The following is a 71,394-nucleotide window of genomic DNA, read 5'->3' as shown; positions in this document are numbered from 1 at the left end:
AGGATTATGGTTGGTGCTTTGGTCATGGGGAGACACTGCTCTTTAGCAGCCTATAGAGTATTTTCCTAGTGAAATACCATTGTGGGGGCATGGAAAACAGGGTCAAAAAGGTACAAATAGGGATAAGATTTATCACTGGCAAGAAACCATGTTTCTGAGGGTTTATGGGGAAAGATTGTAGTTCGGTTATTGTGAAAGACCAAAGCAGTCTTATCTATGTACCAGACTTGGATAAGTATGATGCAGTATCAAAATTCCCCCTGCATTTTTTTTCACTGCGTTTGTTTTCTTTTCATCAAGAGTTTTGGGAAGTGAGATGTGGTTTTCATCTCTTAAAGCTGTACTGTTTGGAATGCAAATTGTTCAGGTTATGGTTTTTTCCCCCTGTAGCTTTTATCAGAATGGCTTTGCTTCTGTATATCACCTTTTATCTCTACTTTTCCCTCTGTTCTGAGATATTCCATTGCCATGTGTGCCTCAGAAGCACCCGAGGGCCCTGTTTCTCTACCCAGACCCGAGATAAACCAGCCTAGGTCAATGTGTCCAGTGCAATTGCCAGTACCTGATCCTGGCCTCAGTGGTAGTGCCTTTGCCAAAGAGTTCCTTCTCTGAGAACCAAACAGATTTCCGCCTTTGAAGCCCAACCAGCTCTGTCAGAATTAATTAGAAACACACAAGTGCACAAGTTCTGGAGTGACATTTTGTTGTTTCTTACTCAATGAATGTGCTAGGAAGTAATTTTCATTGTAATGCTGACTGTTAAATTGAAAATGACAATTGTATTTTTGCTAGAGCTGGGCTTCTAGACAATAGGGGGTGTTAAATCCAGAAGGTGTTGCTGCATGGCACATCACCCTGCCTCTAGGTCCAAAACCAGAGAAGCTAACTGCTAGATTTTTCTTTGTCATTAGAAGACTGTCTAGCCCTAAAACTCTACAAGAGCTCAACATTAATAAATATAGCCCAAATAGCCAAAAAGCATCACTGAGTGCATCGCTCATGATAACACACTCAGAGATAATTGTACTACTGAATTATGTTAAGAGAGTTTCAGGGAAAACTTAGGTTAAACTACAACTCCTATGAGCTTGGGACGTTGGCTCTGGAAAACATCCACCATGCAGAGCTGCTTTTCTGTCCCTGGATCATCAGTACATGAAAGATTTTTTTTTCTTCCCCTATGATTCAAGTGGTGAAAAGCACAGAACATATGAATTTTGGTTTCTAAAATGTGTTTTGCCAGCTCTGCTGAGCAGGGGCTTGCAGCCCAAAGTCACTTCGATGGACTTGTGCTCTTAGTGAACTGGTGGAAAAGGGAGAAAAATGCTTCATTGTGAGCTGCCTCTTCCACAAGGTACTTTGGTTACCTTAAAATCTTTAGATCAAAAAAGTCTGAAAGAGCAATTTTGCAACACAAAGGAGAGCAAGAGAAATGCAGAGCACTCAGGGCCCAGAGTGCTGGAGGAAAAACCCATCCCGCTGTCCTGGAAAGCTCAGCACTTGAACACTGGAGAGGAAAGGGTGAAATGCAGCTCTCCTGGACAATGTCTTCCAGGGCAAATTCCTTCTTGGCCTGAAGTTTGGCACCAGGAGACAGGTGAGACATTCCTCAATCAGCCTCATCAGGAGGAAATTGAAAGCAGAGATAGGAACAAGCTATGGTAATTTGAATTGCTTTCATTATTCAATTAACTTTGCATCAGTGTGGGTGATGAAAAGATGGAGAGTTCTGATAATGCAGTGAACTGTGACTCGGGAATCCTCTGGACTTTCAGGACTTTTTGATGACTTGCCTGATGAGTAGACTGTACTGAAATAAAGACCAGAATCCCTGGAGGAGCCCTTAAGGTACTGTGTTCAAGGAAGATGGCAATTAATGTTTGGAAAATAGGTTTCCCGAAGCTCTTAGGCTGACCTCATCTGGACTTTTCTTCTTGCCAGCTACTGTCACTATTATAAAAATTTTACCCCTCGGCTGAGTGGGGTTAGCCTGGGGTTGCTCTCAGGCTGCACCTGCACTCTAGTTTTAAAAACCACTGCACAGAATTTTGCCATCCTTTCAGAACAGAGACCAGGGAGAAACAGTGACAGCAGATGGCTTAGAAGGTGTGAGGCCAAGCAATGACTATGCCTGGCTTTGCCAGCCTAGCAGCCAAGAAGAAGAGGACAAGGCATGGGTGACTGAGCTGAGCTGCTTTGCAAAATCCTGGACACCTCCACCTTTCATGGCCAGGGATTGCCTCCCAGCAGCTCTCTCTTGGCTGTAAATGCCAGGAGAATAAAGCATGCCATGTGTGCTTTCAGGACTTATAGGGAGGGTCAGGTTTCCCCTGCTCTCCTTCGTGGTGACCCTAAACCCAGGTACATCTAAACAGGGTTGTCTGAAATGCCTACGAATAGGGTAGCCCTCAGGTTTGTAGATAACCATTTATAAAGGCTTTTGAAATGCAGTGATTCTGTCAGCACTGCTGTATTCAGACTTTCCACCCTCTTCTTTGTTTCTTGTGTTGCTCTGTTGCAGAAAAACACAGACCTGGTGATAAAGCTGTGCTTGAAATAAAGCCTGGCAAACAGACAGATGATTTTGTGGCCTTGGCCACCTGGTGCAAGGAGGGGCCACAGGGGCTGATTGGTCTATGCCAGGCAGGGATCCACGGATTGCCCTGGCAGGTGGGGATTGTTACCTCTGATTTGGGGCTTGGGGAGCAGGAGAGGAAGCTCTCTGAAATTAAGTTAGAGCTGTCCTGCTGGAACAGGTTTGGAGTTTCTTTGCTTTGGGAAGCTTGGTCACTTTGCAAGCATGGGAGGGGAAAGAAGGGAGAACAAGTCTCACTTCTCATGCATGTGGTAGGTTTCTACTATTATTATTTTTTTTTAAGTCTCAGACTGATAAAAACGAAACAGTTTGAATCTGTGGCCCTGTGTGTGTCCCTAGAGGCTGTGGCTAAACTGTGAAAACACCTCTCAAGAATATTTTTACTGAGAACTTGGTGAGTAATGCATTGAGATGTGCCTCAGGGCATGTGGTGTTTTGCTGGGTGCTGTTTGGAAGCAGCAAAGCCCTGAGAGCTCCTGAGTTAAAGGAGATTGAGAGTGAACCAGTAATTTGGATTTTATTCACTGGTTATTTTACCTGTATATGAGGAAAGAGTTCTGCCTTCCCCTCCAGCTCTCAGCCCTACTTCAGGTGCAATTTCACCTCTTTGGTGCTTGCCTCTTGACTTCTTGCCCAAGTTGTTCAAGTAATAGACCTGTTGTTCCTGGCCTTCTGTTCTTGAGTGCCTGCACAGGTTAATGGGAAGCTTCTCTGACCATGCTTTTGTTTGAAGTGCTTCAGGAAATTCTACAGTGTCAGTTCATGTAGGTAGGCTTGCCTAGAGCAGTGTTGGATGTTGGAGAGACAGACGACACGGCACAGGGAATGCTGTGCAAGCTCCTGCCCAAACATAGCACTAATGGCTGGATCCCAACCTGTTACTTTTGGAGCTCTTTGCTTGCAGGATGCACAGGTCTGTAGGATTGGGAAAAACTGTGGAGACACAGGTGTCATCTGGATAAGTTGTACAGGAGCTGGAGTTTTCAAAAGGCAGGAATTGAAAGCTGAGAAAACTTGCTCTGTGAGAAAGATTTGAGGAAGGGAAATTAATTATTTTCACAGGTAGCTTCTGGTACTCTCCCAGTAAAGTGCTGCCTACAAAGAAACTGGGATGGTAGAGGATGGTACTAAGTGGCTGCCCAGGTCAGCAGGGGAATTGCTTACTCAGGAGTCCCAGACTCATGTACTAAAATCCAAGAGGACTAGAACAGGGCCAAGCAGGAGAGAAGCATAGGCTGTTACTGGAATCTGCTTATAGCACTGAGATCTGTTAAACCCGATGTGAAAACCCTGCAGCCAAAGGTGTTGACCAGGAAGCTCAGCAGCATGAGGGAGCTTCAAAGAATTCACAGAATGTTCTGAGATGGAAGGGACCCACAGGGATCATTGAGTCCAACTCTTAAATGAACATGCAGGAATTAAACCAAGTTCATAGCTTCCAAACAAGCAAATAAGGGGACTACCTCCAACACAAGTGGATTTAGCTGACAGATGATGACTCGTTGTGCCCGTGGGCAGGAGGTGGGATCAGACTGATTTTAATTGAAGCTCCTGGGTCTGCTGGCTCAACTGCCTTGTTTCAAGGATAAATTACAGTGTATTCTGAGAATATTGTATAGATTTCAGTGTTGGTGGGTCAGTTGCAGTAAAACTTCTCCAAAGTACTGGTGAGATGATGATTAAGCAATAGCTTGTAATAAACTAAGATGTGTGTGCTGTATGTAATGATCAACAACAAAGAGAAGCAGCAGGAGAAGGACAAGACAGGAAGAGAAATGTTTCTGGTGAATATAAAATGGTATTTTGTTTGCAGAGCATGTGGAGCACGTGGGTGGTTTGACTGGAACACATTTAGAGTTCTGTCCCTGTCGTGGCTCTGAGGGAGTGAGCGATGGGTGTTCTGTGCTGCCAGGCAGTTTGTTCCTCACAGGCATCACTGTGTAACAGATCCGTGTGAGAGCCATCCTTAGCATGTCTGTTAAAATGATAAATCCTGGGTATTGCACAGGGTTCAGTGCATTGCAGTTCATGCAACATGAGCAGGAGAGAAAACGAAGATGCAGAGCAGGACTACAATGTGCCCTAGGGAGGCACAAGGTCTCCCTGCTTCTCAGTCCCTTCTACATGGGTGCAAGGAGCACCCTCCTTGGCCCACCCCCTTGGGGTTTGCTGGTGTTCTATGAGTTCCTTTGAGCAGCCCAGCATGAGCGGTTTCCATCCTCCTCTGGGATATCACAGATATCTGTGGCGTGACTCTGAGTCAAACTCAGTGTCACTCAGCTGTTTTGGAGCACACACAAGGCTCATCTAGGCCTTTACAGAAAAGATGCACCATTCCCTTAGTGCCTGTATGGATTTTTCCACAGTGTGGTATTTGGCTGCTTAGTCACAGAGTTATCTTTGTGTTTTAAGAATAGCCTTGTCTACAATCTCCTTGGCTGTGCAGCAAAAGAAAGACTTTACTTGTCTTAACACTAACACCTTGTATAAGTGTCAGATGTGCCAGCAAGCATGTGCTTAATTAAACAGGCTCCTTAATAGGTTTTATTATCATTTTAGTGCGCCACACTTGAGCCACTTCTCTTAAAGGACTGTTTAATGAATTTCTGAGGCTATCTGACAAGTCATGTTCTTTGCTTGCTTGTTATGTAAAATTCATTAATGTTTCCCTTCGCATAGTGTATATTGAATCACAAATATTATGACTTAATTAGCTTATTGCAATTTATGGGATGGTGGATGTAGGTTTTTTATTTACTGATCTTATGCAGAACTAACCTGTTTAAAACAAGCGAACAAATAGAAACTCAAGTTGTTTTGGTGTCCCTGCTGACAAATATCTCCCCTTGACCCTCGTCATCTGGGAACTTTTCCATAGCTTGCTAACCCTTATTTTTTTTCCATAAAAAGGGAGAAAACCTGCTAGCAGTAAGCAGAGCATTGGTTTTAGGGGATTGGCAGGACTCAACCAAGCTCATTGCTCTGAGCACAGAACTTTCCATGTGTATTTTCTTCTTAAAAGCAGCTCTCTAGTACACATTTCCCTTGAGTCTCACAGAGATGTTTTGGGGTAATTCCTTAGCTGGTATACTTGGAAGTACTTCCCTCAGCAGTTCTGAGAAATGGACAGAAAGCTACCCGAGTTGTTTTTCCTCTGCCTCCTTGAGAGTTCAAGTTATTCACACTAGTAGACAGAACTGCCTCTTGTGGACAGGCACAAATCCACAAGGCTGTGGGTCTCTGAAATGCCTGTGCTAGTGGGGTGAAGGAGGCTCAGTGTGTGACAGCTGTGGGCCAGAAGGAGCACAGTGTCCCTGGAAAGACTTACCTAGTGCAGGTAGCTCTAGATAACTATCAAACTGAAGTATCATATTCCAGTTGTACCTTCTGTGTTTATTTTCCTCTGTCTTTACAACAGCCTGGTGTGAAGTTAGGAGCTTTCACCCAGGCTATCCACATTTACTTTCCTAATCAGCAGTTTTGCTGGATGAGAAAAATGTGCAGTGGGTCAGAAATCACAGCTGAATGGTTTCTGCAGGGTGACACTGGATGTGTGAGGGGTGTCGAGGTGCCTGCTCCCTAGCAATGCCACAGCCTATCTGGTTTGTACTGGGATGGAGATTGTCTCCTCCACAAGTAATGTAGTTATGCTCCTGTCTCGCTGGGCTGAGACTGCACAGAAGCAAAATAATAATAATAGTTTGCCTGGAGCATACAAGAAATCTGTGGCAGAGAAACAGGACTCTGCCAGAGATTTTACTGGCAGAAACATCCTTTTTTCTATCTGTGTTGATTTTCAGATTGCTTCGTGCTCCCTTTCTGAGTTTTATCCTCAGTATAATTTGAGAAAGGTTGAGCTGCTTCAGTGGTCTCTCTCTTTCCCTTCCACTCTCCTTGTCTTCCTGCAGCTGCCTCAGTGTTATTTCCTGCTATGCAGGGCACTGAACTCCTTAGGAAATCAGCTGCTGCTGGTGAAGGCTGGACCTGTTTGGAAATTGAAGCCACAAAAGCCAGACCTTCCAGTGTAATCAGGCCATTAAACCTCCTGTGGGAATTTTTAAGGCTGACTTTATCTGCCCTGCAGAGAGAAGCTGGGGAGAGAGAGGCTGTTGCACCATTGTTCCTCCTGCTGATGATGCAGACTGGAATTGCTTCTCCTTGAACATTACTTCCATTGGGGTGAAGCCTGGCTTTGTGTTGTCCTAATCCCTCAGTCCAGACCACAGTGACCACATGAAGTTAGAGCAGCCCTGAGGCTGTTCCCTTGTTCTAACACGTGCCACCAGCAAACTGCTCAAAGAGATCAAACCTTTGACTAGACTCTGACCCAGTGTCTCATCTTCAACCCAAAATGTTGGTCTGGGAGCAGTCCAATTTAATTTGGACTTTACCAACATAAACAACTGCTTAGAAAATCCAGACCCTTATTTCCTTACTTTCATATCCTTTGTCCCGTCTTCTGTCATTACATGTTTCAGCCCATGACTGTAGACTTTGCTGGAAAGAGTCAGTCTCTCTGGGAGTTACAAACGTTCATGCAGTCTCATCTCCATTTTTGGATCAGAGGGATGAATTTGAAGTGAAGAGGAAATTTTCTCATGATGTAAGATTGTTTCAAGATTTTGATTTTCAGTATCTTCCTCCCAAACTGCAGTGAGTTTTATTGTAATTTTGTGTTTCCTGGTAATTGACAAAAAAATCCAAACTGGTTGGCAGCAGCAGAAAAGGCACATAAGGTACCCAAACCTTCTAAAACAAGAACAGTTCTGGCCTGTTCCAAGATGCCTCCCCCTCCCAAAATGTTAAACTGGGAGATTGCTGAAGCTGTTCTGTTCCCGTAGCTGGATTAGACCTCGGTGAATCAGCCCTCTGAGAAATCTCCTTGGGGAATTCCTGACAGGCTGTACCCCAGCATCACTTGCTGACTAAGCTGTGAGCTTCCTCAAGTAGTGCTGCTGTGTAGGACAATGGGTCAAAGCCTTGGTGCTGCAATCCTGGAGCCCAGCTGTGGATCACAACTCCGAGGATGGGGAAAAGCCCTCTCCAATCCTACATCCCTTTTGTCGTCCAAATTCCCCAGAATGTGAGGGAGCCCACCCCTCCACTGTAGGTGGTGATCTCGGATGAGAACACACTCATTTGAGCTTCTGACAGCACTGAGCCCTAGACTGCTGCTCTCCCAGAAATGTCAGTGAATGCTGGGCTGCCTAAGAGTGTGGGAGCCAAATTATGTACCTGCAGCCTCCCAGACACTGGAAAGCCTCTTGGCTGTGGGGTGTAGACTGGCCACGAAGCTGCAGAGGACAGGTGAAAAGGCTGTAGGGTTTGTGTTGCTTAGGAGCTCACCAAAAACTGTTGGAAAAAACCGGAGAGCAGAATTCTTCCCAGGAGGCATTAGACACAGGCAAAGGGATTTACTTTTGAGCTTTTAACTTGATTTGCCTCATGTGACATGCCTGCCTTTTCTCTATTTGGAGTTATCTTGTCCTGTTTGTACCTTTTTAGTGCTCTAATAAAACCCAGCCATGGGGCCAGAAGTCAAAGGCTGCCTCCAAGACCAGATGTGGCAATTTCACCTCCCAATCTGTCTGATTCAGCCCAGTCCCAAACAGCTTTTAACTGGTGAGGAAACAGAGACAAATGCTTGTCAAAGCTGCTCTGCTTGAAAGGAGCAGAGCTGGACAAGCATTTTGGCCATCAGGGCTCCAGCTTGCTGCCCAGCCAGGAGGGTTTGCTGTCTGCAGTGCTCAGTAATGTGTGTTTGTGTGGGGCCTGTTCTGCACATACTAATTTTGAGCTGTACATTTTCTTCCAGGAAATCTGTATTTGGCTTTATAACTTCCTAGGAATAGTTTGTGCATTGGAAAACCTCCTCCTGCCATATGGGAAGGAGCATTCTCACTTGTACCCTGTTAAATATATATGAAGTTTTTTTAATGAAATGAACTTCCGATAGCTGCAGAAGTTTGGAATTTTCAGAGCCTTTGATGCAGTGGGTGTAAATTTGTGACAATTTCTGAGATGTACCTGGCAAAAGAGTGGAGCTGAGTAGGTCTGTCTCTTGTTTGGCCCGTGGTCCAAGGCACAGAAAAGACCAGCACCGTTTGGTACTGGAGCAGCCGGTGCTGCTCTGGTGGTACGGGGTCCATTATTCAACAACCAGTAGATACAACTTTTGAGTAGATGGCTCAGGTCATCTTCCCATTTCTAGAGGCTGCAGCTGGCCCTGTGCCATTGCCTTTATCCTTTCACTTCTTCCTGGTTTCCAAGGCCAGTTGTGCTTGGTTGGGCAATGCATGACTAGGGAATGTCCAAGATGATGGAGCTGTTATTAATGTTCATCTAATCAGCTCCCAGTTGCCCTCCCCCCAAAGCTGACTTTGGCCTTCAGCCCAGGCACTCCTCACCCTGATTTTTGGGTGTCTTTTTAATGCAGCAGAGCTAAACTGTCCGCATGGGACAAGTGCTGGAGGAGAAGCAGGACTTCAACAGAAACCACTTTTTTCAGCTTCCCAGCAGTAACACCTCCTTGAATGGAGACTCTTACCTCCTCAGCAAACAGTTTGCACTGGCATGCCCTGGTGTTTGCAAGGAATGAGACTTGATAGAGGTCCCACAGATAAAACAGGCTTGAGTAAAATGCTGTCAGTGTCTCAAAATCCCTGCCTTTTCTGAGGCTCTGCAGTTCCTACAAAACTGTTTGGATGTTGGTTGTGCAGTATTCTGGTCTCCCTTGTGTGTATGGGGGTCAAAGCAAAGCAGTTAAATGACATTTTGCATCTCAGAACTGGAATAACCTTTTCCTCCAGGATGCTTCAGGTGTAAATTTGCTAAAAAACCCCCCAACCAACTCAATGACTTTCCCAAAATTCCTCCCAGGAAGGAGAATTTGACCAGGAAGAGAGGAGAAGACTGGGTAATTCTTTTGTAGAATTCTTAAAAATTCATTTTGTCACAGTTTCCTTTTACCTTCCTTACCTGAGCAGGTGGGAGGAAAACATGGCCCAGCAGTAACAAAAGGGGCTAAGTCTGAGGAGAAATAAATCCTCTCTCTGCAGCTGCCCTGTGCCAGGCAGCTGGCCAGTACCGCCTCTACAAACACTGGTGTCCATCCAGTGCAGGAGCAGCTGAGTGTCAGCCCAGCCCAGTATTTCTCCAGGTGCCAGGTACTTTTGGGTGGCATCACATATTGAATGTTTCCCGGGAAGAGAGAGAGTCTGTGTAAACATGCTGAATAAACACCGTCATTCTCTCTGTCCAGCCTCATCCTGTCAAGCATAAGGTGCAGATGCAGGAGCCAAGAGCTCTTCCAAATTAATTCTTTCCCCTCTCACTGCCTCTCTGTTCTACCTGTGGTTTGCAAGCAAACCAAGGCCGGTAGTCTTGGCCGGGGCCAGGCAGGGTCAGACTGGCCCAATGCTGCCTGCTCTGCTTCCAGCATCCCTGTGCTGTGGACTTGCACCCAGCTCTGCCTCTTCATGGACTTGCTGGAATTGGGAAGAGAATTGTTGTTACTTTTGCTGAGGCAGAAACATGATCCAAACCAGCTCGTTGGGTTGTAGGGGAAGAGGGATGTGAAGTAACCAGCTCTTGCTCATACTGGTGACCTGCAGATCTTGGGGGAAAAAGTACATGAGGAAGAATTGGGACTGAATAACTCTTGTGCCCTTCTTTAAGGTGGCTACTGAAGACTCAGGAGTGGTAGAAGAACACCAGCATGTGACAGATCAGGTGTACAAGAGGGTCAGTCACTTCTGGTAGAAACACAGATTTTGGAAATGGTGTTCTGGCCATTCTTTGTATTAGAAAAGCTTGGTGCTTTTTTCTCTAAATCCAACCTGTAGCTTAGATTTGGAGCATTGTTCTGTGCTGCTTAAAGACTTACATGGTTAGAAGCATTCAAGAAACTGAAACTAAGGCCATAGGTAAATGTTTGCCACATATTTTTTAGTTGAAAAATGCTTAAGCAGCTCTTGCTTCAGTGGAAACCCCACAAAGTTGTTTGATAGTTCTGCTATATATCTATTACAAGAAGGCCTTGATTCTTTCCCCCTTAATTGCTCTGGAGCTTCCTGAGGACTTGTGTAGGAACATGGGCAATGTTATTTCTGCAGGGAGTATGTGAGCAGAAAAAACCCCAGTCTCTGAAGTGGAATAAAGGATTGATGTCCTTTTTGGAGCCCTTCACCATTTGGACTTAGATTTGAGAATTGGACCTCTCTTCAAGGAGGACCTGGAAACTTGAAAAAGCCCTAAGATTAATTTTTCAAGTCATAGAAAAATTGTGATTTTTCTGCAAGAGCATGGTATACCCATCCTGTACTAGATGCAGCAGTTGTTTGCTCAGTAATATGAACCACCCACTTGAAGCACAGGGCGGTGATGATACAACCTGTGCACTTGGTTCTGCACCTGATTTTTGGGGGGCTTGAGCCACATATTTGGGATTTTGCTGAAGGAAACAGAAGTGACCTTGGTGTTGTCCAGATTCTCTGGCTCCCATCTGCTGCCCTGGCTCCCATCACTCCGGATTCTTGCAGGGCTGGCTTCTATTCTCTTTCCAGGTTGAAAGCAAGCTGTATGTGCTTGTATCCCCCTTGGAGCTGAGGCCACCATGGTGGTACTGTAAGGGAGGGCTCTGTGCCATGGCCCTTTTCAGCTCTCTGGCTGGAGTGCTGTGAGGAGTCCAGTGTTCTGTGTGAGAGAGAAATCCCTCTGGCATTCTGTGTTAGAGCTGGATTTACTGGAAATAGGTCCTTGATGAAAACCTTCCTTGCACAACACTTTTCCCACCTACAGGCAGTGGTGAGTGGCACAGTTCAAAGGCCTTCCACAGCCAGTTCTTTTGTAGATGTCTGGCAAGGAGGCTCCAGATCTGGAGAACAAGGCTTAACTCGAGGCTGCTTTAACTGGGGACAGTGCTCTGGGTCTGTGTATCAATGAGTAGGTGATGACCCTGCGAGTTCCCAGCCCTGCTCACTTGTAATAGCTCCTCAGGACTGTGTTTGTAAGAGGATTTTTGGAAGCAGCTTGTATTACAGAGGGACAGGTGTAGAGAGCTGAATTTGCAGCCCCAGATCCCTGATAGTTTCAGGGAGGGAATGTTGTTCTGTTTCTACTGAAATGTGAAGGTGCTCTTTTAGTACTGCTCTGGTTTTCTAAATGGCTTGGGTTGGGGAGAGACAGTGTGTGTAGAGAAGAGAATATGGCCTTCTGATTTTAATAGTCCTGTATAGTTTTGGGGAAGTCTGTGGCTGTTGGTTGGTGCTATTCCTGCTTCCCATGCCAGCCAGCACTGGCAGGACAGGTGTATGTCTGCATTCCTGTTGACTCAGCCCTCAGTAAGTTCCTGGTGAAGGCTTCAGTCTCTTCTCCTTTAATTGATGTGGTTTGCTGTGCTCTGATGGAGATTGTTTATGGACCAGACTGTGACTTTGGCCCCAGCATGTTACTCATGTCTACACAGATGAGCACAGACAAACCTGAGCTTGTCTGCCTATGCAAAGATGGGGTTGACTGTGAGCCAGACACCTCTTAACATGGAGCCAGAGCAGAAGCAACTGTGTGCCAGGCTCTCTATAACTCTGCTCACAACCCGTGGAAGTACCTTCTGTAGCTGCAATGAAGTCCTTGCTGTGCAGCTTCCCCGATTTACAGTCATTTGTCACTGAATCCCATCCCAGGGTAAGCAGGTGTTTGGGATTTTCAGGTTTCTGGGAGAGACCTCTTCTTACTCCTCTGCCTGGTGACTGCTTTTTGAGTGATGAAACAGAGATACAAAAGGCAGATAAAACATTGAGATAGGGAGGCATTTAATGACTCCTGTGGATGTGCATATCCAGGCCTGCTGTTGGACTTTGATTGACTTGATCTCCTGAGCTGGGGCCTGGGTGTGTTACCAAGGTCTGACAGGACAGAAGGAACTGCCTGCTGAAGGGGGCAGCTGGTGGCAAAAGGGAAGGAGCAGCTCCTTGGGCTGGCAAGGAGATCCCCTGAGGAGCATCATGCCTCAGAAAATGCCAATTGTCTGAGACAGAATGATTTTGTGGGAAAATGTTGGTTTTGATGAATTTCAGTTGCTGAAAAATATTGGACGAAAATGTTTTGAAAACTGTTTGACCTTTTCTAAATGGCAAAGTTTCAATGTTTTTAGGTCCAAATGCTGCTTCATTTTGATAGCTAGCATTAATTGAAGGTTAAAAAAAATGTTGGAACTGAAATGGAATTCCTGAAAATGAATAGAAACAAAATGTTCTCTTCCTCTTTTCCTCCCCCAGCGTTCTTATTTCTGGAGAAATTGTGAGATTTTTTTGACTTTTAGTTTCTCTGAGAGGAGATATTTAAAACCTCACAAATTGTTGTGGGAGGGCATCCCATCCGGCTCACTATCCACCTGCTCCAATGCAGTTGCTGGTTTGGAAGTGGTTTTTGTTTTATTTCATGATGGAGCTGCAAGCATTTTTCAGACATTCTAAAGGGAGAGTCTCCAGACCTGCCAAGGGACTGGGGTGCAACCTGTCCCTGCAGCTCTTGTCTGCCCAGCACCCTCTGTTGGCTTCCTGGCAAGGCTTGCATCTCCCCATCTGAAAGGAAAGAGTGTGAGCAGTGTGCTGTGATCTGTGCTGTGGCTAAGTGACAAACACACTGTGTTTGCTAAACTAACACCCAGGGACAGCATGGAATGATCACTCTAAATGCACCACGGCTAAAAGGAGCCAGTTGTGTGCACAAGTCGGGCCCATGTCAGAACACAAGGAATATAAGGTAAATAGGACTGTGCAGCAGGAGATGCCTTAAAAGCCTCACCAAGAAAATGCTGCTCGCAGGTCCAGAGCCACAGACAGCAGGAATATCATCTGGCTGAAGTGGCTAGAGCAAAAAGCCAGTGCATTGTGACATTTGCACACCTTACAGTCAGGTGAAGGAACTGGGGTGGAGAGAGCAGGAGGGGCTGTGAGCTTCCCCCTCTCTAACTCTGCACTGGAGTGAAAGTGCACCTTTTCACCTCCCTTCTTAAATGGAAAGGATTACTATAAGGTCTGTCATGTGGGGTGTGATGGGAAACAGGCCTCCCAAGTCTGTTGCCATGTCTCTGCCTGATGTGAAGAGCATTCATTGTTCCTCTTTTAGCTCTGCTGTCTTTGCCTTGTCCATCAGATGATGAGTTGTGTCATCATGGTGAGTGGTGACTACTGATTTCCATATGATGCTGTACTGGCTCCTTGTTTGGAGGGCTTTGTTTCTCCTTTTGAAGGGATGTCTGACAGTTTTGTTGCATCTCTTGGAGTGTCCTCAGTAGGAACAAGAGTTTGCATTTCAGTCATCTTCATATCATGTAGATGCCGCTTTGGATTTTGGCCTTGCACAAAGATGGTAGAATTTAGCTTTGCCTTTGAGGGATGTTTGTGAAGTGTGAAGCCATAAGCTGCAGGAAATTGCTAAAAATTAATGTGTAATAATGGTAAAATGATCCCCTTGATACCAAGGGTGCTCCTAAAGCCACCTCCCCAAGGAGGCAAGATGGGCAAGATGCAGTCTGCAAGTACTTTGGGGGCTGATAGATGGTGAGGTGTAGTGTTCCTATAAATAACAAATACTGGTTTCAGGTTCCTGATGATATTGGTTTTATATTGGTCATTGATCTATTTCTGAAATGTGGAGTACTTTGAAAATCCTTGTCAAGTTGATTTGCCTCAAAAAGGGCTCCTCTAGGACAGCCAGTAACTGGACTTGAATCCTTCCCCTATTCTCTAATAGCAAAGCCCTTTCTTCATCATTTCCCTGTTGGTGTTGGCAGAAATGCCAAATATGAAGAGGTTGCAATGTAAGCAAACAATTTTTAACAGAATATTTAAAAACAAAGCAATGGCAAACAACAACAAAAAAAACCCTATGAAAATCTGAAGGATTTATAAGATCCTCATTCAGATGGATGCCTTTGTGCTGGGACAATGAGTGGATACAAGTAAAGGGGACCTGGCATGGAAAAATCAAAATACATAATTTCTAGGAGAGGTGCAGAGCTGAATTCTCTCTACTGTGTGTATTGACTATATTCAGTGCAATAATTCTGAAGTCACTTCTTCTTTTAACTCACCTAGTGCTTCTAGCAGATTGCCCTGGTAAACTGCTGTTGTCAAAGTACTTCTTGCATCTTATGGTGTCTCTCAGAAACAGGTCTGCTTTCAAACATGCACTTTGCAGGCATTTTTATTTTGGGTACCCATCTAACTTGTGCCTTGGCAGCCATTCACTCTGTTTGAATACTCCTCTGGCTGAACATTTGCTCCTTTGAGCAGAAATATAGGCAATGCTGTGTTCCACTGGTGCATTTTTTGTGCTTCAAAATCACCTTGAGCTGAGTGGGTGAAACTGTCTCTTATACAGTTGACTTGTGTTCCTCTGAGCAGTTTCCTTGCTGAATAAGATGTAAGCCTTGCACCAAGAATTCATCGTCCTTTCCCCTTCCTGCTGGTTTTCCCTAATAGTTCACATTGCTTTCGTTTCTGCTTTTTCTCCAAAATACGTAAAATGGACTTTTAAAAATTAGTGTTGTGAGCACTTACCACAAGAACCTGGGGCTGGGCTGCATCTGAACAGAGAGATGGAATTCCCTTTTTCTTCGCTGTGCTATTCTCCCTTTCAACCTTTCAAGCCCTGTGTCCAGGTCCTACATACTTTAAAAAAAAATTAGCCTGATTTTTCAAAAAACTGGACACCTGGATTGCACCATCTTTTTCTGCTGTGGGTATTGTCTTTAAGAACTGGAATCCACTTTTTCTCAATTATCATGCCCAGAACCTGACTGTTACCATGAGAAAGGGATAGAAATTCAGATCTGAGAAACTCAAAGTCTTTAGCTTATAAGGAGCCCTTCAAATAATTTCAAAACATCTTACGGGATTTTACAACCATGGCATTTTTGCTTTCATTTTGGATTCAAAGAAATCCTCAGACTTAAATTTAAAAACCCACTCACCAATCTATTCTTGTGCCAGCTTGTCAGGTTCCATCAAAACTACTGAGTTGCTTCCGTGTTAATTTTAAACTGCTGTATTAACTGGTCAGAAAAGCTTGTCAAGGGTCTCAGCTGGCCACAAGAGCAAAAGCCAGGATTCCTTCAGACTTGGAAGTTTCTCAGTTTTTTGGAGACCACTGCAGAATTTGAGCTGCAACTTGAAAGGCTGAGGGTTGCATGTGTGTAAAATAAGCTGGGCAATCACATATCCATAATGTAACCTGATTCTTTGCATTTTTATGTTCCCTAAATGTGTTTACAAAAAAAAAAAAAAGAAAAAAATAGTAGTTTTTCCCATGAACACACAGTTCTCGGAGCTATTTCTTGGATTTTCTATCGTCAATGTTCTCTTTATTATCTTCTGCAGATGTAACTCTGCATATGAGATTTCCATAGACAAATAATATCCTCTCTTTTCTGGGGCTCTGGAAAGCAACAAGGAAAGCCAAACCAATCCTGTCCCCCTGTTGAGGTTCTCTTTGAAGAATGATTGCTTTGTGGTTTCTTTAGGGCACAGCTTCAAGTTTGGAAGCAAACGCAAAGTGAGCAGATTCTGGCCAGCAATTCCACCTGCCAGCAGGGTGCATTTCTTAGGTTTTACTGCCCGTGTGCCCAGAACTCTCTCTGCAAGACACTAACGAAGCAATTAATGGAAAGGGCTCATAGATAACCCCATAGAGAATAGCTGGTCTCCTTTTCATGTAAAACTCAGCATCCAGAGTAACCTGGCTTTCTAGGGTGACTCCTTGTAAATCCCAAAGCACCTGGACTTTGGGCAGTTATCCTTCTCTGCCTGCTGTAAAATGCATCAGAAGTGTGACCTGTCTAGTAATGTTAATTACCAGGAGCTTAGTGCTGGCACTGGCCGCAGGCAGTGCTTGCCAGGGGTATGGCAGCTGTATCTGGTAGAGCTGCAGTTCCCTTTTAATGAGGGGAGCTTGCTGGTTTGGCTGCTTTAGGCAGCTTTCTTTGAAATACTGTTTCCAAAACGCAGGAAAAGGAGAAAGCCACCTCCTGTAGCTGTGCTTGGAGATCACAGAATTGTAGAATGGTTTGGGTTGAAAGGCACCTTAAAGACCATCTTGTTCCAACACCCTGCTATGGGCAGGGACACCTTCCACTATCCCAAGTTGCTCAGAGCCCCATCCAGCCTGGCCTTGGACACTTCCAGGGATGGGGCATCCACAGCTTCTCTGGACAACCTGTGCCTGTCCCTCACCACCCTCACAGGGAAGAATTTCTTCCTAATATCTAACCCTGCCCCTTTTCCATTTAAATCCTCTCAATGGGGAACCACTCTGAGTCTGTTGGCAGCTCTGGTTCAGGTAGGAAAGCAGAGGTCACAAGCAACATGGTCCCATGAGGCATCAGAACATTGTCAGTCTCTGTCACAAGACTTAGTTTAAGCCACTCAAGTTTTCACCAAGCTGCTGCCTCCAAATGAAAGAAAGTCTCCAGACACAGATGAGAGCAGAGCCTGAAGTTGCTGAAGTGTGATGCCACTGGGTGTCAGGGGTGTGGGCTGGGTAGGGAATGCCCCACATCTGCGTGAGACTTTGCCAGAGCCCAAACGTTGTGCCTCTGTTTTGTCTGCCAGCAGTGCTGGGTCTTCTGTGACACCTCTGTGTGTGCCTGAGGGAGAAGTGCTCCCTGGTGAGAGGGTGATGAGGAAGGGTGACCTGGGCAGACGTCATAGCTGCCTCTTTCGTAATCTGCCCATGCTGATGCAAGTTTAAGGTCAAAACTTGTCACCCAGAATTTCGTTGGTGTGTATCCTTACTACCCTGGGCTGCAAAGGATCCAGCAATACAAAATGGAATGTTTCCCATGGAAACTCTGGGCAAGATACAGGTGGTTGTTTATTTTCTCATCTTTTACTGTATTGACTCTTTGCTACCCTGTCCCCATTCCAGGCCAAATCACAGTTCCAAAACCTCCTTGGTCATGATATTGATAAAGACAAATGGATAAATTATTTTAAAATCCTGGTGATTATAAAAGGGAAGGTTTTCTGAGACACAGGTTAAGATACTTGAAGATGTGGCAGTGATAATAGTGCAATGGGAAGCAAAGGAAATTCTCAGAAGAATTACAGGATGAGTAAGAACAGCATGCCTGTCCAAGTCCTCCCTAGGGCTCTGGTGGGATCTGATACATCTCCCTCCTTCCTGTCTGAATTTGCAGCATGACTCTTGTGTGATTATTTCACAGGTCTCTGCCTGAAGCTGGCCCTGCCCTGGGGCCACCTGTGCCTTCTCTCCAAGCTGTGCTCGTTGGGTTTGCATGTCCTGGATGAAACCAAGGCTGAGACTGGCACAGTGGTGCTTTCTGAATGGTGTCCAAAGCCCGAAATGAAGCTGCTGTGCTTTGGTGCAGCCTCTGTATCTGGGGGTTGTGGTGATGGTGGAAAACAGATATGGGAAGAAGAAACCAAGGATGGGAAGCACAAAAGGTTAATGTGCTGGTGCAACAGGCAGGCCCGGGGAGAGGGAGTGGCAGGAAGGGGTTTGCAGATGCAGCTTTTCTGTGCTCTTATCTACCCCTCTGGCAGCAGCCTCAGCCGAGACTCGGCTCTTTGGGAACTGGCCCAAAGCTTTAATGAAGGCAGGCGGGGAGGCGCAGCGCGTTCCTGGCTCTCAGGGGGCCCTTTGTCTCTCAAGGCTATCGGCTTTCTCTGAGGAGACACATCATCGCCCAGCTCTGAGCTGGATAAGAGCCTTTGAAGTTTTCTGTTTGATATGCGTCACTGCCTCCGTCACACAACACAAGACCTTCTCTGGTTTTATCCTTTCCTTGCTGCAGTTTCACCCACCTGCTATCGCAAGCAGAGATAAAACAGAGCTGAACCTCACGTGTCTTGAAATAACTGGAGTTTGGGGAATGTGGTTTCCTAGAGAGAGCAATTAGCACCTTCAGAAGGTCTTAGCAGGAGTGAGGATGATGAGTCTCTCCCTCCCATGCACAATCTGGGCTTTATTTCATGTAACCAGCTCGTTGACGGTCGCAGCTCTTCTGCCCAGATCTGGCTGTCGGGCTGTGCTTTCTGGGGCTGCCCTGGCTCCAGCTTTTCGCCTGTGTGTTTGGCTGTCCCGGGCAGGCATGGGCAGGGGCAGACTCCTGTCTTCTGAGCTCAAGCACTGCTCCGAGGTCAGGGCATCCTGCGGGTATCTCTGGAGGCCACACAGCCCTCATGATGACAATAGTGCTGACTGTAGTAAGGTATCTGTTGTTTAAGTTCAGGCTTTGGTCACTAATGCCTGGTAAAGACATACAAACAGAGACCAATCTTTCAGGGTCGTTGTTAAATATTTAGGGAGGGGGGGATTCAACTTTCTCTACTAGTGGCAGGAGGCTGCTTAGAACGTGTTCACTGGAGTGATGAGCAGGTAGCTGATAGTTTCTCTTTTCTTTCTCCCAAAGGCACATGGCTCCTGCTAATGGAGCAGTGAGAGCAGTTCGCAGGGCAGGACCTGAGTTGCTGGGTGGGATGACCTACCTTGGTGACTCATGAGCCAGGATGTATGAGCAGCTGGTGTCCTGGTGACACCAGGGTGCTTGCAGAGTTAATGTTTGACTGACCTGTGTGTCAGGTGACCTCTTGCAGTTTAGAAGTCAAGTCATGCATGGAGTCAACCAAAGGAAGAAGTCATAGGGAGGGGTGGGGTCAGGTACTTAGCCAACAGGCAGAGCAAACAAATGATGAGAGAGTTAAAACAACACTTCAGGTTATAACCAGAAGGGAGGCTCTGCTGAGAAGCTGTCTTCAGTCTCTGATTGTCTTGCCATTTCTGAGTGAGGGAATTGAGAGCACGATGAACTGTGCAAGATCAATAATAAAACACATTCACCTTGGATGTTGTTATATCTGCTGTGCAAGCAAACAGTATTTCCCGTGATTGCTGAGAAGAAAAAGCTAATTAAAAGAGCTGCTATTTAATTGGCCTAGGTTCATCTTTATCTAATAGTCAACAGCAGACAAGTGAATCTGAAAAGAAAAGCTCTGGAGGGATGGAGTGACTTGACCAAGATTGAAATAAACCCAGCTTGAAATCAGCTCTTGTAATTCCCAACAGAAGGAGCCTGCCCAGCTGACCGAAAAAAATCTGTTGCTTGTGTTGCTGGCAGAGATCCTCAGCTCAGAGCAGAATACAAATGCCTCATTTTAAAGAAATTACTTCTGTAAAGCTTGTCCTGGTGCTTATACACCCACATGAGCAGTGGTGGCTTGGAGGCGACTGCAGCAAACCAAACTGAGGGGAGATGGAGGTGTGCAAAGAACCTGGACAGTCAAATTCCAGTGAGAGGACCACACTGGGATGTGCTCAGCAGGGTTTTCATTGATTGTGAGAGTGGGGGGTGAACCTCTCCTGGGAGAGAATTCACAGCACATTCAAGGTGGTTGAGGGCAGTCTTCTGTGGGTGTTGGTGTCTCTGCTCAACACACCACATTTCTGCAGATTTCTCCCCAAGCTTTCCTCTTTTGGGAAATTCAGCCTCTGAAAGGCACAGTCCCTGCATACAGTAGTTTTGGGATCAGGCCTTGTAGATGCTTAAAGTGCAACAGGGGTGTCATTCCTGAGCAACATCTGAACTCTGTAGGATAGAGGCAAGGTAAAAACCTATGGATGGTGCTTTGATGGCAACTCTGTGTGTGTGAATGAAGTGGGGATGTAACTCATCTCTGTCACCTCTTTTTTCAGGATGGTACTGGCCAGATAAGCTGGTGTCAGGAATGCTACTGGCAGTTTCCCCTGTTCCTTGGAAGCTGTTCCTGTTCAAAACTAGGGAAGCTCACAAGACAAAACTTGGGAAGAAAGCGGGTTTCAGCTGCTGAACAGAAACACAGTTCAGTGTCATGTCTTATGGTCCTCTGATGTTCCTGGGGACACCAAAATATTGAACAGCCTGCAGTTGAGTCTTGACGTTTGTTCTGTCTAGTGGCTTTGCAGTTGATATCTGTGTCTCCTGAAGTCTGGCATGGTGTAAATCACACCAGCCAGGCACTGATCTCTACTGTTCGTGGCTCAGGTGTACATGCCCATGTAGCTGACAGGGCAGCCAGAGCAGTGTGTGTTAGCAGTGGTGTTCTCTGGGCTGTGGGGAGATTGGCTCCTTGTCCATGTCCTGCAAGGATGTTTGTGATTAACTGACACCTGACACAGCTCCTGGGATACACGCTTGTCACCTGAAATCCTCCTGCACATGACACTGGTACCTTCAGAGCAGACATTGCTTTCCTGAGGAGGAAGGAATCAGGTCAGGCTGTTTCTGGGGCAGCATTTACTGCACACTCCTGGGGCTGACAGCTTAGCCCCTCTGACAAACTTGTGCCTGAGCGTTAAGAGACAAAAATACAGTGTTTGTTACAAGTGATTGCCCCTGTCCTCTTCAGTCCATATCATTTTCCAGTCTGACATAGCCAAGTTATCGAATCAGTGCTTCTAGAGGCTGGATTAATTTTATTTGTGACCAGGCAGTCCCGGGGACACAAGCTGCCAAGAATCTGTCAATAATCAACCAGAGGATATCTTATCTTTTTTTTCCTTGGCTAAACACATTGTAAGGGCTAACACACCATGAATAATAGATAGTCATAAAAAAAACACATCCCCTGTAAATCTGTCCCAGCTGTTACTAGGCTGAATTTATGACAGCAATATTTAATCAACTGTTTTCAAGAAGAGGGTTACAAAAACACTGGGCTAAAAGTAGTGGGTCTAGCAAGAGTTCTCTGCTTGCTGGCCTATGAGAGTCCCGGAAATGGAGAAATGTGGGAGGTGATGTGGATAGACTTAGGGGCTTTGTTTTTGTTTTAATCCACAGCCATGCTGGTGTGCTGTCTAACCTGAGACAATCCACAGGAAATGCATTTACAGTCTCTGTTTTGTGCAGTGTTTGTCTGGTAAAAGCAATGCTTGAGAAGTCTGATTCTGTTGTCGCTAACCTCTATCTCTTGCTTTTCAGGTATTTGTTTTTCTCTATATTACGAGATGTAGATAACTCATTTGCTGTGGTAGTTGAGATGTTAACTGCTGTACCTCTTCCTGAATGTCTATCCCCGCATTAAAGAAACCTGAATTCCCATTAATTTCCATTTGAATTTGGACTTGAGGTCAGCCTTTGTGTCATCTTTGTGGCGTCGGACCTCATCCTGTTGGCTGCTGGAGCTCTAGATTTTAGCCTTTTCCCTGTTCTCCAGACTTTTCACGTGCTGCCTGGTTCAGGTGTCTGGCAAATCATAGGTCAGCACTTTTCCACCCTTAGAATATCCTTTGTGAAAACAATAGTTTGAATAAATGAAGAGAATTTTCCATTTCCATTCTGGTGTTTGAGACTTCAGGGTCCATTTGTTAAGTGACCCTCTGTGCAGCAGTGATAGCTGTTACTTTTACATAACAGCATGCCTCCATCAGCTACAGCTCCAAGAAAAAGTTAATAGTCCTGGTGGAAGACCGAGAATCAGAAATGGTCTCATTCAAGAAAAGTTTGCACAGAAAAGGGATCACATCAAGTCAATGTGCTGAGATTTAGGCTGACAAATGTTTCTTCACATTGCTAAGGAGCTTGGAATAAGTGTCTGAAATGCCTCTTCAGAGCCTCGAGCTTAGTGGAATCCAGTATTATGGGAAGTCATAAACGTGATTTCTGCATCCAGGCAACTCTGGATACAAATAGCATGCAGGTTCAGATAAGGGTAATCGAATTGGATGCCTCAGGCTGCAGATGATATCTGCAGGGGTTGGGAAAGTTCTGCTTCCGAGTGCTCCTCACTGGGGCTGGCCAGTGGCCACACTTTGCCATGGATTCGCCTGTCAAACTATTAGGAAAGCAAAGTTCCATTCAGTGTTAATAGCAGCAGTGAAATCCATTGCTCTGCTGTTTGCTTTTGCTTTGTTAAAAGCATTGTGCTTGGAGGCGGCCAACAGAACGGGTTATAGAATGCAGTCTCTTCTTCTGAGCTTTCTACTCTAAGCCCTTTGATGTTTTAAAAGTCTTTTGGGGTGGGTTAGGCATCCCAAAAGTGCAGTTTCTATGGGCACAAAAGCCTTTTCTATCTTTGACTTGGGCTTGTGATTTTATGGGAGAGGATCTTTCCTGGCCTGTGTGTATTTGACTAACAATGAAGATATATTAATGCCATGCCCTGGAGAAATGGCTGCTGAAACGAACTGTCAGGCCACTGTAAGACTTCCTGCAGTCTGAGGGGATCTGGGCAGAGTCTGCAGCCACCAAGAAGCAGATTTATACTCCGTGCTGCTGCAGCTGCAGTAAATCTAATGTCAGCTATATCATGCCAAAGGCAAAGCTTCTCAGGCATGTTGCAAGGATTTCAGTTTGATACAGCAGCCAGCTGTGGTCCCAGGTAAACAGAAACTGTAAAAACACTCAAAAAAGAGCTCGGTGGTGACAAGTCACACCAAAAGTTTTATTGGGCTGAGATGCAGGAGGGAGGTGGGTTTGTTACCACATTTACTACTGCTTTGCTTGGTGCTCTTGCCGGTTTCTTGTTTTGTTTGTGGTTTGGGTTTTTTCCCCTCCAAACATGTTGTGTAGTGTGTATCCTTTCTGAATATTGCACTTAGTCTTTTGAGGAGAGGTGAAGGATCAAATATTGATTCAGTTTCGAAATGTGGGTAAAAAATGGCCATTCCTCCTGTTTCCACTTCTAACAGCTTGCTTACGACATTGTTAGCTAGGATAGGTTGCAGTGCTGTAGACCTCTGCACCTTGGACTTCCAGGTGTATTTTGCTGATCCCACTGCCCTCCAGCATGGGCTGTTAGCAGCAATTTCATTTCAAGGGGAGGTTAAAACTCACGTCTCCTTTCACACAGGAAAGCTACAAGTGCTGTGAGATTTGAGCCTCTTGGCTTTGTGACTTTTTTTTTATTGCTGGGTTCATGATTCACTGGTCCTGATCAAACCAATTCCCAGCAATAAACAGCAGGAAGGTGAAAAAACGTGTGTCATGTCGATAATATGATGAGTGAAGGGACCAATGACCCTGAGAGGAGGGTGAGCCAGTCCTGTTGCAAAAGATATGGCTCATCCTGTTCATAGCATGGCACTGCCAGGAACTCAGGGCAGAGAGATGAGATAAAGCTTAGAAGGAGGAGGGAAGGGAGAGTGACCACAGGCTTCAGTTCAGGGAAGCACAAGCACCCTTCCTGCCACTGCATCACAGGCCACCAGCCATGTGGGCAGTGGGGCTGAGCGTGTGTGCCCATCATGGCCCGGGCTCTTGGGTTTCCATCGGTGGCCTGGGCTACCAAAAAGCCTCAAAGTGTGGCCTCTGGCTCCCTGGTATGAAAGGACATTCAGGAAGGTGGGTGTGATGACAAGGCTATTTCTGTGCATCATCAGCATATTTCTGTGAATCTTCAGCTCTCCCTTACAAGAGAGGACATCAGTCTGCACTCAAGTACAAGATATTTTGGTTTATAGCCTGTGAGGTCCTGTCAGTTTCTTGGTGCCTCTACCTTGCAATTTTGGGGCCCAGCCAGTTGTGTAGCAGCAGTGCAGCTGGCACATGCTCATTTGCCTAATGAGCCTCAGCCATCAGAAAGCAGCCAGTGGAGGGAAATGTGAAGCTGAACTTTGACTTCATGGGCTCAGCAGAAAGGACTGAGCTGTAGATGTGAAAGATCAGCAAAGCAGGCTTGCTATAGCAGTACAGCTGTATGGTTTTGCGTTGTTGGGTGGGTGTTCCTGTTGTGATTAGAGGCTTTATCTCCAACTGCGTTGGTTTTGCCCTCTGTTCTTCCTTGTGGTGCCCTATTTCATCTCCCTGCTGGGAGATGGCCTCAGCTGAAAAGATGAAATTGCCACTCTGTGTGGAGCTTTCATGTCCCAGTGGCTCATGTGAGCTATCTGGTTTCCCCAGGTAGAGCCTTTTCCAGCAGTTCACAGATCCATGGCAGCTCTTGGAGCTGGGCCCTGCTCCCTCTTACACTCTGGGTTCCACGTAGTCACTTGCTTTTCTCGTCCCTCTGCATGACACGCTATCATGAGACATCTTATCAACAGTAGTGCTGCCTTGAAGAGAGCTAATTTATGTGATAAGGCCTTATTGCTTGTTTCTCAATCTGTACCAGCACTGCCTGCTCAAAAATAAGATTATGGTGATCAAAAACCTGCAGGACAGTCACCTTGAATAGTGTTGTGCTCCTGAAAATGTTGTACGTGACATAAATCTTTATCAGGATGTCATTTAACAGGGAAAGAAGCTATTGTACTTCTACCAGCTTAGAGTGAGTGCTTAACATTTTTATGATGTGGAGTTTATTATTTTAATGGATCACCATGATTATGCAGCTGCACTGTTCAGCAATAAAGAGAGGGATGTTGCCTGGCTAAGTCCACTGGCCCTGGGTGAGGTCTCAGTGGTGGCTGCAACTACCAGCAGTGCTGAAGCAGCCACTGCTGGGGCCACCTGCTGTACAAGGAGCTGAGCTTAGTGGGAAAAGCTGGCAGGTTGTCCTGACAATACTGAGTCTCAGAACTCTAATTGTGGCTGGTTTGTTTTTATGAACAAGCCAAATCTCTCTAGTTCCTCTTTAAAAACAAGTGGTTTAATTAGGCAGTCTATTTATGGTGAGATGTGTATCTAAAGTGAAGGGCATTTCTTCATCACCTTCCACTTTGCTAATGGTAAGAACAGCTACAATAAATTGCCTGCCTTGGGAGAAGTATCTCCATAGATATTTTGGTTTGATATGGAGGTGCCCTTAAATTTGGCTTAACTTGACCTTGTGTGGTTAATTTTTCCCACCATGCAAAACAGACACACACACACAAAAGGGTAAAAAGGTATAAAGTTGATTTCTGAGTTGCTGTGAACTGGCATAAACCTTAAAAAATACATTTAATGCCTGGTTGATAGTATCAAGAAATTTGTTTGTGGGTATATTAACCTGGCACAGATACATTGGCTGGGTACTGGCTCTTGATAGTGGCCACAGAGCATAAACCAAGAGAATTGGTGATGCTTCCTTCTGGGATGTGCTCTCCAGTGGAGATGTGTCCTGTGCTTAATAGTTTCCAATAGGCTTTCCTGTGAATTTGTAAAATTGTTTTTGGAATCCTTGGTAAGCCCTTGGTATCCTTGTCATCTGCTGGCAATTAGCAGTTTTAGAGGTTGTGGCTGAAGCCGTCTGTGATACTTTGTTGTCCTGGTGCTTCTCTGAGAGCTTTAATCAGCCTTGTTTTCTGGCAAAGCCTGTGCTCTTGAATCTCCTCATTAGCAGGTCTCTTTTCTCCTTTTGTGTTAGAAAAAGGTGAAGTGCACAATGTCAGCCAGGAGTGTTTTGTTTGGGAGCAAGGATATGAGTTAGCAGCACGGGAACAGTCAGATAAGGTTTTTCCATGCACAAGTATTGCAGGGGTTTTGTAAGTCACTGCTGTATTTGACCAGCTCTGTTGATTTAAATATACAAGTTCTCATTTACAAAATAAATTTCAAATGCTTCCTTATCTCATCAGTGACTGAAAGAGAGATCTCTATGGGAGGGCACTGTAGGAGATGTGGGGTGTAAGTAATGGTATTCCCACAACCACATCATGAAGGATGTAACAACATGGCTTCTCTGCTCTGGCTTCCCAGAAAAACTGGTAAGATGCCATTTTGTGCTGGCTTTGGATTTTTCTTTCCTTGTCCCTGTTAAGGCATTACCCTGGGAACTTGTTCCTTCTGAGAAGCTCAGCAGAGATTGTGACCGGAGCCGAGCCACCCTGGGCCATGCAATTGTGCATATAGGGCACCTTCAGCTTGAAACAGCAGGGAAATGTGCTGGGCTTTTGCTGCCTGGGAGCCTTTGCCCTTGGCTCCATGACTGCAGTCACACAGTTCAGTTTGATGCCTGGGGTGGGGGTCTTGAAAGCACGTTTTCCCCTTCCCAGAAAAGGGGACACAATCATTTGCACCAGGCCAGATGCTGAGGGGGCCATTGCATCTGTGTACAGCTGGTCTAGAATGTTACATGGTGGTCTGTTGTTACCAGTAATTTCTAAATGACAAAAACTACAGATTGTTGTAAAGTCCCAGTTCAGAAATACACATAAAAATTACCGAAGTGTTTAAATTGTTTAGACTCCCAAGTTTGTTTTTAAAATCCACTCAGGGTTTCTGTGTACCTGATCACAATTTGCCATTAGGGATGTAAATGCCTCGGGAAAACATTATTTACTTGCTACACCCTGCCACTTCTGGGAAATCACACCCCAAACCTACAACTGGGTCAGATTGGAGTCGGTCCCATCAAGGGAGACAGAAGGGTCCTTGGGCTTGGTCAGTCTGCTCAAGGCATCTCTTATTTCCTGAGCAGTGAATAGGTACCTAAGCAGTGGCCCTTTAAAGTAACCCAGAAAGTAATGACACTTGCCTACGCAGTACTCACAGGGACAAAAGAACATTTCATAATTGTTTGTCCAGATAAACAAGTGTCAAGCCTGCACTCTGAATTAGTTGTGGTGGCTTAAGTTAGCCTTTATTATCAGCAGAAGAACACTTGTTATTTGATCTCTCACAAGAATGCCTGTGCTGCTCCTTTGCTCACTCAGTTAAGTAACACATGATAAGGTTTTTCTTATGTCAAGTATTATTTTATACCACCTAGAGAAACAGATCATTTGATTAAAAAAAACCCCCAAAATGTTAACATTGCTTCCTAAATGCCTGTGGAGACACAGTCTAAACCATCTCTGGTCCTGAAACTGTAAAATGAGTGTAACTTCAGCCAGGGTTGTGTTTTCTGTAGTCAAAGGTGGTGAGTAATAAGACTTGAAGTTGAAAAGTTGGGTAAGGCAAGCTCATAGGTCATCAAAGAATTTCCAGGTATAAGGAATAGGAAAGAAAGCTGTATTTTAAAATGCTGATTAAGTATAGAAGAATCACAGATTTGTCTCAAAACCCAAAACTGAAATTGCCTGTCTTTAGTAACTCCACTTTAGCATGTATCAAGATACTGAAGCCAAATGGCTGGTTCCAAAATAAAGCAAAGAAGACCCAAACCAAAGCTCAAGGTGCTGGCAGCCAGGCAGCCTTTCTCTTATCTTCAGTGAAGAAAGAACTGCTTGTTCACAGCCTGTGACATGGGGTCATTTGAAGGTGGGTTGCAAAACAGGGAATGAGGAAAACAAGGACATTTGAGTAGGTTTTGTGCCATGAGGATACCTGTGTGATCACCTCATCTAATAAATCCTTGCAGTATGTAAATTGAAACAACTGCCTTCCTGGTGTCCTAGCTTGGACATGGATGCTAATGGAGATAGTGAGTTTTTTTGGCAGAAATGGAAAATAAAATTGCAGCCTTCCTTCGGTCCCAGTCCTATATTTGCAGAGAGTTGTCTTTATTGTGCCAGTGGGGCTACTGGATTCAGCTGCTCTTGCTGGATAGTTTATTAATGTTGATGCGAACAGGTGTATTACCTTCAGGAGGCTTGAGATCGAGCTTCAGAAAAGGTCCATAATCCTTACAGGTATGTTTTATACTTCTGCAAAAGGTCAGTGTTAACCTGACTATTGAAAAAACCCTTTAAGTCAAGAAGCACTGTCAGTCTAAATGCATTCTGCCTGCCAGCTGGAGATAATTCCTAGTTGGCCAATGTATCACTACGGGACTCTCTGGTACAGCTGGTGAATGGTCAGTTATGCAGAGCACTGTGGGTCCTGCTCTGCATAACGACCCCAAACTGCTATGCAGCACTTTCTATTCATAGGTCCTGGAGCACTTTGCAGAAGTACATCTGAGTTTCACAGAGGGCAGAAAAGGCATTCAAAGGGCAGTCACCCAGTTGAAGCTTGCCAGTGGCAAGCTGTAGACTAGAAAATGAGCTCTAGTCCATTAGGCTAAACCTTTGAGTCTATCTAGTCTGTTAGACCAAAACTCGCTGGTTCTAGACTAATACTTCCCAATAGTTATTCCTAATATGGTAACTGGTCAACTGTAATGTAGAGGGTGTAGGATAGGGAAAATTCCTACGTCAATGTGATGAGGATGTGTGCTGAAATCTGAATGAGTTCAGGCAAGGAGAAATTCTTAATGTATGGCACTGGAAATGAGCATAATGGATATCTGAGTGGATGCCTAGGTCCTGATTCAGTGCTGCAGCTGGCAAATGTGCCCTGTTTGTTGTGGGCATGAGGCCCCTTTTGCCTGGGTGAGAAACCACGTCATGGGGAGCAAGTGACTGTTAAACCTGTCCTGCAGTTTGGGACTTTTGGGGTGAAGTAAGCTTCACTTTCTTTTTTACTTCTCATGGAAGATGTTGGGACAGAGACTCTCCTGAATCTTCCCCCTGCCTGCAGTGTGTTTGTTGTGGCACTGCCAGGAAGGCAGAGCTGAGCAGCAGAGTGAGCCCACTGAGGGTGGTGTCCTGCTGAGCAGTGCCCAAGCCATCACCTCTCGGGAAGCTGTGCAGGAGGAAAGTGTGAGACACTGGTGATCTCTGCTGAGAGAAAAGGCAGGTCTGGCACTTCTGTGCTCCTTGGGGGACATCCTTAATTTGATAGCCAAGGAGAAAACAAAGCCAAGCAGCATAAGATGTGACGTGCAAAAGGTTTCCTGTTCAGCTTTGTGGATTGTCATAGGTTTTGGTGCAGAGAGGTGAAAGAGAGCAGGATGCCAGGAAACACAGATCTTGGTTTGTTTTGGTTTTCCTTCTCTAAGGTAAAGGACAGATATGGAAAGGTCAGGAAGAATTAGTCACCTATTCACAGAAATAATACCGCATGTTTCTGAGTGACAATAACACTTCCAGCCAGAAGCCCTTATCTGTATGTAAGGAACAGCATTCATTGCAAGGGTTTACCTATAAAAGATGGGGCACAAAGGGGAAATCATCCATTTCGATTTACAGACGCAGAGCTGAGCACAGGGCCATAACTGGCCTGCTCCAAACCATACAGGTGACATGTTAGAGGAGACCTGGCCCTGCCCCAGTGCCACTGGTTGCAGACTGGAGCCAGCTTTGTCTCGGCCCCCTCCTGCCCCTCCTCCTGCCTGCTGCGGGCTGTAGTAACAGGCTCTTGGAGCTGGTCCATGAGCTGGGGAGAGGCTCACAGCTTGCTGTGCCAGGGCCTCTGCCAAGTGGCTCCATTAAGAATTGCTTTCATGATTACAGTGCTTATGCAAGCAGGGAGCAGGCTTTTGGGAGGATGTTTATATTGCAGGGATCCTTTATCTGGCTTGACTATCTCCTCATTACCTGCATCGAAGAATTGCCTGCCTTAGTGGCCAATAAAACTAAATTGCTAAATCCAGCTTTGTGTAACCCTATTTACCTTTTGTACCAGATTAACCTTTATCATATTTGCAAGTGTGTTGGGAAAGTAACATAAACAGAGGTAGGTGGTGGAGGCAAAGGCCAGCCTGGGAGAGCCAGCAGAGCCTTGTTTGCCAGGGTACCACAGATAAGAGGAGGCTTGTGCCAGGCAGGGAGTTGAAGAGAAGCTGTTGCCAAGCCTGTGCTGATGAACATGATATTTGAAGTAGTCTTCCACGCCTTCTCTGGATTAACAGAAATGGCTGGGGCTTAAGGTAAACAGTGAGGAGCCCAAGCATTGCAGAAGTAGTTGGTGGGGAAATGAGTCCTCAGGGCTAGCATTGGCAGGGAGCTGTCCTGGTGACTTGGCAGCTGGGTCAGCGCCAGCCTGATGTTACCACGCTCTTCCCAAAGCACACCCAAAGCACAGTCACCACCCTGCCACGCTCAGCCTACACCTGGGGCAGGACCAAGGTGCTTGGAGGATTTATGAGCTGTGGAAGGACTTCAGTTGTCAGGGATGTGGGGCTGTCTGCTGGGATAAATACTGCAGGGACCTGGGGGACCAGCTCTGGAGGAATGACATCATGGCCTGTGTGTTTGCTGGTGTATCCCTACTGCTAAAGACATGAGGGTTTCCAAAAGTTCAAATGTGGAAGCTTCCTGTTTTTCTGAGAGCCTGTTCTGTGGGACTCACTCAGAGCAGATCTGGTTTCTTGGTCAGCTCAGTCACACTGTGCTGCAGCAGCTCCTTCTCTCTTTCTAGTAGAAAAAAAAAAATTATTTTTGCCTTGAGAATATTTATCAGTGAACAAAACAATTACTACCTGGGCAAATGATCCCCTTCCTTCCCCATTGCAGAATGTGTTCCTATGCCTTTTGCCTGCTAATGTATTTAAAACAAACATGTGTCTACACAACTCCATGACAATTACAGCCCTGGCAAAAATTTCTAGAATAGATTAGTTTTACAAATGGATCTTGCATGCGGTTTGCACTTTGGATTGTGTTAAGCTCTTGCTGCTTTAAGTTCTGATGTGTGTTCCTAGAAAGTGTGGCTGTGCAAGTTTTAGACTGAGCAGCTGAGAAATCCATGGATTAGTAATTGTGTGGATACATTTCAATTTTTTCCCTAGTGTTTTATCCTCTCTAAGATTCAGAAAAACACCTGAAGGAGAAGAATATGAATGGATTTTTTCACCATATTTTAGTTTTTATTTTGTATCAAGATTTCTGGACTTTTGGAATTTTTCAGTGAATTCAAGAATAATTTTTGCAGCATTTGAACAAGCCTTTTTTAGCTGTATGGTACCATCACTGAGTTCACAAGGCTGTGTCCCATTAAAGGGAAACTGGAGGTCCCCTTGATTGTCACTCCAGTTTAGTTGAATGGGAATACTTGTCCCTTTGGTCTCCTCAAGACTCTTGTTCACTCTGCCATTTCAGTTGAATGCTTTGCTTCATCCTTAGAAAAGGAGGTCCCCAACCCCTTTTTTCCAGTTAGATCTAACAGGACATGAGGAAAGGAAGAACAAGGATGGCACAAAGCACTTGCTTGCCTTTAGGGCAAGGTTTCAGGGTCCTGCTGTCCTGAAGCAGAGAGCAAAGGGAGGAAATGTCAAAAGAAATCCTGGGGGTGCCAGGGTTTCTGGTGAGAGGTGGGTCAGAAAACTCATTCTCCATCCCTGACCTGGAAAACTCAGCAATGACCAAGCCCTCTGCATCCAGTACAGATGCAATCCAGGCTGTGCATCCTGAGTGGAACTGAGCTTCACCAAGTTCTGAGCCTGGGATGCAGTGTGGAAATGGAGAATTGAAGCAACAGGAATCTGGTACCCAAGAATAGCTTGCACACGAGTGCTGACTGATTATTTTGAAGTCTTTCCATCCTACTGAGCTGTTAACAGCAGGAGTGTGACTTGTCTACAGCTCCTGCTTGGACACAGCCCTGTGCCAGGTGTGGCAGACGCAGCCAGGAGGGAAGAGGTGGAGCAGCTCAGTTTCCCCTGAGCCTCTTGGGATGCATCTTGGCTCCTTGGCTGGGTGCTTGCCTTGCCCTATTTTTTGCTGGTGCCTCTTGAGAGAGAAGCATTCTGTTCTGTTTCTGAGACACCTGGCATGCCGAGAAGGTGAAGTTCCTGGGCAGGTGACCATGCAAAGGAAGAGTTGGGTCTCAGAGCTTCCCTGAGGGGCATTACCCCTGTTGAAACAGGCACGTGCTTGATCTATTTGCTGAACAAGAGCCTCCAGTCCTCAGTATGTTAGTGGACTGTGACAGGCCTAGTCACAAGTGGCACGGTTTACACGGCATTTTGTCAGCAGCAGGTCTGCAGTTCTGGATTTTTTCCTCCTCTAAATCATTTAAGAGAGTTACATCACAGAAAATGCAAGTTCAGTAGAAATTTTACTCTCCCGGACTTTGTAACTTCTACAGAGCAAGCAGCAGCCAAGCAGATAATCCCATCTTCTTGTGTCTGTGACTTTGTCCTTCTTGCCTGACATGAATTTGATCATGATGTCTGTGTATGTGCTGGCTCCTTCAGATGCTGGTGAGGACAAAGAAGTTGCGAGGGTGTTGAAGAGGAAAGAGACCTGCAGCTGTTGGTTAACCAGTCTCACTTGCAAAGAAGGCCCGTAGCAACAGGGAATGGCTAAGAACTCCAGAGACTGGATATTGACAGGACTGGGGTTTGTTTGAGTGGTGAAATCGTGCCTAAACTCTGTTCTGAAGCTGGGGAGGCAGAGGTATAGTCAAGGTTTTTTTCCCCATGAAGTTTTAGATATCTTTGCCACCAGAAATAAAATGTGAATTAGACCATTTCCAATTGTTGAGTGGAAGGTCCTTAAGCAAAACTGTTGCTCACTGAAGTGAAAAATTTGCCTGCTCCCTTTACAGTTATGATCTTGTTTCCAGACCCATACGGTGCATGTCCTAGGAATAGAATAAAATGCAAGTTGGCCACAAATATTTCCATGAAAGTGTTTTCATTAGAAAATTTTGTTGAAATTGAGACCTTTGTGTGAAAGGATCAGATTTAATGAATTTCCTGTTCTGTAAGTAGTTGTAAAAACAAGTTTAAAGTCTTGGACATATGTTTCCTTTTTTTTTATGAAGAAGAGCTTTTATATTTTTTGCCCCCCCCCACCCCCCCAGTCTCATTTTGGCACAAAAATCCATTTGAATGAAACTTTTATTTGCAGTTTTAACAAGTTCCTGGAAAAAATGGCAATCAAATAAGAGGAAAAGGTCAAGCCTTTGTGTGTCTGGCTACTTCCAGCTCCTTTTCAGTGCTGCACTGAGGTCTGTCCTGCGCCACTGGTGGCATGTTGGCCAGAGCAGGGAGGGGAGTACAGGCAGCCCTGTGAGTGCAGCCCTGGTGCCATTGGGTTAGGTGAAGAGTATGTAGCTGCCTTGAGTCACACAGGGGACAAACAGGAGCTGGAAGGACACACAGCCCTTGGCATGGGTACTGTGAACAGCTGTGTTACATGGATGTGCTTTCCCACCTGTCTCAGGTGCTGGAGGCAGTTTCCAAGACTGTGCTGAGCACCAGCAAACTCCAGGAAGGGTTTGTTTTGTTACATGATTTAACCCACACTGCTTAAGTGGCCTTTTAAACACTCAATAGTTGTGATTGTGTGACATGCTGCACTTTCCTGAAAACATAAATGTGTTTTATGGCTGCTGTCCTGTCCTTTTTAGCATCAGGGAGCATGGATAGATCAAAGCAGCTCTAAACTCTATGAATTCAAGAAGTTGGTGATGATCTCTCCCTTTTCCTAAACTTTGGCTTGATAATCAGCTTGCTGAAGCCAGAGAAAAGACTCCTGTTGAATGTAATGGATCCATTGTGTAGGCCAGATTTGCACTAGCATGTTTCAACCTTGTCTCTTGAACGTTTGGAACAAGCCTTTTCACCAGTTTCCGAGGATATGAGGGCTTGAGAAAATTCAGAGCAGCACAGGCGGTGTGTGCGTGTGAGTCACTCGGTGTGTGAAGGCTTTGCCCAGTCATCCCCAGATTTTCCACATGATGTGGAGCAGACCGGTTGTATTATGGAACAGGAGCGCATGAGTCAGTTGGTTATGGACTGTGACTGTCAGTTGTAGGCATGAGCCTCCCTTTGCTCCATGGTGACTGACCCGTTCACATGGGGTCTGCAAACCTGGCCACATCTGGCCTGGGACCCAGGCTGAGTGGACAGATGAACTTAAATGATGGGAAAGGACTTTTCTTTGCTTCTGTCCTCATTGCAGACACACTGACAGGCCAAAAATACAGACGTCTGGGGAGTCATGGCAGAGTTTGAGTAGACTCTCACCTCATTCTTGCTTATGTCCCTTGTCTGCTTCCTTCAGCCCTGTACTCAATGGTTTCAAGTGCATCTTGAGAGAGATAATGTTCCCGGCCTGAGACTGTCACAAGTCTAAAGGCTTCCCATCTCTCCGGGCCTGACTTCCCACTGGTACTGTTCTCTCCCTGCCAGCCTGCAATAATGTGTGGCTTAAATGACATTGCCATTGCCAGAACTGCTGCTGCCACTGTGCAGGAGCTGTCCTGGAGCTCATTGCAAAAAACCTGAAAAAAACTTCAACAATTTGGGAATGTGTCCCTGCCTACTTAGCTGCTATCTGTATTAAACCCACATGCTTCTGAAGCCAAAAGGCAAAACTCTTGCTGTTCCGAGGCACGAGGGTTCACAAGGCAAAAGGTTGCAAATGTATCTTGTCCATTTCTGCTTTTACTTCTGACAGTCTTCCCAGGTGGCCCATCCTGAGAGAGGGCATGGACAGATTAGGAGGGATTGGTGATACAGTGGCTTGTTGTTAAAGCAAGTAAGAGGGGCTCTGTCAACAGTGTAACACAGCAGGATGTGCAAAACAGTTTGTTTCCTCTCCTTTGGAGTAGCTGAGAACAGGATGGGATGCTCCGAACTTCCTGTGTTATGTCTGTCACTTTTCTCCACTTTTCCTTGCATACTCACCAGGCTCTTGGTATCTTCACTGTAACTGGTCTACAGGGAAATGGAATTTGTCCTGAACCTTCGTTTGTTTTTTATTGCAGTCCACCAATCTTTCCTTTTCTGTCACACAGAGATAAATATTGGTTTCAGAATTAAAGACCATGTCAGGAGTGGACTCCAGTTTGTCTTAATAAGTTCATACAATTTATTTCATATGATGATATTAATAAACATCTCTCATCTCAACGCACGCTCTGAGCATGGGTAGGAAACAAAGCCATCCCGACAGCCACAGCTGTGCTGTGCTCCCCTCGGCTTGGGGAGGGTGTTGCTGAGCCCCACAGCCTGGCCAGAAACCTCTGCCTTTTCCCAGCAAAGTTTTCTGCTCTAGACCACACAGATGTCTGACTGGGTTGGGAGAGTCTCTGTAACTCTGTCTCTTAAATCACTGCTCTATGATTACAAATTTTCACAATTTATCCATTTAAAGAACCAGAACACCAAAAATATTGGCAGACTGAACTTGATTTAGTAACATAGAGTGTTCCCTCTCACTGGAGACTGGTCAGAGCCTTTAAGTATTTTGTGAGGTTTCTTCTTTCTCCCCTCAATTTTGCTACCATCTACTTCCACCCGATATTTTATAAAGAAAATACTTTGTGGCAGCTATGGAATAGCTATTTTAAGCAGGAGCTTCCTGCAGTCAAATCAGGCTATCACTATTGCTCTCTGAGGGAGAAAGGAGCAGAAGCCTTTTCCTGGCAGGTTCCCATCACCTGGTCTTCAGCATTTAACTGTGCTGGGGACATGTTCTCCCTTGGCCCACAGTGCTTGCCCTCAGCTTTGGCTTTTGGGGGCTGAATCCACCTCCTCATGTTCTGCCTTGCTGCTGACTAGAGAGAGTATAAGAAGTGAGAGGTCCTGCATGAGGAGAAAGATGAGGCCATTGACAAACTGACATGGCCAGAGCTCATCCCCTAATTCTTGGGGAACAGCTGGAGCCCCTGTTCAATCCTGAAAGAAGACAGTTCCTTGCTCAGACCAAGCAGCCTGGGGAGATGCTCGGATTATTTCTCTTGCTTGCCCATGGCAGCTCACAGGCAGTGCTGCCCCTTGTGCTGTGGGCAGAGAGTGAGAGAGGAAGAAGAGCCTGAAATGGAGGTGAGGTTGTATTGTGCAGAGAAGTGCACTGGATCTGTGCTTGGAAGCTGTAAAACAGGCTGTCCTGGGAACACCAGCCTCACCCTGCTCATGGGTACTGCTTTTCCTGACCTCTGACTGATTTCACTGCTCAGTCCTGGCCTGCATGAAGTCCTTGTCTGCTTTCCCATTCTACAGCCAGGATGTGACCTCTTCCAGTCTCACCTGGCCTGGGCTAGGCCAGCTTTTCTTCCCCATGAAGAGAAGTCTGCCTTGCTTCCAATGGATTATATTTGACATCAGTGGCTTGCAGCATGTGCTCTCTTCCTGCTGCACTGCTGTAAAAGCTTGTTCCATCAATATATTTTACCAAAAGAAAGGAGTTGAGACAGAAAGAATTTAAAGTGGTCCATGATTAATGAGCCATCTCCAAGAGACATCCCATGAGGCCTGTGACTCCTCTTTTCTCTCAGAACTCCTGTTCCACCTACATTCTTTCACTCCCCCAAAATCACCTTCAGAAGAAGGGACTTGTGGTTGGAGGCAGCCTGAAACAGAATTAGCAGGGTTGGAGAGGGAAGCAGTTTGACTGTCTTGTCCTGTTTGATCTCTTGCCATAAAGTTATTTATTCTTCATGCTGTTTATCTTAGGACCAACTGAGATAGTTAAGTGTATGCAGAGATAGAACTCCATTCATCTGAGGTTCTCTGTAGCTTGGAGATGGTGTTGGCTTGTCTTAAAGCACCTCTCCCTTACTTTCTTTTAAGTGTTTTGCTTCTGGCACAGGTTATATGAAGGGTTCTACCTGACCTTAGCCAGGGACAGGAGCCAAGTGCGTTGTTCAAAGCCCCAGGGTGAATCCATGACATGAGCAGAGCCCTTGGCTATGAATCCCTGCTCCTCAGCCCTCCCACTCCCCTTCTTGACCCTGGTGTTTTATACCCTTTCACACAGTCATTATCTTCTGTTTCTGCTGCCTGTTTTTCAGGGTGAGTGACAGGAGATGTGCTGCATGAGGGAGTTAACTCCTCCGTGAGAGAAGCTCTGCAAATGGTCTGTCTGCAACAGTGTAGGAGAACTGAAGAAGTGACATTTTTTTTCTTTTCCTATATGTCCTTGGTTTTCCAGAGCAGAGCCTGGGATGTGCTGCAGAGAATCCACGAGTGGGCTGTCACACGCTGCGGTGTAGGATCTCAAGATGAGGAAATCCCTGCAGGGTAGCTCTGGTATACTTTGGGAATACTAGACCTGTGTGCACTGTGGTAACCCCCCAAGGCTGTATCCTGTCTTCCAAGCAGACCAAACCTGCTTTTTCCAGGCCTCAATTCTACCATTCCATCCCTGTACCTTGAACAATCAATTTATTTATTAACTTTTGTCCAATTTAGGCTCTTTTGCTGTGACAGAAACCTCATGGAAATGAAACATTCCTGGTGGGTTTTCCAGCCCTCACAGAAGTCAAGTACTAGTCCCTTGAGGTCCCCTCAGCCCTTAAGGTATTCAGTCATGGGGTATTGCCATTTAATGGCAAAATTGGTGCAAGTTTTGCTCTCCAATGCCCTGCAACAATTGCAAGCACCAAGGCTCAGACAGTCAGAGCCACCTGTGGAATCACGGTCATTTCCTGAGCTGTGCACCTTGAGGAGATCAGGGTAAAGCCACACAATGTTCCCGGCTGTGTGCGTGGTTTGGGGTAGTGACTGCCCCATGAGACACTGCTATCCTTTGAAGGTTTATGTCCAGGTTCTACATTTTTAGTACTTTTATTTTTGTAGTACCCAACGAAGAAAGCTCTACTTGCAGAAAGAAGAGCTTCCTGGCAAAGCAACTCCTGCTTCCAGTTGGAAGAAGCTGTAAAGCTGCCACCGTCTAACTTTTTCTCTAATGCAAATCAATTTTTTCTGAGCCACAGGTGTAGGAACTTGCTGTACTGACTGATGTGGGTGCTTGAAAGCACACACAGGCACCAGGAATCTGCATTTGGGGAGTATATATCTACATATATATATATATGTCCAGTTTAAGCACTAGTTCAATCTTTCTGGCAGTACTAGGAAAGGGAGCCCCTGCTCTACAGCAGTGATGGTTATTCTTTTGACAGCCTGATTACTGGCCTCAATGCAAAACCCCAAGTCCTTGACTCCTGAAATTCTATTTAAAAACACTTCCACCAAAACCAGACCTGGGTTTGATCTGCAGTCTGAAATATTTGACTAGAACATCAAAGTGAGTTTGGAGAGGAAGGGTTACTGGATAGAATTGATGTTGCAATTTACCTGATTCTTTTCCAACTCTAGATATTTCTGACATTGATGTTGTAATCTCATTTCTAAATACCCCTGTTTCCTAAATATTTGGCATTTGGCCTTGTTTGTCATTGGATTCTTCTGAAAAGTCAGTACTTACCTAATCACTTTGATATAAACATTCAGGGAATCACGGCAAGGGTCTTCTATATAAATTTATATATGCTCACAGGAAATAGGGCCATGATCTAAAGGCTGTTCTAATCAGTATCAGTGTGCAGGAATTTTAAGTAAAAGTATTTTTTGGTGGTTTTTATAGCATAACTAAGCTGTTAACACTAGTGCTCTTCCAAATCATGGCATTTGCTTATAACTCAGCAACAATAATGACCTCTTAGTTTGTTCTGTTGGTGCCCATTGCCTTGATCTGCTCAGTTTAAGGGCCCAATCCAGCATGAAGTTGAAAGACATTTTGGTTGGACTTGACTGGTCATGATAGAAGCAAAGTTCTTTGGACACACTGGCTGTAGTATTTCTGCCTTGAAGAGAATGTTTTAAAGGTTGAAGATAAGGCTGAAGGCTTCACTTACAGGAAGTAAGTGAAAGTTTTCTCTCTTCCTCCCTTCTCCCCTACACCAACTAAAAGAGAACAGCAACTTTTCTTCCCAGCTTGGAGGTTGTTCTTTTAAAATCAGACTTATCCCCAGGCTACTGAGACTGGGAGTTACGGGCCTGTTTGAATATTTAATGGAGAGAAGCTGGTCAGTACAACACTGCAACTACCTTGGGTTTGGAGGCATCAGGGTGTGAGATTGGTGACAGGGGCGACTCACAGGTCAGGGAAGGACAAATGAGTTTTTGTGCAGGGATACCCTTTTCTATCCCACAGCCACTTTGTGGAGACTCAGTCCCACCTAATAAGGTAAAAATTGATCTTTTTTCTCTTTTTCTTGTAAGCTTGCTTTACATGCTGTTATCAGATATATGCAAATTCAGATTGCAAATGAAGCTCTCAGCTATTTATATGGCTTGTAGTTTGTAAGCAAAGTAGGATCTGCTCTGTCCCTCTGGAACAGGGTACAACAGAGGAAGCAAGGCTGGGAGGGTTGGCATGATGTTGGGCAAAGCCTGCTACAAAGCCAGTATGTTTGTGACCATGCACAGATAAGATCCTGCACTTCAATAGCACTTCAGATTCAAAGGGGTCACTGAAGAAATGATATCAAAGCACACAAGCTTTATCTCTCAATTGGAATGGTGTTCTCTGAGGCAGTGCTGATAAACCAGGTGATGTTGTTTTGAATGGTTTATCAGGACAGGAAGTGAAGATTGCTTACTACTTGCTTAAATTACCAAAGTGACTAAGCTCTGGAAGTACAAACAGCAGCATTTGCCTATCACCAAATCACTGGGAGTAGGTCTTTTGCCAAGAGCAGCCGCAAAGTCTTTGGTGATGACTCTGATTTGGGCTCTGTGTGTTAAACTATTTCCAAGTCCTAGTCCTTAAACCAGCGCAGTGCCCCAGTGCTGCCTGCATTCTGCCTTGTTGAGTCAGACACCACATCCCGAAGAGCTCATGTTCTTCTGTGGGATCTCTGCTCAGGACTGCCCGCACCCAGCCCTGCTGTGCTCAAAGAAGGGCAAGGAGTAGCCTGGGGCCAAGTGGTTGCAAGCTGTGCTTATGGTCTTTGTTTCTAAGGCTACCAGGATGATGCTTTCCCATCCAAAAAGCAGCCAGGTGACTTTCCCTCCATTCCCTGTGCCTGCTTGTGCTCAGTGGGACTGGTCAGGACCTGCCTCTGAGTAATTCACTTGCCTTCTCTGAAGGGTGTCATCTTAAAAAGAACAACAACACATGGTTGGATACAAACTAAGAAAATATATCCTTAAATAACCAGGGCAGGTGTTGAAATCTTACTCCTTAGAGCTGTAGTCTTTAACATTTTTGACAGCATACTCCTTTTGCTTGAAAGTTGCCTTTAGGAAGAGCATCCTTAGTACATCTATCATGTAAACATTATCCATTATTCCAGTGCCCCACTCATGATCTTTTCAGCTGGGTGCTTCTGATACCTGCAGAAATGTCCTTATATTCTTTGTACTCTTTGCCATCTTTTCACTGGGATGGTGTCCATAAGGAAAAACCATCCAAGATGTTTCAGGTGCTTAATCTGTGCAGTGATGTTAACACGGATCAGCTGCAAGTATGCAGTACTTGATGCCATTTCCTCTTGTCCTGTCTCTTGTTACCTGGGAGCAGAGATTCAGGGAGTTGTGGAAGGTGATAAAGTCCCCCCCAGCCTCCTTTCCTCCAGGCCAAGCCCCTCCACAAGCTCCCTCAGCTGTTCTTTGCAGGACTTTTCCTTTAGATCCTTCATCAGCTTCATTGCTCTTCTCTGGGCACACTCCAGATCCACAATGTCCTTCTTGTAGTGAGGAGCCCAATACTAAATCAGAATGAAAGAAGGAAGGAATCCTTTTAGGCAAAGGTGTGACAGAATCAGCATCATCTTACACCTTTATACTGTGTAATGCAGTGAAGAAGCATCAACCCCAAAACAAAGAATCCTTTTCCTGACCTCTCCTGTTCTAGAGGTGCCACTTCCTAGCACGCGACAGGAGTCAGGGCCAACCTGTTTCCTGTAACTAATTTCTGCCATGTCTTGCATTGAACCAGCTCCATTTCCAGCTCCACAGTGAACAAATGGCCGAGGCCATCTGCTTATCAAAGCAATGATGAAGGGAGCAACTCTATTCTTGGTAGTCTCAGCTGACAGAAACTGCCTGTTCTTTGTTGTAATTAAGAAACAGTCCAGTTGGACAGCCCAAATTTCAAATACTAATTTCTCCAAAGCATCTGTAGTCCAAGGAAATCTATTAAATTTCTCTTCAAATGGGGAAATGTTGTGCCACCACCAGCCCGCTCATATTTTAAATAGTGTAACCATTGACACTAAAGGTATGTTGCAAATATTTGGTAGTTAAGACTGAGTTGTGATATTTATGCCAGATTTTATACAGCTATAAAACCTACAGTTAATATTTCTGGCATAGGTTACACTCACAAATGCAAAGGGTTTCTTAAAAAGCTGAACAAATGGGAGGTTGGGGGAGGGAGGATGTTGCTCAAGAGGGCTTGGAACATTAGTGTGGAAAAGCAACAAAAGCAGCACTGAACTCCCAAGACAGTGGAAAAGTTGAAACATTGACAGAATAATTGACATAGCTGACTTAAAAATATCCTGTCAGTTGTTAACCCTTCTAGTGCCAAAAAAAGTCATTCAGTTCTTCCCTGAGAAGCTGAACACTCCACTGATGATGATGATTGTGACTGAGTAGAAGCAGCAGAGAAGTCCTTGCACTAAGACATTACTCAAAATCAATACTTTGGGAAATGAGGTGTTTAATGAGGACCTGAAAGGCACAAACATTTCATGTGGAGTTTTTAGGAAAGTACTTTTAGATAATGTTCACAGTGTACAGAATCAGAGTTCCAAACAATATCTGATGTTGCTAAAATGTTTATCTAAATACTAGAAAGGCAAGTGTGCAACCAACCCCATAGGAATGTTCACCAAGTTTACAGCTCTTATCTTTCTGGACAAGAAGTGCCAGCATGGTTAGAGCATCAAGCATGGAAAATAAGGAAAGAGCTGAGGTTTAGGGAGTGTTTGGGTCACCACCAGTCAGATATTCTCAAACAAATCTTGGTCAGAAATGTGGTGTAGTAGGTCTGGGTTTTGTAGTTTTGTAACAGTGGTGAAAAGTACACGTTAGAAAGCATGGAAAGGGGTACAGCCTGTTGGAAGGTACTTGGATGTAAAAGTAATTTTAATAGATCAGTGCGAAGTTTTACATCAGCAGAATTGAGAAGGCCTTGGAAAAAATCTGCACTTTTAAAGTGTGCTTGCTGTTTACAAAATATAGATAATCTGAGTGAGTGGGAGCAGTCAATATTGTACATAATTCTGAAGAGTAAAAAGAGAAGCTATTTGTATTTCACAACTCTCCTACCACTGTGTTAGAAGAAAACATGGACCTTACATAAGGAAGTGAGTTAAACAAAGAATATGAGCAAATTTTTTTGTTGTTGCTTCCAGGAGAGTATGGGGTTTAGTAGACAATGATTTAAAATATTTTTGTGTAGTATGCATACTGATTTGCTTGAAGAATACAATTTATATCTGTAAAATATTATCCTCTCTAACATTTTCATTACAGTCTTGCATTGGACTGAAATCTCTGAAGGTTGATCAAAAAAATGTGGCAAATTGAACTCCTCAACCTATATTCTTTCTTTCCTTTTCTCTGAGGAGTCTCCTCTTTTTTCTCCCAACTCTTGTTTTTGATGGTGTATTTTCTTTGTCCAAACGCTTATTACCACAGTATCTGAACACCTGTAAGGAGTTGCTGCTCCAGGATGTGGGCAGGTTCAGAGGCACACAAGCTGATGAATATCACAGTCTACTTCTTTAATTGCCACCCCACACAAATCTTTTTTTGGCAAATAAATCAAGGAAGGAGGTTGGTGCATGATTCATTAACATAATGCTCAGCACAGGGAAGGCAGGAGGGGGCAGGTGGAGACAGGACATCCAAATGCTGTGGGAGCAGCTGTTTGAAGCAGCCTGGAGATGACCAAAGCTTTTGCTCAGGCTGACAGTAGGTTTCCTGTTCCATGTTTTGCTGGAGGATCTGGAGCAGCAAAGCCCAATATTTTTGGAATAGGGTCTCGCTGTCATCACCTTCCCCTCTACCCCAAGCCTTACCCACCTCTGGTCTCCCTGCCCTTCCCATCTACTCCCCTACAACTGCTCCTGCCTTATTCCCACCTCAGGTTTAAGCTTTCTTGCCCAGCCCAGCTGCTGGGTGCAGCCCGGCAAATGGAGATCCCAAGCTGGTAGGTCTGGGGAATGCAGCAGTTTAAGCCCTGCTCTACACCGTGCTTCAGTTTTGGTCTTGGCGTAGGTGTCCCTGCGGACCTCCCTATTGAAAAGAGAGAAGCTTCCTGGAGCTCCCAGCAAGTTTCAGAGCTAGCTGAAAAATCACAAGGAGGACTTGTAAGATTGTAAGGATGTGGGAACAAGAAATAAATGGAAGTGTTTAACTTTGTTGCTTGAATAACTGTTTACAAACAGGAGAAACTTGTCTCTGCTTATAGTAAGTTGTCCATGGATGAGCAAGGAGAGTCTCACCATGCCAGGCTTTTGGTTGAGTGTGGCTTGACAGAGCAGCAGGTCTGCCTGTGAGACACCCTGTCCTTCCCTTCTCTTCCCTGTCCCCCTGCTCTCCTGACTACAAAATGGGGTGATGGTGTCTGTCCACATTGGACCGGTGGTGTACAATAGCCAGAAAAAACATGTGTGAGGCCTAAGCTCCCCTTTGCTTGCAGCTTTTGTTTGTTTCACAAATAGCTACAGCTAAACTAATAAACCAGAAATTAAATACTTCAGCTGGAAATACTTTAAAAATGAGGGTGTGGTGGTGCTTTTCCCTGTAGTTAGCTGGTGAAAGCATTGCTAGGTGAGGCTCAAGACCCTTCTCTGTGTTTAGATGCAGAATCTGGATCTAAACATCTCTGATGACACAGAAGGGCCTTGCCGGGTGACTGTGGGCTGTTTCATGATGGGTTTCTCTGCTTTTCTTGCCAAGTCCTTGTGGAGGTGGGTGCAGTCACGGGGGACAATCTGTCACCAATCTGAAAAATGAGTAGGCCATCTCAGGTGTGCTGGAACAGCTGTCACTGGGCAGTCATGCTATTGCAAAACACTCTGTTCAGCTGTGCATGCCTTACTCATAAGAAGATGTTCCTTTTCCTCTAATTACCTCGGTGCTATTGTTACTCCCAAGCACGCTGGAACACTATTAAGTGGTAATAACTACTGATACTTGTGGGAGAAATCAGTGTTAATATGTGGCTTGTTAGGAGAGCTCCAGGAGGAGCACAGAAAGGGGATTTTGTCTTGTGCAAAGCATAAAGCTCCCATGGCTGAGTCTGAATGAAGGCTCACTGGCAGGAGGGTTATACTCAGAAGACAAGTAGTTTGGTCCTGAGAATTGAACTCTGTCAGGTCAGAGAATGGGAGAGGCAATACTGACAAGTTGAGCCTCTGTAGTTTGCTTTATTTTTGTATTCATTTTGGTTTGCTTCATAGATGTATCGGAGTGTGGCCAGCAGGACTAGGGAAGTGATCCTTCCTCTGTACTCAGCACTGGTGAGGCTGCACCTCGAGTCCTGTGTCCAGTTCTGGGCCCCTCAGTTCAGGAGGACATTGAGGGTCTGGAGCATGTCCAGAGAAGGCCAATAGAGCTGGTGAAGGGTCTGGAGTACAAGTCTTGTGAGGAGCAACTGGGGGAGCTGAGGGTGTTTAGCCTGGAGAAAAGGAGGCTCAGGGGTGACCTTGCCACTCTGCACAGCTACTGACAGAAAGTTGTAGCCAGGTGGGAATTGGCCTCTTCTGCCTGGTCACTGGCGGCAGGGTGAGAGGAGGTAGTCTTAAACTGCACCATGTTGGATATTAGCAAGAATTTCTTCACAGAAAGAGTGGTTAGATGTTGGAATGGGCTGCCCAGGGAGATGTGGAGTCACTGTCCCTGGAGGTGTTTAAGGACAGGCTGGCTGTGGCACTCAGTGCCATGGTGTGCTTGACATTGAGGAGTTTGGTCATAGGTTGGACACGATCTCAGAGGCCTTTTCCAACCTGAATGATTCTGTGATATCCAGAAATTTTTCAAGCCAAGCGGAAGATGCAAACTGGTGTTGAGTCAAACCCTTGGTCTGGCTATGGGTATGTGGAAGTGAGCTGGAGTGGTCAGGATGGGCTGTATCCCTTCAACCTGCTTTGAGTGCCACACCTCAGACCTTTTTCTGTACCATGAGGAGCATGAGGTGCCTTGTGTCTCCCTATTATGCTGAGGCAGCGAAAGGAAAAGCTGAGTGAGCTGTACCTTTCAGAACACACTTCATGGGGAGGTGTTTCTGGGTAAGAACACAGTGGGATGCTTGTGTTGCCAGCTGGACCTCTTGGATTTCTTTCTGCTTTTTCCCTTGCTGATGATCAGGGCTCTAGTAATGTAATTTTCCACCACTGAGAGTGGCCTTGGGTGCTGCTTGGAGTCTGAGTCTTCAACACCACTTCTCCAGACAGCCATCTGTGGCTTTCCAGGGCTCCCTTCTTCTGGGAAGTGTGTGAGTATGTGTGTGTTATCCTGTGAGGGTAACACAGGTGGTGCACACTCAACCATAGCTTCTTAAGGTGTAACTTTAGGGCTTTCTAACTGCACACCTGATCCTACTCCTCCTTTTGCCCTACTTTAAAAGAGGAGCAGGCTCTTGTACTGCTGTCCATCCAGGTGATGTTCTTGCTGAGGCTTGCTCTAGTCTGTGGCATTAAAAAACTAGAAAGGACGTATGCTGTTATCACTGTGCTGTGGCAAGAACGCAGTTGTATTCATGTAGAACCATTGCAGTCTGTTTGTAAGACATGATATAATTGAAAAGTCTGGCACATTTCCCACAGCAAACATTGTTAATCCCCACTAGCTAGGATTAGTCACCACTCCTTACAAGCCTTGACACAAATCTAGCAAGTTATTCAGTTAATCCGCACTTACAGGATAAATATTGCATCCTATGGGAAATTAGGCAGCGTCTTCTTCCTCTCCTATTGTGCAGTGATGCATTGTGTTCTTTACACCTGAAGGTGGAAGGGAAAAATGCAATAACATGTGATAGATGCTAGCAGACACCTGCTATCACAATGCAGCTGGATCAGCAGGGAAATTTAGTACAAAATAGCTCGCTGAAACCAGCCAGTGGATATAAACAGCATCTTTGTGCTCTTCGTGGCACTGCAGAATTTTCCCATTGTACAACAATAAGCACTCAATGCCTCACAGTGCAGGACCCTTCCAAGAGTCCCATCTTCCTTTTTACTGGGGGTTTTCTCCTTGTGTGATCTCAAGCTGTATCTGCAAGTCATTGGAACTGGGTGGTGTATTTCCCATCAAACTAAGGCCACTGAGAGGAAGGTGTTTCAGGCTCTGAATTTTTGCAGTATCCAAAGTGCAGCTCTAAGTTTCCTCCTAGGCAATCTCCAAAACAGCAAGATCTTACTGAGTGGGTGTCCTGAGGTCCAATTTTCTGGGCAAAATAGCTGAGTGGATCTGCAGAGACCAAGTTTCCAGTTCTTGGGCAATTTAGCCAGGGAAGCTGGCTTGAAGCAGAGCACCAAGGAAGCTTGGAGGCTTCAGTTCAGCAGGTCTGCCAGGGAGTTTCTTCCAAGCCTGCAGATTGCAGCTGTCCAGCGAAACCAAGACCACCAGTGGGCACAAGCAGGGAAACAAGGGGCCCTTTGGCTGGTGAGGTCTTCATTTGTGAGGAGTTCTGGAAATCTCTGGTTCCAGTGTTGTTTGATCCAAAATCTTTTAAAAATAAGTTATTATTACTGAAGTATTCCCTTAGACATTTAACTCTCCCAGTGCTTTAGAACAACACAAATTCCACTTTATCTCGGGTAACTAAAAAATTATGTAAATGAATGGATGTTTCTTCACCTCATTGATTTATCATCACATTGGACTGAGTAATGTTTTCAAGGATTTTAAGCTTAAATTTCACTCCTAGTCAGCAAAGTGGGTTTGTAAATCTTAAGCAAGGTGCTTTTGAAGAGAGAGGACTCATGCTAAGAGCTTTTCCTTCTTTGACAATCTGTCCGGTCACTTACCCTCATTACTGTGTGACTAAGTCTTCTTAAATCTGGTAATGAATTATGTTCCCTCTTGCCCCTTTCCAAAAATTGTTGTAGTAACCATGTGTGTGAGCAGCCCTGACTCCCCAGCATCTTGTCTGAGTGAGTGCTGGCTGCTGGGAGAAGTCTGGCGTGGGCTTTGTAACATATCATCACATCTGGTGATGTTTGTCTTGTCCTTGCCCTTTGCTTTTTACTGTTGGTTGTCTGCCTAGGAAAATTTAGGATTCATTTCCATCTTATAATGGACTTAAAGGGCTAAAATAGTTCTGGATGTGATACTGGAGTGTAACACAATTTTACTGCTCTAAGTTATGAGTCCAGTGGAACTGGACTGGTTTTAATGCCTTACTTGTGCCTAATGATAGTGGACTGTCACACTTGGCATCTGCTCAGAAACTCCCCTGCCTGTAGTCTGGATTTTTAAATACTTATTATGTTTCCATCATGTTTCCTCAAGACTGGCCAGTACTGCAGGAAGGGAGCAGGCAGCTCACCAGTCAGGTGCACAGGTTGTAATGCTCCTGTGCTTTCCAAGTGCATCTCTCCTGCCTAATAAGCCCTGTAGGTAGGGCTCTCTCTGACACTGCCCTGCAGCTCCTGGAGGCAGGAGCTGGTGTTTCTTTCATGCCTGGAGATGAGCGGGGGGAGGTTACAGACTGGTTGAGATAAATCACTGAGTCAATTGGAAGCTGCCAGCAGTATTTTTCTCCCCTCTGTCCACATCTAGAATTTACACAAGAAGGTCATGTTACTGTTGTTTCCTCTTCCACATTCCCTGTCAGACAAGGTCATTTTTGAAGCCAATGACCAGTTAAGCTTTAATTCTGCAACCATGGAAAATTATTATCAAAAGGGACAAGCTTCAAAGTAGATAATTAACTGGCACATCCGATGACTGGTTACAGTTTAACAGGATCCGTTTGCACAACTCCCTTCAGCTGTAGCGAACTTGAACTCTTACGAAAATGAGTGAGATGTAAGGGGTGACTCTCCCTTACAATGCAGCTGAATAAATCCTGGCTGAATAAATAGATGGTGAGAGAAAGGACAGAGTCCCCTCAGAACAAACTTCTAGGAGCTTTCCCTGGAAGCCCAGATTTTGCTCCTGCTTCTAGTCCATTGTTGCTGCTGGTGTAATTCACTTTGTTTTCTGTGAGAAACAGCACAGTCTCGGTTGTGCTGAGATAGGTACAGCCTATCATAGTTCTGGACTAGTGAAGGCACCAAGGTGGATTAAAGTCAACTCCACTCCTCTGTTGGCTCATGTTTTGGAGCACCTAAGAGCCAGGCCAGGTTTATGTGAGATGTAAATCATCAAGGAGGGAAGGGTACAGAAGTACACCCGTGCCTGGAGGAGCAAAATGAAGGATGGGTTATTCCAACATGGCCTAAATTGGCCATGTGTTTTGGCAATGTTGTTTCCTAAAAGAAGATGTTGCAAGGCTGTGCTGTGTTTAGGTGCAGAGTATATATCCAGTGGTTATAGTCCTCTCATCTGAATCAGCTGCACGGTTTGAACATTTCAATTTTAATACAGAGGAGAAAAGAAGGCTGACAAACCAAAAGGGAGAACAGCTATGCAATGAAACTTTATGAAGAGAAAGACACTGTCACAAGGGGGGCTTCTTTAATAAATTCATTCACTGTTTCATGTGTATACTGCATCAGGCTTTCCCTTCTGGCTTCCCTTCACCATGTCTGAGAAGCTGGGGAACCTCAGGCCGTCTTGCCCCAGCCTGCGGCACATGCTGATGTGGTTAAAGCCATTGAGATCCAAACCATTACCAGCCAGCCACTGGTTATCACAGGCACTGGCATCTGGGGAGCTCTGCCTTCCTATGTCAGCAGAGCACCTGGCGCAGATTATACCCCCTTGTTGAAAAATTACTCACCCAAAATTACTTTTTCCACACTCCCCTGAGCCACCGCAGCCACCCTGCTTACGGGTATCCAGCCAAGCTCCTGTGCCACTGGCACAGATGTGTCTAGACTGGCTGAGGCTGTCCCTGTTTGACTGCAGCCTAGTCCAGAGTCCATCTGCTTACATAAGAAATAAGCAGAATTTGCCTTGCTGCTGGTGCTGGGGGAGGCAGAGGCAGGTATGCATCTCCATCCTGGCATCATTCCGCAGACTCAGTTATGTTGTCTTCCCTGAATGACCCCTTCCAGCTCACCTACAGCTGAGGGCAGAAGTTGGCCTTTACTTTGGTTTATTTATGGCAGCTTCATTTTTGTTCTCTTTCCCCTACTAGTAATAAGGAATGAATTCTGTTCTTGGCTTAATCAGGGTACCTGTGAGCAGGCTCACGCCTGTGCACTTGGAGGCTGTTTTTAAAAGCTGGCTGATATCCGTGTTATGGAGTAAAGCTGACAAATCTTTAAAGAGAAGGTCACAGGGCTGTCTGCAGAGGCCTGACATTGCCTTCTACTGACGGTGACAGAAGCTGGTGGTGTATGTCTCTGTGGTATCAAAGAATGATATCTAAAATTCACCCCTGCCTAAAGGACTAATCTCCTCAAGGCCTTCTGAATGGCTTCTGAGCTGGGATGGAGCAGGGCAGGCTCCACATTTGTCCCACTGTCTGTGTCTGCCCTCCCCTTCCCCACGAGCAGCTTTGAGGCAGAGCTTTGACACCTTTGTATGCACAGCTCAGTCAGAAACCAGAGCAAACTGGTGTCTCTGCTGGACAGCTGTTAGTTGAGACCTGTGGAGCTGAAAGCCTCTGCCAGTCAAAAATGTGCTTATAAGGAGTTTTTCCCTTTTTCTTTCTAGCCACATGAATGGAAACTGGGATTCTCGTTTAATGACATGATCCCCATTCCCTGGTCTTATATTGAAATTTCGGATGTTTGGGTGCAGGAGCAGGGGAGCCAGCACTGGCAAACACCTTGTTCCTGTTGGAGGTGCTGTCCTGGCCCTGGACACAGGCTCAAGTGTGGGACCTGTGTGGTTACACTCCAGTTGGAAGCTCCTTGCCCTTGTTGTCTGCTGTTCCAGTTGTGTAACTGTTTGTGAGGAGTTGTCCTGGGGTTTATGTCTGCTAAAACTTTTCTATAAAATGCAAGATGTTGAAAATAGGGAAATAGAGGCCTGTCTCTAATAGTGCCAACAAGACAAGGTTTCTGGGAAGAATATCTGAGAATAAATCAGCTGCTACATTTGAGATAAAGCTGATGAGATGTGGCCTTGGAGATCTTTTTCAGGTCTCAAATAGAAGCTGATAAAATTTAGGGAGGTGTTAAATAGTTAATCATCCTTCGGTCACTGTGGCTACAACAACACTGTTGTAACAACAGCAGAGGAGGCACTTGCCAGCATCTTTCTCTGTAACTCCACTGGGATCCGTAAGTCCCTTGTTTCCCTGCTCTCATCAGCCTTCTGCCTTTTAAAAAGCAGAGTGCTCATATAAAGACATATTAAAAAAAAATCCAGAATTGATTTTACATGACAGACGTTGCTGTCAAATTTAGGAAGATGGCCAAAAGGCTAACAGAACTGAAGAACAATTGAATACAAACATTTTTCAGTGCCAACTGATCTACTGTGTTCTAGAATGTTATTTTCACAGCAGCTTTTTCTATGCCTGAGCAAGAGAGAGGATTCATCAAGGTGCACAGGGGAATGCCAGTGGGAGCAGTGGCCTCATGCTCCAGCAGTCAGTACTTTTTGAATGATGTGTTTTCCACAAAGATTATCTACATCCCTTCTTTTGTTGTTCCTGCTTGGGTGAAGGACTGCACTGTAACTGCTCCCTGTTGGGAGCAGGGACCTGTTTGCATTATAGCAAAAGGTTCCTTAATAGAGGATGAGACTTGGTGTATTCATGTGATAAGCAATATCTCTGAGATCTCTCCATCCAGCTTAGTTAAGGCATCGCACCAGTTGACAGTGCCCAAGACTGTGTAGAAAGCTGGCAGCTGGTGGACCCAGCTGGAAGCCTGTTTCCCACAGAATTAGGGAGGGTCAAATTTCTCTGAGCCTCAGGGACTGACTGGGTCATTGGTCCACTTTTCCACAAACTGAGGCTGGTTTGATGCATGCTTAGGAGCTGGGTCAGAGCACTGGACTTTGTAAACAGGTGTGAAGCCACTGCCTGAATGGCTTTGCACCTGATTGCACCAGGGGAGGCTTGGCTCACTCTCCTCCCATTTCCTTGTCATTTGACTGCAAGGTTAAAAGCAATGTTTGCTTTTGTAGCACTGGCCTGATTCCACCGGTTTATACTGCAGACTATCAGTGGGAAGTACCTAGGCACTGAAATGCTAATGGTAAATATTCCAATTAGCATGTTTTCATGTTTTATTTTCTTGTTTTGTTAGGCTTGTGCAGTTTGTAAATGGCCGGGGGGATTCCATAAGAAGGAACATAATGTAAGTCTGTATTGTTACATACCTTCTTCTAGTGTCAGCCTCAAGGAAATCCCAACTGCACTCCTGTTCTTTAGGGACAAGGGCAAAGAATCAGCCCCCTAGAACATCTCAGGAAAGGATAAAATAAGCTTTTTCTACTTTTAATAATGAAACTGCGAGGAGATAATTCCTAAGTGTGACAGACATGGCCTATGGCATGCTCTGTGCCAGCAGTCCTCAGACACCAGAGGTGCTGAGGGGGGGCAAGCTGAGCTTGGGTGTTTGTGGTCTGTGTCAGAGGTCTGTCCTTTCCATGAGGAGGTGGTGGAGGGCGAAGGGTGTTAAGGAGACTGCAAGAGGGATTAGAGGGTTACAAACAAGCTATAAAATTTAGAGGAGAAAAGTCAGTCTCAAGCAATAGCAAGTGAAGACAAAAACAGTGAGACCTACCTAAGAAAGCCACGTGGAGTAATTTCTGGCAGCATTTCTAGGGGGACACTGATTCCAACTTTAACAAAGCTCTGATCACAACATTTTGCAGAGGCTTTTACAGGACAATGCAGCTTAGTATTGCAACAAAACTGAGCTTTGAAATGCTCTGTGCAGCCTCTCTGTTGGCAACCGCATCATCCCAATCAGTAACAACAGTCCATCAGCCTTCTAGAAGCACTTAGTAGTTTGGGCACAATCGGCCCCGTTCAAATGCAGTCCCAGAGTGTTGCAAGTTTAATGGAAATTGGTCCATCCCCAGCTGGTGTGAACTGACCCTCTGCTGGTATCAATGGGTTGTGCTGAGTTGAATGAATTCAGGATCTAGTAGTAAAGTCTTTCTTAAAACCCTGTTCTAGGAGATGCTGCTGCTAAAGTGGGACTGTATTTCCACCCTTCCTATAAATTCAGAACTGACTGCTATAAGTACACAGATGGCTAAATCCCATAGGAACAGCAGCATGCAATTCCCAGCTGCCTGTGGTCCCTGTATGCTTCAGCACTGATGGCTCTGAGGGCTCATGGCTTTGCCAAGGCTGCCCCTGGAGCAGGAGCAGCCTGCACTTGGCAAGAAAGTGGGGTTTAGGAAACATCAGCCCTTTTCTTGCAACCAAAATGGATGGCAGCCAGGTGTTTGGGATGTGAGTTCATCTCGTGCAACACCTGCCAAAGGTACGTGGCACAGCTCTGGCTGTTCACTTACTAAACTGCTCTAGTGGAAGGTGGAATTAAATGACCTTTAGTATCCCTTTTAGCCCCATTCTATGGTTCTGTAATCATCCTGTGTTTGTGGAGCGAGTTTTTGTGTCTTAGGATCAAGCTCTAAGGTAATTACAGCATCACAGACCCCAGCACCCTCGCAGCCTGTACTCATGCACTGTCTCAGGACAAGGGGAAAAGAGGCACTGGAAGTCTTATCTTTCCTTCAGGGTACCTAACCCAGCTTGGATCAGAGACCTCAGTGGATTGCAAACTGAGAATTTGTCTAGAAAAAACCGAAATCAATAAGGCTGTTGGTGATGGTTTAAAGAGGTAGCTTTGAAGGTAGGATTTTATCTTTGAAAGGGTGTGTGGGGAGGAGGAAGCAAATGGCTATGAAGGATGGATGTAAGGAGAAGCCTGTAGCACTTGTATCTGCAGTCCTTCCATTTTATTGCTTTATTGCGTGCCTGGAAGATGATGGAGAAATACAGAAACCAAAGAGTTGTTTTAAAAGTATTTTAGTGTTTAGCTCCAAGGTTGGGAGAGCCCTGTATTGGCCTTGAGCCGCGTGTTTGGGTTTTTTTTTTCTCTAGGTGTCAAGGAAGGATAATTTTCTGGGTTTTTTTTCTTTTCCTTGCCGAGCTGAGACTTGATGGAAAAGTTCCTCCAAAATGAAACTCTCTTGGGCTTGGCAGAGTTACACTGGAATAAACTCTGTTTATGGTATATGGGGCATTGGACAAAATATATGGCAGGCCCTTTGCAGTGGTCTCTCTGTTGTGTCTTGCCAAACACACAGGGATTTCACAATTATTGCAGTGTGGGAGTGATCCAACAAAATTTATTATATAAATCTTTACAAAGACAAGGGACAAAAAGAAGGGCAATGCACTCAGGAGCTTGAATGCTGTGCAAAGAGAGCACCTGCTTTATCTCCACTGAACAAAGTTCTGCCACAAAACCTGTGTGCATCAGCACAAATGGCAACAGGGGTACCAGAGCCCTCTAGGTCTGGCCAACAATCTCAGCAGTCCAGGCAGCATTTTCTTTTACACTTCTCAGCATATCCTGCCCTGCTGTTACTGCTGTAGGAATAGTTGGGTTTAAAACTCTAATTTGCTAATGAACCACGGCAATGTTTTGGGTCAGCTTGAGTGTTAACTCTCCAAATCTGTTCTGTGAAAAGAACAAAAAAAACCCGTTTAGATCAGAGTTGAACGAAATAGTTTTGCATTATTTGCCCAGTATTAGCCATTACTGGGCTAGCAACTCTTTGCTGCGTTCTCTTCTGGAAGCCAGGCTTGATGCACAGTGAAGAGAAGCCCCCTTTTCCATGTGGAAGAAGTGTGGCATAGCAATAATAGATTTGAGGCCATTTCTTTCTTTCCATTGCTTTGTTGGGTAAGTGAAAATACTGGCAGGATCAGGTACTTTGTCTTCTGAGGGACACATGTTCTGCCCTGCCTTCATTTCTTGATGCAAGACAGATTCCTCTTATAGATGACACCAAGCTGAAATTCGCTGGGTATCAAAACTCCTGTTAATATGCCAAGAGTGCCCCTGTATGTTCAAATATTTGAAGAATGTATTTCAAGAGGGTTTTTACAATGAGGGTGGGGAGGCCCTGGCACAGGTTGCCCAGAGAAGTTGTGGCTGCCCCATCCCTGGGAGTGTCCAAGGCCAGGTTGGACAGGGCTTGGAGCAACATGGGATAGCAGAAGATGTCTCTGCCCACGGCCTGGGGGTTGGACTAGATAACCTTTAAAAGGTTGCTTCCAACTCAAGCTGTTTTATGATTCTGTGATATCAACTTATCACCTAGTTAGAGATAAGACACAAAAGAGCAACTATGACAAGGGAAATGAGATTCCCGTGCCACTGAATGAAATATTATCTTGTGTGAACCAGACAAAACGTGGGCTCAGAACCTCCATGTTCAACCCAGCTATGGCTGTTTCAAAGCAGATCCAATAGCACTACAAAGAGCTTTTCCTTTTTCACCATTTCCCCTAGACAAAGCACTTATTATGGAAGTGAGGATGAAAAAGAACAGGCCATCCCATCAGTCTGCTGCTAGATCAAACCTGGTAGGAAACCCAACTTCCAGCTGGCATGTTACAGTGACCAAAGGAGGTGAGACCAAAGCCTATCTCCCAAATTCCAGCTGTGCAATCAGATCCAGGAAGAGGCTGGGTCAGAGCAATTCTGCCATGAACACACTTTTTCCATCAGCCAGCCATTTAATAGTTTTAACAACCAGAGGCTATGTCTGATGGACTTTTTCTCTGTGAATTTGTCTAAGTTGGTGCAAAATCCAGTTCTGGCCTCTGTAACAGCTCTTGGCATGTGGTTGCCCAATCCCACTATACATTAAAACATGGAGTTAGTTAAGCTGCAGATATTGCTTCTTGTTAAGCAAACCACACCCCAAGACCTTGTTTATAACACGATGGGAGGGACCACATTTGCAGACTGTTTCATGGCAACTGAAATTGTAATTAGCACAGCTATCTTCATATGTTGCAAGATAATTTTTCTTCCGGGGGGGGGGGGGTGGATGTTAAAGATGATGTACATAATCAATTAAAATGAAGGACTCACTACTGGCTTGCTCTCTAGCTGTGATTTGGTAGACAAAGTTGGATAACATACATTTTTGAGGCGTCATTGTAGATTAAAATATAAAATGGGAAAGGGGTTTTAGAAAAGGTTCTTTTGCTGCTTTCTGGTTCACGTCATCCTTTTCAGAGGGAAAGGAGTCATGACAGTGTGACTTCTTGAGCAGGGTGTGAGCTGTGCAGGTAATTTAGTGCCATGAAGGGAACTGTATGGTCCTTCAGTTCTCAAGTATGGCTGAGAGCAAAAGTGAGTGACAGCACAGCAGCCTGTATGGTATTAGCTGTAATTATAGGCTGCCATTGTTCGTCAGACCAGGAGGAGAAGTCAAATATTTACTGTTGGGGATAAATGGAGAAGGAGGTGGGTTTTTTACAGTGGGCCCAGTCCTGCACTCTTAAACAGACTGATCTGAAAGGTGTCAGCACCTGCTCCTGCTCTTTGTCAGTAGATGCAAGCAATGCAGCAATCAGGTTCAGAACTGACAGCACATGGTTGACTTTGGAGCTTTTTGTATTTTTAGCATTGCTGGTGTCAGAGATACCGACAGCAGAATGATCCCAGTGATTCTCACTGAGTGAGAAATGATTCACGCTCTGTAAAAATAAAGCTTGATGCAAGCAGTCCTGTATCCAGTGAAATGAGGGCTGCAGCCCCCAGACTTTTGAAAGGACCTTTCACCCCCAGTCCTTTAGAGAAGACATGCAGGTTTTCCTGTTCATGTGGATCCCTGTTTCTGGACAGCTCTCCTGAACAGTGTTTTCTGCTCTCTTTTGCCCTGGCCTGGCACTGAAGTTGAGCATTTAGGAGATATGAACTCAGATTCCATTTGACATCCCCAATACCGACATGAATTGTCCTGTTCTCTGCTTCAGCCAGATGTTGGTCTCTTCAGTAAAGAAGTCTGTAATAGTTAATGTTTCCCTCTGACCATTCTTCTGATGTGTAAGGGGAGAGACAGTGTGAGATTGTGATACCGGCATGTCTTGGCTCTGGCCATCTGCTCCGGGTGCTTTTTGAGGCACAGAGAAGGTCTATTTCCAGACAAGTAGCACTTGGTTTCAGTGGGAGAATCTGGATTTTTAGTAAAAGGTTTTACATAGACTTGATATAAAGAAGGAGGAGGGAGTGTGAGTGGGAAAAAATATTTTAGTAATGCTTGTGGTTTACAAGGTCTTATGATATTTCAACAAATGGCATGTGCATACCATACTGAGGCAGTTGTAGAAGAAAATTCAGAGTTGATACCTCTTTTCATGAATTAATTACTTGGCCTCTATAAAAGGATGTTCACAGATGTGCCACAGGCAGATGATTTTAGTACAAAAGGCTGGTACTGAGCCTCCATGCCTTTGACAGTTGTTGGCCATATCTAAACCCTTCTCCTTGCAGCAACACATTTTATGCAAGGTCGCTCTCTGAGGCTCCGTCTGCACAGTGGGACCAAGAAGGCTTGAGGTTTTGTCCTGGGATCTGCTGGGTGAGCAGAGAGGTGAGGAATGTAGTGCTGTCACCCAGAGTTCTGCATCCTCACACAAAAACATCTTGAGATGAGTGGAGCAGCTCATTGTGTTTCCACATGCAGGGAAAGGCTCCTGTAAGATCGAGGTGGTTCGCTCGCCCTGTGCCTGCTCCGCAGTGCAGAGTGCTCTGTGCGTGTTCGTGTGCCAGGCAGATGAAATGACTCAGCTCCAGGAACTGAAATAATGATTCACTTAAAAGTTTAAACAAAAGTTGCAGGATGGCAAAAAAGCCTTCTGTGGACTTTCCACTGTTCCAACAACTACTTATGACCTTTCATACCGTCAGATAAGTGGTTTTATCAGACAAAAACCTGAAGCAGAAACCCAGCTTGTTAACAGAACCACTTGGGTTGCAAGTGACATTTCTTTCCTTCCCTTTACAAGCTTGATTGCCACATTCTAAATGGCAACATTTATTCTGAGAAGAGTTGACTGAGACTTTAGCCACATCACTGATTTATGCACCAGATACCATCAAATTGTATTTGCATTAAAGAATGAGTTGTAAGCAGGGAACTAGAAACTGTAGCTTAAAAGGTGAATATCCTCTGTATATCGAAGTTCAGATCTCAGGTCACAACTTAAAATGAGTATTACCAACTCCTAGAGTGTACAGGGGGTGTCTTTCTTTTCTCCTTTTTAATAAAATTCCATTGAGTAAGGCAATGCAGAGTTGGCACTGTTAAAAACAAGACTTGAGGTGCATCTGCAGAGCAGTGTATAACCATATAGAAAAGGTTCAGTTTATCAATTGATTTATTAGATTTATTTACTTATCTGAGGCTTTGAGCAACCTGATCTAGTGCAAGATAACCCTGCCTATGGCAGGAGGGTTGGAGTGGATGATTTTTGAAGGTCACCTCCAACCCAAACCATTGTATGATTCCTCTCCATTAGAGGTACAGCTCCATGAGAAGGAGGTAATGCCAATATATGGAGCATTTTAAAGTTCTTCAGAACTGGTTCAGTCCTTTGCAAAATTCCCAAACTTTGTCCAGTAATCATTGGAATGGATTATATTTCCTCTCTTCTATCTCATGTAGAGAAGCAAAAACTTAAAATATGCAACAAGAGGAATAAGAAAAGCAAGGAAAATGGCAACCTGTTACAGCTGTGTGCCTCAGGCAAACCTCAGAGTGCTCTCAAATCACAAACCTTGTTCCCAAACATACAGGTGGGAGTGTTTCTTGCTGAAATGGTTGTCTGGTTTAGGTGGCATGGGAGAGGGGTTTGGGCTGTAAAAAACATCTATTTTCTTGGATGTAAGATTAGAAATGGCTTAAAAATCCAGCTTGAGGTAGTTGCCTGTTATGGAAAATTGCAACACAAGGAGCTAAAACTTAGCCAAGTTATGTGCCAAAGAGAACAGAGCTGGATGCTGAAAGGTCCTGGGCAGGCTGTACCAGGAGCATGGTAATGCAGTCTGTAACCCAAAGTAGATGTTATGTAAACACAGCATTTTCTGTAATGTGAATATAGCTGAGAGTGTGTGATAGGGAGAGAGGGAACATTTAGCAGCTTCTGGTGTGTTTACTCTCGAAATTGCAAACGGATGTTAGAGAACCTGCTTCGTGAATGCCATTTAGGTTAGGAAACCAGGCAGATAAGCTGTGCTGTTGAAAATGCTGAAATTAGCTGAGGGAATGGTATGAAGCCGTGTCAGGGGAGGTTTAAGTTGAATATTAGGAAAAATGTTCTTCCCCCAGAGGGTGGTTGGGCAATGGTCACAGCACCAAGCCTGTCAGAGTTCAAGGAGCATTTGGACAATGCTCTCAGGCACAGGGTGGGATTGTTGGGGTATCCAGTGCAGATGAGGGAGTCGGACTCAATGATCCTTTTGGGTCCCTTACAACTCGGAATACTCTATATTTCTATAATTCTAAATGCCAAGACCCTCAGACATTTAGGTGAGGTTCTTCTGGGAACCTGCAGGACAAAGAAAACCAAGCAGATCCACAGACTGCCTTTACCTAAGAATACAACTCATGAGAGTCCTAGAAAATTCAAATCAAGCTGAGCATGTTGTTATCTGGTCTGTTTCAGTTCCACAAAGATTCCTTTAAAACGCAGTTATTTGGTTAAAATAATTTCTTTAGTATTTTCAGCATGAACCGAAATCTTTGTTCCCCAAATAACTTCTGGGGTACTTATTTCTTTGAGACCAGGTATTTTAGCACCATTTTGGTTTCTGCTCTGTTTCTTCTGCCTGTAGACTCAGTAATCCTCCAGAGCGTGTCAACTGAGAGGAGTATCTGCAAGGAGTTTTAGGACTATGATCCTCAAAGTAAGGCTCTCCTGGGGCACTGATGTGGAGAGGAAAGCTGGGTAGTGAGGTAATAAAGTTTCTGCAGGACTGCTTGGAGCCAGAGCCAGGAATCAGCAATGGCTGCCTGGCTGAAGTCAGTCATGTCAGCTCTAAAATGGCAATTAGGATTGGTGTTACTACAGGGAAAGTGAAATACATTGTTTTTCTCTGGCTGCACTGTCCAGTGAAAGCTACTGCGTGAAGCTGGGAAAGCTTCCATGTCAGGCGTGGTAGCAAAGCATGAACAGAACTTCAGGCAGAGCCCTGTAATCAGCTGGGAGGAAAGAATTAATAAAACATCTTAAATATTTTCTCTGAATACCGTAGTCCTTAAAACCAAAAAGGTCTCTTCTTAAAAAGCCCCATATTCAAATATTGTGATCAATAACAGTATGAGTAGCAGAGTAGACACTGAAGAATTGCCTTATCTTAGCAGTGTCTTAGCTCCCAACCAGCCCTAGCAATGCCTGTCCAGTCCTTCTGCTGGCTGGAAGCAGTTTGTGTTTTAGGAAAGACGATCCAGGCCCTGTGGCATCCTCCTGGGTGACCGGCTGATGTTCTTGGAGTGTAAATATCAAAACATGCGGAATAAAAACTGGGATGTTAAGTTTCACTTGTGGCACATTTGGTCCCAGAGCCACTGCCCAGCTCAGGCAGCCTCTTGGGTGGGTCCTTCCCATTCCCAGCTGGGCAGAGCAGGGACTGCATCCCGCACTTTGGGGACTTTACAGCAAGTATCTCTGTAGGGTGCTTTTGATAGCGCACTGATGTGGTCACTTGTGGTGACTTGGGGCTCTTCTTTGTCCTCGCTTTTCTGGGCTTGAGCTGTTGCTTTTCATTTCTTTATGTTACTGATATTGAGGAGACAGTGACATTTCATGTTCTTGCTTCATTTTGCTTTTCACCACCTAAAGAAACCAGTCTGTTCTAACACTGTCCTGGCTAGATCTTATTTCAAGCTGATGCTCAAACACACTCTACTGCCATATGAGGACAGCTAGTGAGGATTTGCCAAACAGAAGCTGGGCAAGCCATAACAGGCTTTGAATGAGTGAAGTAAAGATGGAAATTACAGGAGCGTAATTTTGAATGTCTCAGTGAGTCACAATCTGTTTGTTAGCAACTGAATGCCTTCTGGAGATTGTCTGGAGAAAATGGGAGGAAGACTATGGGATACACCACACCACCCTTGCTCACACTGGATAGACTGTTGTCCTGCTGTGGAACTCCAAAGGACACAGTCTAGCCCAACAAGAGTTTTACTGGCAGAGCTAACTTCAGAAAGAGGGAGGGAACTGAGTTTGTAACCTGGGACTTCAAACATGAGTATCAGTTATGCTCTATTCTCTATTCTAGATAGATCAGTGATATTTAGAGAGAGAGAAGGATACAGTGCTCTCTGATATGAAAAAAGTTGTAGCTCAATATTAATCTGAAAGTAGATGAGAAGAAGAGCTGTGTCCAAATGAAGGTAGCTTTGTGGTTTATCCTTTAATAATCATCTTATGTTAACAGGATCTGTGTGATGATTAATCTCTGACTCTATTCAGTTACTGAATGTTATTAAATTTAAAAAAACCATCTAAAAGTAAATGTGTTGTACTGTCTCGGACAGATTCTATCTGGGAACTGTTTTATTTGAAGACCCCATTTCCCTGGCACTTCACGGTGATGACCGAATGGGAAATAGCATTTTTAAGTATTACCTGGCAGATGTGATTTGTTATCTTTCCATAGCATCCTTCTGTGCAGATGCTCTGAGAAAATTCAGCTGGGACATGGCCTGTCTCTGTGTCAGTCATTGCTGTCCTAGCAACGAGCACATGGTCTTCAGAGGAACCTCTCCATAGCCTTGTTTTTTTAGCATGTGTGTGGAGCTCCCACCCATCCAAAGCATCTGCTTGGAGCAATGTTGTAAATAGTGAGACTTCTGGGCACACAGAGAGTTTTCAATGACCTAATGAGGAAGGATGAACTAACGCCCTAGGTCTGATCCTGTCATTTCTTCTGATGCTCAAAGAAATCTGTAGGCTTGGAGAACCCAGGAGTGCAGGCATGACCCTGCCATGCTGCTGATGATACTGCTCTTGAATGTCACATTCCTTTTTGTAATGCAAGACCTAGCCTTTCAGTGAATTCTTTACAAGCTGGTTCATAGTCTCAGTTAAGTAACACATCCATAATTCATTGACTTAATTATGACAGTTCCTAGGGAGAAAATAAGAGCAGGACTTAATTATAGTGGGCATCAGAGCCCCTGCCCCCTGACCAGGTTGTGTAGAAGAGGAGGGCAGGCAGGATGGGGATGGCTGCAGGACACTCAGTGTCAGACTTTGCTCCAGTGCTTGTGCCCAGGCACCTGACTTCTGTGCTGTCTGCATCAATGTGGGGGCTGCAGAGAGGAAAGCTCTGAAGTGTGCCAGAACATGACATGAATGAAGAGTAGAAGATTGCTCTGTTCCATATTTCCCTTTCTTCTCTTTGTTCATCTTTTTTCCCCTTTCTTTCATGCCTGCCACCTTTTTCTGATCCATCTTCTTTTTGTGTCGTCTTTTGGAATTCAGATGGGTTGCCTTGGTGAAGAGGTTACTTTCAAGGTGTGATGACTTAAAACCCAAGGTCAGTCCTGGTGAGCAAAGAGGCCAGATGTGAATGTGACTCAGGCTGGTGGCTCCTGGGCTCACAGCCTTGCTGAAGGCCGGGAGAGCTGGGAGGTCCCTGTAAAAGGCTTCTTTTGTAGAGTGCTTCTGGCTGCAGCTCTTGCTGTCCCCTGCCCAGGGGTTAAGCTGTCCACATGGTATCCACCCAGCCAAGCCTTCTTCTGCCTTTCACTTCAGTGGTATCTGAGTTCAGCCCCTTCGGGCAGAGCCCACGGACTCAGAGGTGGAAGGGTTTAGCTGCTGTGAACTCTGTGCCTGGTCTTGACATTCCTCCTTGAGCATATGAAGGCTTTTGACGTATAATCTAGGTACGTGCTAGTTAGTGCTACTTGTAGCCAGATCTGCACTTCACAGCTCTTCAGGGGTCTGTTCTCCACCACTGTGTTTTGTGGAGCCTTCCCAGCTTCACACCTTTCTCACTCTGCCACCTGTAATTTACTGTTTGTGCCTTACAACAGCCTTCTAGACCATGGATGCACTATGTGCTACAGCTTGTACCTCTGGAGGTGCAGTTGGGGGTTTAATGGCTGCTTCCCTGCTGTCCCTGCTGTGCAAACACGAAAAGAGCCTCCCTGGGGTGCTCTGACCCCTGAGGAGTGTGCACAGCTGCTGGGACATGGCTGTTGGGATTCTTCGGGCAGTGCAGGTTGTGTCAGTGTTGTTCTATATAAGAGCACCCAGTGCTCTCATGCAGGTGTGGGAGTCAAGGTTAACTACAAATTCACTGCCCTCTCTCTGCTGGAGTTTGGGAAGTTCAGCATCTCTGTATCCACAGTAACAGCCTTTTCTTCTTTCAGTCTGCTGCTAATTAACTTGTAAACTAAAGAAAAAGGAGTAAATTGGGAATGACTCTTGTGGAGCTGATGGACATGAGCAGACTCAAAGCTAGAAGCAACAAAGTTGACTTTTCAGTCCAATATCGGAATAGCCTGCCTTGGCATTCAGCTCGCCTAAAAACTGGGGATAGGAGGGTCTCTGTGCCACTGGGCTCAGTGCTGCTATAAGTGTGAGGAAATGTACTGGCTACTTTTATTAATAGAAAACTTTACAAATCTGTTTCCTACTGATGTTATGACTATCCCGTGCTGAATGTTTGTGTGTGGGGAATTCTGGTTGCAAAATATCTCCTTGCGATTTCCTTATCAAAGCTGGAGGCTAGCAGAATTCTCTCATGTGCAATTTTATGGGGTCAGGCCAGTGCTATTTTCTTGCCAAGAGTTTTTCCAGAGCAAGTGAGAGATCTAGCAGGCATTCATGTAGATGGATTTTTTGTGGGTTCTTTTTTTATTTGGTTTTTGGTGGGTTGGTTTGTGGTTTTTTTTTGGGGGGTGGTTTGGGGGGTTTTTGGAGGGTTTTTTTTTGTTGCTGTTTTTTTGGTGTTTGTTGGCTTCTAGGTAGTTGAATACTGGTCATAGATGTTTTTTTGATATCTTCATTTCTCTTTCCATGAATATTAGACCAGCATTAGTGTCACCAATATAAAATCCTGTAATTGTCTTAGAGTGGAAAATACTGGATACGGCTTCAGTGGTGATGCCACTAAGTTTGGGGGTGTTTTAGACATGTCAGTGGTACAGCCTGGGATGGTAGGGATGCTCACCATTTGTTCCATTGATGCTACAAAAAGGAGCAGTGGGGCTTTTCTACAAAGATAAAGTTCCACTTTCAGATTTCTCTGTCACTGTAGAAAATACAGAGCATCCTCTTTCACTTTTGGAAGGAATGATCCTAAACAAAGCCCTGCCTGTGCTGTGGCCTCTAGGCAGATGGCCAGTGCCATTATCCTTTAAGGGCGCATTAACAGCAACCTTCAGTTCAGAGGCACTGAGTTGTATCTCTCCCATGAGATGCCGGAATGGGGACAAGGCATGGAGCCCTCTTGTCAATGGCAAAAACATTTGTTCTGCTCTTGGCCTGTCTTCTGGACAGGGATTTGGAGAGAACACAATAAAGATGATATTGCAGATAAATGCAAGCCACCAGTCAGAAGCACAGACTGTGGGATTTTCTGCAGCCAGATGCAGTTAATAGATGCCACCCTCCACTTCATGTTTTAGAGGAAGGCACAACCTTCATAATAGGCCAAAATCACAGACTTCTATTTGCACCATAATGATCTCTAGAAAGAAATTTCTCCCTGATTAACATATGCCCAGAAGGGTTTGAAATGAATAGGCCTTACAGTTTCATCTTCTGAGCACCGCAGACATTTGGTCATATCGTCAGCTGGTGGAAACTGGCATTGCTTTGTTGCTTTTCCAAGTCAATTTGCAATGAGTGAAGATTGGTCTTTCTGTTCTCCTTCACATGAAGGTCATGTAGCTTTTGTGGCTTTGTGCAATATGTTCTTCCTAAAGAGAAATGAATGTGCAGTTGTGTTTTATTTTGCAATGATCTTCTAAAGTACCCAGTTCAAAGATTGGGCGTGCTTGACACACTTTCCACCCATTTTTTTCAAATTAATAATCCTCTGATGCCTCTCACGTGATCTGTTGGTCCTGCAACAGTTTGAGCTTTGATGGAGTGGGAGTCTTTGAACAACAAGGGAGCACTGGAAAATCTGGGGAACTTCTGTTTTAAAGGCTTTGATACTGTGCTGGGACACTATCCTACTGTTAGGCTGCTTCAGTGTTTCCAGTCTGTCAGGGTCATTTCATAATAGATATGGGAAGGATTCTCACTTGGATTGTCTGCAGTTTTCTTAGTTGCCTAGGGAAGACTATAACTTACCCACTTAAACTACCTGTACCTTGTTTTCAAAGGGATCTAAGAGCAGGATGCCTCAAAGGAACAATGTAGAAAGTTGGAGAAGAACCAGCCCCCGCTGAGGAAAGCTCTCATTCTAAAGCCTCAGTGAGAGCTGAGAGGCAGACATTTTTCCATCCCCCTCCTTCCTTCTCTGTGATATTAGGAGTGTCAGCTGCCACTCACTGTGAGCAAAGGTTTAAGAATTTCTCTGGCTAGTGCAGCGATGAGTAGTTCTGCAGGCCTGTCGAAATCAGGACTCAGCTTCCTGCCCAGTCAGGCTTTGAATCAAATCCCCCAGTGTGTCAGGGAAGTGGCTGGTTAGCTGGGTATTCTCCAGACCTGCTCCAAAGGGATCCTGCAGATGAGAGCCCAGAGCACTCTAGGCAGCTGGAGGGGTCCCTAAACATTTACAAGAACAAATTGACTTGAGAGGGTTTCAGACACTGCAAGCAATGAGGAGGAAAAGTCCTCTTCGAAAACCAGTTGAGGTTTTCAGGAACTGCTGCTGCTTCTGAGAGGAAAACCGCAGACTCTGAACTATGAATCCAGAGCTGCCCCCAAGCTCTGGGTAAAGGCAGAGTATCTTTAAAGGCCAAGCCCAGCAAGGCTGGCACAAGGGGTCAGGACAGGAAGTGCCCTACAAGACAGGATCTCAGATGCTTGCAGAACATCAGGGAGCATCGCAGAGCAATGGAAGGAGAAGCCAGCAGTGTCACAAGCAGCGTTGGGAGTCAGATCTGCTTTCTAACACATCCTTCTGGGTGCTCACTGGTGTCCAGGGAGAGCTCAGTTTATCAGTCCTTCCCTTAGCAGGACAACAGCAGAGACTTCTGTTTGTCCCCCAGTTTTCTCAAAATTTGTAGGAACTCAGCATGTTGGTGGCTTCTCTCCTGGTTGAAACAGGACAATTCCCTGAGGTAATGGGGCATGTGGACTGACCACGTAGAGGAGTTGCCTTCCTTATGTGTTATGAGGAAATGGCTGCAGATCATTTCTGTGAAGTTGCCACTTTCATAGGTCTGATCTCCAGGAAAAATCACCTCTGAAGAGAAAAAGGTGTCTGCCCTGTGACACTGAGTGCATCTGTCAGTTCTGTTTCACTTTAAGCAGCCAGTAATTGATCTCAAAGGTCTTGTTTGCACTTGATGATGCCTCAGAAATCCTGAGTCACTCTTCACCCGAATTCACCCTGGTGCATCTGTTTACTCTATGGTTGTGTGATAGCTGGGAAAGTCCTCAAGTACAAAGAATGTTGAAACTGTCATCTTCCTAAAAACGTAGTCCTGCTGCTTTTATAATGGGACAGTAGGTTGGATGTCACATTCCTTGATGAAACACAGCCATGTATCAGTCCCAACATTTCTCAGGTGTTGAGACAGCTCAGTTTTGCTGTCTGCTTGTGCTCAGAATCTCCTGGTTGTGAACCTTCAGGAGAGCCAACACAGGTTTATACCTCCAAGATGTTAAATACATGTTATGTTTATGTCTGACAGAAACATCTTGGACTACCCTCTCAGTTCCTGCCCTGGACACAGTGTCAGTGTGGAAGAAGCAAATAAACAATTTTTTTTCCTATTTCTGACTTTGAAGGGTGTTTGGGGCTGTGTTCAGCTTGGCTCTGCCCTATGTTTGCTGCTGTTTATGTCCATGCATGCCTGTGTCACCTGGATCCCTCTGTCTTTGAAAAGGGTTAAGACTGTATATATACACAGCAAGTTGCTGAGGTCATCTGAAGTGCATTTGCATTCATTTTGTGGTAACTTGGTCACAAATTTAAGCTCTGAAGGGCACCAAGCAATTGTGCTTATCAGTAGGAGCCTTGGTGCTCGCTGCTTGCTGTTGGGCTCTTTTCTGAGTTATCTTCAACCTCAGTCATCGCTGGCATCCAGGGAGCTTAACATCAGACAATTGTCTGAGTATTCATTAAGCTCTAAGTGCTTAAACAGTGAAACCTCTACAAAAGCAGCTCTGAAAGCTGAAGAAGAAAAATATAACTGCCTGTAAGGAAACTTTCCTGCTGGTAGCCATAAATCAGTAGGTTTTTAGTAGCTTGTGATGAGCATCTTAATGGGGCCTATCAATCTGACTGCATTTAACGTTTCAGCCCTTGTTACATTACCCAAGTGATCACAGATCCTCTGATGGCAGAGATAACTTGGGAGAGATTTAGCAGAATATGAGTTTATCTGAAACTGTGACCTGACAACTGCGATGTCTCTAACTGCCTAAAATTACTCATGTTCATCTTTCCAGGATGCACAGAGACTGCACTGATGCCGCTCTGTCTTTTGTGGCAGCTGAGCTATTTTTCTTCTCATGTCTCCTACCTTCATTTTCTGCCTACAGACAGCACCATTCACTCCTGTCACACCTGGCCCAGGAGAGCTGGAGTTAAAATTCAGATAAAGGAGAGAAACTAGGAAGCAGTGTATGAGCCAATGTCATCAGGAATTTGGGATGATGTAAAATTTGGGCAGCCACCACTGCCTCCCAGTCATATAATTCACTCTTCTCCAGCAATGGGTGCAGCACAGCTACTTGAGAGTCTCACCCTTTTTATTTTGCTCCTGTTTCAAGCCACCAGTAAAGAAAAAAGGTCTCCATGAGCATCCTGTGGCTTAGGAACGTGAGAAAGCATAAATTGCTGGTTTTAGGCACTTCTCTTCAACCAGCTATCCCGAAGGCTGTTTGAGCTGTAAAGCTCATCCATCACTTTGGCTACTGACGCCAGTGCCACTGCCAGGGAAAGATCAGTCAAGCTGGATTATCAAAGCCAAAGCCAGAGACAGCTCTTGTGGGAAGCGGTTGAAAATGTCTCATGTCTTAATTCCTCACTGTGTATGAAATAAAAAGGGGATTGTGCACGAGGGGTGGGAATACCCTGTTTCTCATTAACTGAATGCATGGTCTTGAAAGAGAGGGTGGAGCCCCTGTGCAAAAGAGAAATCATATTAATACAGTTTGTTCCCCTGTTTTTGCCTTCCAGTGCTCTCCTCTGGGAGCTGTAGTCCCAGGGCTTTGCATGTGAACTCATATATAGTTAGTAGTAAAGATGGGTTGGTTTTTACATGAAAAGAAAAAGCCAAACATGGGGAAATGGAAAAAACAGGCCTCGAAGATGGAGTGAAAGCTCTTTACTCATAAGAAAGTGACCACTGTGACTGTGGAGGTGCAAAGGCAGGCCCAGCCCTCTGTCCGCACTCAGCAGCGCTGGCTGTGCTCCGGGCACTGGCTGCGAGAGCCGTCACGGCAGAGCTGTCACCGGGGCTGACAGCCTGGCTGTGCCACAGGGAATGGATGTGACTGATGGCATCTGTCCGTGCCGGTAGTGGGGATCCCCTCCGGGGAGCAAGTGGCCCTGGCAGCTCAGCACAGGGCGCAGCTCGGGAACTGCAGCTCCGGCAGATGGGAGGAGGGAACGCCTGCAAGTGTCTTTGGGGCATCCGTGTGAGCAGAGGGCAGAGATTTGCATTGGTCTGTGAGCTGAACTCTGCTGTGATTCAGTCACCAGCCCTGTCTCTTGGCTTGGTTCAGAACATAAAGCAACTCAGAAGCCTTTTTTTTTTTTTTTTTTTTTTTTTTTTTTTGGTGATTGGAAGCTGGGGCTTTCTGGTAGGAGAGTGTGTTCCAAACCCAGCTATTTCCATCAGGACATCTCAGGACTTTTGGTGGTAGGAGTGTGTGTGAGAACAGGTTTTGCTAACCAAAATCCAATTTTTCATACATCCCTACTGTGGGATTTCTTGTGGGGGTTGTATATGTGACTTAGATTTTAGGAAAGAAACCTTACCTGAGAGCCAAAACCTCCTTCAGAAAAACAGAGTGACAAACCTTTTCCAGGTCTGTGAAATGCTTCTCAGAAGGCAGCAAACAAGTCTGCTGCCCTCACTGTGGTTAAACAAGGCTGAGCAGTGGATAGGCAAGATGAAGCTTGATGGGGGTGAAGGGCCTTGCATGCCCCGGGGCTGGCGGGCACAAGCTCTAGGCTGGGAAAAGCCAGCAAACTCCCACCTACGCCTGCAGTGAACCAGGAACTGCAGCACTGGGAATGTGTCCCAAACAGCTCAGTAAGCTCTGAACAAGAAGATACAGGTATTTGCTAAAGGTCAGGGTCCTGACTCTGTCTTGAGGTAGAACTTTCCACAGAAATCCTCTGAAAACCACGGAAGTAGCATCCTTTTTAGACCTTTTACAGGAGAAGGTCCAACACCATCTATGCCAATTAAGCAGGGAGGTGAACTGCAGTAAAAGAACAGAGCAACTCAGAATACACAGCCATAACTTGCCCTGCATGGTCTGGTAGTGCCAAGGTATCCTTAGAAGTTGTTTAAGCTTCTCTGGTAGCAGACTCGTAGGAGCATTGGCACAAGGCATAACTGCAGTGCAGGTAACGTGCTTCATGCATAAATTCATCGCTGGCTACATTGTCCCTCATCAGATTTGATTAAAGTCTCTCAAACTGCCGTGAAAATGGAAAGAATGGTGCTATTAATCTCCACGGCTGCTGATTACAGAGGGCTTGTTGCGTTAGGTAGTTCAGTGGTCAGGTCAAGCTGTGGTGTCCGTATATGAAAGAGCCAGAAGTGGAAAGCGAGCCCCGTGCTGCTCCCTGGTGGCTCCCCTGCTCCGGTGGGTCTTGCAGGAGTGGTTTGACTTGTGTGCCCCATGGATGGGACATCAGGTCACAGCGAGTGACTTCCATAATAGCTACTGGTGTTGGCTGTCTTGGCAGAGAGGCCGAGACTGAGTGCACCGTGGGGAATGAGCTCCAGGCTCGCTCTAGAAGAGACCTCTTTAGTTAAAGGTCAGGGCACACAAACAGGCAGCAGTAAAGGGGGACTTTGGGATTATTTGTGGACAGACAGCTGACATATACTTGCAGAGCTGCTTATTGCGGTGTATTTCACAGGAAGTTAAAATCAGGTGTATTTTTAATGCTGAAAAAAAAAAAAACCCAAAAGAAAGCAACAGAAAGAAGGCCTGAAATAAAAGGTTGCAAGGAATCAAATGAGCGGTTTCCAGGAGTTGTATGTCTGAGTGTTGCTTGTGGTGAAATGTAGATTGTTTTCCAAGATCAGCTCTCAGCTTGTGAGCCAGCAGTGAGACCATGATCACTGGAACATCTGTACTGGCTCTGGCCAGAGGCTCACCTTAACCCTTATCTGCTCCCTGGCTGGAGCCAGTAGCATGTTTAGGAGTGTAAGAGAGAAACTGCTTGTAGTATGATCCATCCTCTGGCATAACATCAGGCCCATGGTCACATCTGTTGGCATCAGCATCCTGATGTTTGTTGGTGCATCCTGTAATTGCAGTGGCTTTAGATTTGGGTTTTGGTCTGGTGGTTTGTTTCTGTTGGTTTTTTGTGGTTTTTTTTTTTGTTGTTGTTGTTGTTGTTGTTGTTGTTGTTGTTGTTTTTGGATTTTTTGTGGGGGTGGGGAGGTGGGTATTTCTGAGAAATACTGAACACTTTTGCTTTAATCACCTTTCTGCCCTTTTTATCTCCACAGACCTGGGTCTCCTCCCTGTGCCACCTCTTGTCTGAGCTGAGGCATCCTCCCACATGGAGAAAGGAGCTGTGCAGGATGCACAGTCACTGGTCAGTCTGTTCTTCTCTATACCTTGTCTATCCTTGCTAAGAGAGGCTGTGAGACATTCCCCTCCCTCAAGTCATGACTTAGGTGAACCACAGGATCATTTTCTCATGGTGGCTTTGAAAAAGGAAGGCTTTACCTTCCTTTGCTTCGGCCTTTCAGTGATCCTTTGAGATCCTACATGTGTTTGTGACCATTCCTGAGCCCCAAGCTGGAACTTCTAAAGCACTACCAGCAGCAACCCCCAGCAAAATAATGGATGACTGTGAGCCGCAGGAAGCACTGTGTGCTCACAGAGTGGAGAACTGCAAGTGCAGGTAAGCTTAGAACAGTTCTGATTTTATACTTTGCCAGTGTGTTGTTTAAGCTCTCGGAGCATGCAGCACATCTGCTTGGTCAGCCTTGGAAGTTGCCTGACTCCAGCAATCAAGACAAGCCGACCAAAGAATTCCCAAATTCTTGGTCATATTTGAGAACTCCCTGAGCTCCTGGCTGGTTTACATGGCTGCTGTGCTAGGAAGGAAGAGGAAGCATTGGTTTGAGCCGTAGATTGCAAGTGTTTCAGAGCGGCCTTGTTGACACCTGGGTGTGGAACAGCCATGTGTCAGGCACTGGGGCTGTACCAGCGATGTAATCTGGCCCTGGGATTATTCTGCGTACATCCCCTGCTCCTTTTGTGGTTTTGAATTTCCCTAAAAAGGTTTTTTCCTAAACGTAGGCAGTGAAGATGAAATCCCCATTTCCTGCATTTTTATTCCATTTTGATGGTACTGTCTCACTGAGAAAACGACTTTGATCATGAATTACCATGTTCTCATTGGTCCACTCTTCCCCTTTTTGCCTGGAGACCTCTGTTCCCTTTGGTATGTGTTTTGATATGAAACTCTTGGGCAGCATGTGTGTTACATGGGCATGTGCTACCTATAGACTACACAGCTGCTTCTTCACTGAGAGTAAGTTTGTTCATCAGAGCTGCAGTAAGAACTCCATTTCCAGTTTTTGCTTTTATTTAAGTAAGTTTCTTTTATTATTGCTTTTATTATTTATTTTATTATTATTATTTTATATATTATTTTATTATTTAATTTTATTATTTATTCTTTTATTATGCTTTTATTTAATTAAGTTTCTTTGTTTAAATACAAGCCATCTTCCCACTCCTGGCAATTTCCACTATTCCACTCGTATAGGGCTGCATTTGTTCAGACCAACCTTGCTGGTCAGGGTACTCTATCCATTTTTATTCAGTAGCAGAGTTAAGTTAGTGACTCTGAACTCTCCTCCTGAGGCAGATAACACACCATGTGGGTGACACATTCACATCTATCCCTTGGATTTACATGTCTCTCCTCTATGGAGGTGAGCTACTTTGTCAGAAAATTTTAAAAAAGACAGAAGTTTAAATAGAAATGTATTCTTTTAGGTATTGAG

The 71,394-nt window shown here is 45.1% G+C and overlaps 1 long non-coding RNA gene across 1 annotated transcript; it reads right to left on the bottom strand.

The window, feature by feature from the left end:
• Positions 1-37,324: 37,324 nt before the first annotated feature.
• LOC109143339 lies at positions 37,325-48,946 on the bottom strand. The gene is made up of 3 exons (XR_002043408.3): positions 48,872-48,946; positions 45,841-45,923; positions 37,325-40,673 (listed from the first exon to the last, which is right to left on the bottom strand). It is a non-coding gene; the product is annotated as an uncharacterized LOC109143339 (long non-coding RNA).
• Positions 48,947-71,394: the final 22,448 nt, after the last annotated feature.

The sequence above is a fragment of the Corvus cornix genome, chromosome 12 (genome assembly GCF_000738735.6).
Source record: "Corvus cornix cornix isolate S_Up_H32 chromosome 12, ASM73873v5, whole genome shotgun sequence".
NCBI classification, from domain to species: domain Eukaryota; kingdom Metazoa; phylum Chordata; class Aves; order Passeriformes; family Corvidae; genus Corvus; species Corvus cornix.
The sequence above is the reverse complement of the archived record's forward strand: the minus strand, read 5'-3'. Positions and strand labels throughout refer to the sequence as shown.